At 54.5% G+C, this 64,807-nt stretch overlaps 5 protein-coding genes and 1 non-coding gene across 8 annotated transcripts; 3 read left to right on the top strand and 3 right to left on the bottom strand.

Moving 5' to 3' along the window:
* Nucleotides 1-13,578: 13,578 nt before the first annotated feature.
* On the top strand, nt 13,579-17,395 carry Vps37d (VPS37D subunit of ESCRT-I). Its single transcript, XM_076840456.2, has 4 exons — nt 13,579-13,750; nt 15,016-15,187; nt 15,670-15,752; nt 16,321-17,395. The coding sequence occupies exons 1-4, from the start codon at nt 13,613-13,615 to the stop codon at nt 16,681-16,683; spliced, it is 756 nt and encodes a 251-aa protein (XP_076696571.2). The 5' UTR covers nt 13,579-13,612; the 3' UTR covers nt 16,684-17,395.
* A 5,681-nt stretch (nt 17,396-23,076) lies between these two features.
* On the bottom strand, nt 23,077-24,207 carry Dnajc30 (DnaJ heat shock protein family (Hsp40) member C30). The gene has a single exon (XM_076840329.2). It carries the CDS (start codon nt 24,195-24,197, stop codon nt 23,520-23,522), a length of 678 nt encoding a protein of 225 aa, XP_076696444.1. The 5' UTR covers nt 24,198-24,207; the 3' UTR covers nt 23,077-23,519.
* Nucleotides 24,208-24,335: 128 nt separating this feature from the next.
* Bud23 (BUD23 rRNA methyltransferase and ribosome maturation factor) lies at nt 24,336-34,499 on the top strand. Its single transcript, XM_076839838.1, has 12 exons — nt 24,336-24,438; nt 24,537-24,574; nt 26,025-26,120; nt 26,212-26,294; nt 26,393-26,489; nt 28,586-28,682; nt 29,810-29,860; nt 30,523-30,608; nt 30,741-30,786; nt 31,086-31,144; nt 34,035-34,124; nt 34,238-34,499. Exons 1-12 carry the CDS (start codon nt 24,391-24,393, stop codon nt 34,290-34,292), a joined length of 846 nt encoding a protein of 281 aa, XP_076695953.1. The 5' UTR covers nt 24,336-24,390; the 3' UTR covers nt 34,293-34,499.
* LOC143385533 (small Cajal body-specific RNA 20) lies at nt 33,505-33,633 on the top strand. The gene has a single exon (XR_013089487.1).
* Nucleotides 34,500-35,530: 1,031 nt separating the features above from the next.
* On the bottom strand, nt 35,531-50,981 carry Stx1a (syntaxin 1A). 2 transcript variants are annotated; one of them, XM_076839994.2, is made up of 10 exons: nt 50,931-50,981; nt 43,581-43,658; nt 43,226-43,325; nt 40,900-40,974; nt 40,468-40,541; nt 40,273-40,381; nt 40,083-40,156; nt 39,306-39,443; nt 37,083-37,193; nt 35,531-36,870 (listed from the first exon to the last, which is right to left on the bottom strand). In XM_076839994.2, the coding sequence occupies exons 1-10, from the start codon at nt 50,958-50,960 to the stop codon at nt 36,793-36,795; spliced, it is 867 nt and encodes a 288-aa protein (XP_076696109.1). In that variant the 5' UTR covers nt 50,961-50,981; the 3' UTR covers nt 35,531-36,792. The 2 variants fall into 2 exon arrangements, with proteins under 2 accessions (XP_076696109.1, XP_076696108.1); XM_076839993.2 differs by lacking the exon at nt 35,531-36,870 and having other exon boundaries at nt 37,083-37,273.
* Nucleotides 50,982-59,288: 8,307 nt separating this feature from the next.
* Nucleotides 59,289-61,600, bottom strand: Abhd11 (abhydrolase domain containing 11). Of its 2 annotated transcripts, XM_076839987.2 has the most exons (6): nt 61,478-61,600; nt 61,177-61,312; nt 60,401-60,574; nt 60,077-60,247; nt 59,788-59,969; nt 59,289-59,576 (listed from the first exon to the last, which is right to left on the bottom strand). In XM_076839987.2, the coding sequence occupies exons 1-6, from the start codon at nt 61,597-61,599 to the stop codon at nt 59,444-59,446; spliced, it is 918 nt and encodes a 305-aa protein (XP_076696102.2). In that variant the 5' UTR covers nt 61,600; the 3' UTR covers nt 59,289-59,443. The 2 variants fall into 2 exon arrangements, with proteins under 2 accessions (XP_076696102.2, XP_076696103.2); XM_076839988.2 differs by lacking the exon at nt 60,401-60,574.
* Between the last annotated feature and the right edge of the window lie 3,207 nt (nt 61,601-64,807).

Here is a 64,807-nt window from a genome sequence, read left to right as displayed (position 1 = left end):
CTTGGTGCCTGGCCCCCAAAGCGAGCAGGGAGGAGCCCCCGGTGCCCAGTGGGCAGAGGAAGGGCCTGGGATGGGCCTCTGCCAGCTCCAGGAACCGCAGCCCCTTTGGGACCCCATCCCGATTACTGAACTCCCCTTTCTGAGCCCTCTTCCTTCACATTAAGGTCCCTGGAAGCCCTCTGTTCTGCCCGAGAGGCCCGTCTCTCCGGGACCCCTCTTTCTGACATCTTTCCCTTCCCAGAGTCCCCTGCCTCCAAACCCGTTCCCTGCGGACTTCCCCGTGAGCCTCTGCCCCTGCGCCCACCCTTCTCCTCAGGACACCCCCACATACACTCAGTTCCTCCTGCCTCCAGTAGCCCTGGGATCCTCCTGCTCCTGGGGCTCTGTCCTCCTGACCTACATTCATTCTACAAACACCTTGGCACACCCTTAGCATAGTAGTCCAAGGCGAGACAGGGACAGGGACAGGGCAGGTCCATAGTGGCGGAGTACTGCATTCAAAGCCCAGCCATGAGGCATCCGAGTCCTCAGAGTCAACTCGGCTTGGGAGGGGATCAGGGCCTTAGCTCACCTGCCAGCTCTTGTGGTAGGGAGTGGGGCAGGCAGCAGTGGGCAGTCCGGGGTGGACAGAGGAGGAGCCTGAGCCTGTACAATGATGGGGCAGGTCCTCTTGACCCTGGAGCATCCTTCCTGCTCTCCACTGATGGAGACAGCAGAGGTGGAGAGAGTCCTGCTAAGGACAATGCGGAGTTTCCTGCTGGTGACAGGAGGTACGGGTCAGGGGGCTGTGGCAGGTAATACTGGAGGATTGGGCTGGGCCCAGAAGAGGCCCTGAGTTGTGCAGGATCCTGCTCACACCCTACATTCATGCTGCTCACTGCTTCTTCTACCCTCTTTTCTGTCATCTGTCCATGACAGTCAACTCACATGATTTACTATGGGGTCTCAGTGCTGCTGCCTTGCCCAGACACCTGTCCACGCCAGGGCCAGGACCCAGAGAAGCAGATTAGTGGTGATGCATGTTTGTGCGTGTAAAGGGGCTTGAGCCAGGGCACAAGCAGCCCTGGGGTACAGCCCTGCCCCTGCCTTTGACTGGCTCTGTAACTGGGTGAGGTCCTAATGCCATCTCCTAAGACCTCAGCCTCCCCATACACACAAGTGGCAGATTTAGCAAACAAAAGCCCAAGATGCCCAGTTAAATTTCAATTTCAGATAGGTATTTTTGTATCAGGATGTCTCCTGAAATATTTGAGGTTTGTTTGTTTATACCGGGGATTGAACTCAGGGGTGCTTAACCACTAAGCCACACCCCCCAGCCTGTTTTTGTATTTTATTTAGAGACAGAGTCTTGCTGAGTTGCTCAGGGCCTTGCTAAGTTGTTGAGGCTGGCTTTGAATTCAAGATCCTCCTACCTTAGCCTCCCGAGCTGCTGGGATTACAGATGTGCACCACCGTGCCCGGCTGGGGTATATTTATATTAAAAGATTCTTCATAATGCATATCTAACACCCAATCTTAGGACTGGGGATGTAGCTCAGTAGGAAAGTGCTTACCTATCATGAATGAGGCCCTGGGTTCAATCCCCAGTACTGCAAAAGCAAACAAACAAACTCTCAGATGTAACTGGACATCTTGAATTGACAATACCCCCGTGAAATAGAGGAGGCGGGAGGTTTAGACAGGATGTTCTCCCTCAGGACCCCTCTAAGCTCCAGCTTACCTCCTGGGAAACCCTCAGGTGAACCTGGAAATGGTTCAGAAAGCTGTGCCTTCCTTGCAGAGGAAGGGGCAAGCAAGGTGAAGATGGGTGGGTGGCTGTCATCATAGGGTCTCACACACAGAGAGGAGGCAGAGAAGTGTCTAGAAGCAACCCAATCCTGGCCTGCTTCCGGAGGAGGAAGGTTTTCATGGTGACTTGGATGCTGGGGAAGAAGGGAGGAGGGGTTAGATGGCTTCTGGTGATCATTTAATGGAAGCTGGGGAGGTGAAGGGTCTCCTCCTGTTGGGAAGAGTTCTGAAGATCAACAGAAAGGATCAGAAAAGATTCTCCAGAGTCCTGCCAGCCTGTCTCTTCAACTGAACACAAGACTGCGCTGCTGAGAGACATTTGCTAAGGACTCATCACCTGCTGGGGCCCTTCCCCACCTTCCAAACCCTTCAGGTGAGTTCATTCATCAACTCATTTTGTTCTGGTATCCCAGATGTGGAACCCACGAAAACTTAAAATGAGCAACAAATATACAAACATGTACTTAGGATAATTTGGAAATAATTGTTATGTTGTTAGGGGTCTGTTTTCCCCCTTTGGTACCAGGGATTGAACCCAGGGGTGTTCTACCACTGAGCCATATCCCCAGCCCTTTGTATTTTCTTTTATTTTGAGACAGGCTCTTGCCAAGTTGCTGAGGCTGCCCTCGAATTTAGCAATACTCCTAAGTCAGCCTCTGGAATTGCTGGGATTACGGGGGTGGCCCGGCGTAGAAAGGTCTGTTTTGTTTTGGTTTTGATTTTGCTTCTGTTTTTGTTGAAAAGCAATAGGTAAATGACAGGAGCATTTAATACCATTTTAAAATTCATTGTAAAGATGGCACAAACTCTACTGCAAAGTTATTTCCACTACATGTTCAACTGGATACAATATTAAGTACGTAACCAATCTGTAATATAAGAAACACATTCATGAAAGCATTTCCTAGAACTGTTTTCGTTTTATTTTGAGGAATTCTCTGTATTTCCAATATCAGATACTATACTGTCCCAGTGACCTATTTATAGGACAATCTGTATCCTCCTTCTTATTGATAATAAAGGATATCTGAACTCTGTCTGGATTGTGATCTCCAACCTATTTTAAGGCACTTGTGTTAATTTCATTGAAATAGTTGCAGAATTGAAACTTGGGACTTCACCAGTTAATCCCTCCAACAGCTGGAAGAGATGTGTTTTCTCCCCAGTTTACAGATGAGGAAACTGAGGCGTAGGGAGGTTAGGCAACTCGCCTAAATTCTTACAGGTCTGGGTGTCCTGGCTCCATTCCGGCCATGATCTTGTGCTGTCCCCGCACCAAGGGGACTCTCATGGCACAAGGGGACAGGTGAGTCTTAAGTGATGCTGGAACAGTTGGGGTGAGGATCAGGGCTCCCGTGGAATGAGCCAGGAAGGGAGGACCATTCTCCCGGGGCGGGAGGGGAGGTGCACGATAGCCTGACCAGGGTGGATGGGTCCTTGGGCAGCTTTCAGCTTTAGGAAAAGACCTTGAGAAAAAGGGCATTAGGTGGAGGATGTTCTGAGCAAAGATGGAAGAGGGGAGAAAATGCAGCGTAGGACCGGACAGGTCAGGAGTCTGGCTTGGCTGGGGGTGGGGCTTTCCAAGTTTGAGAAAGGGCTGCGGAGAGAACTATGGAGGGACACTCCTGATTGGCTGGGTCAGTAAAGAGGGATGCACTGCAGGGAAATGCCCAGGGATCTTCAGGGGGGTGGGCGCCTCAGCCCTGGGGTGCCTGGGGCTACCTAAGCTGGGCCAGCAGCATGACACCCACTGGGTGCACTACACTGAGGACCCCTGGAACTTGAGACACATATTTTGCCATACTTCTAGCGTCGGTTTCTATAAAGGTTTAGAATCTCTATTAACTCTGAATCTTGAGCAAAATATCAAGGACAAGTCCACTGACTTGCATAAAGAGGATTTAGGGACCGGAGAGGAGCGCAGATCCCTACCTCACACCGTATCCAAAAATCAACTTGAAATGGACGCACGACCAAAGTGTAAGAGCTAAAGATATAAAACTCTTCAAAGCAACCATGAGTCTTTGTGACCCTAGTTAGGAAGTGGTTTCGGGGAAGGCCGGGAGTGTGGAGGCTTCAGGGAAGGCTTTCTTGGTTTGAGCTGGAGCACCTGGAAGGAAGCTGACCTCCTAAACCAAACAAAGAGGGGAGAGGGAGACTCTGGGCATAGGTAAGGTCATCCTGAGCCTCTGACAAGGCAGATGGCGAAACCCCCTGGAAGCTGAGCGTGCTGGCTATGGGCTCATTCTGCCTGTATCATGCCTCCTGTGTGCTTAGCTTCGCGCTGGGAGAATATGATCATCATGTGGTGAAAAAAATGCTCCTTCAACAAAAGGATGGCCTTCATTTTTTTTACAGGTGTAAAACCAAAACAGATACAAAAACTGGGATGAACCTAGATGGCCAATGATGCACCAATGAATTGATAAAGAAAATGCACATGTACCTAGAGGAATCTTGCTCAGCCATGAAGAAGAATGGAATTTGGTCATTTGTGGCAACACAGTCTAACCTGGAGGATGTGAGGTTAAGTGAAATGCCAGACACAGAAAGACAGATATGGCATGTGCTCCCTTATATATGAAAACTCAAAGTTGGTCTTAGAGAAAGAGAGAGTAGGATGATGGTTATTATCTGGGCATGGTGGCACACACCCGTAATCCTAGCAAACTGGGAGACTGAGACAGGAGGATGGCAGGTTCGAGGCCAGCCTCAGCAACTTTGTGAGACCCTGTCTCAAAGTAAAAAATAAAAAGGGCTAGGGATGTGGTCAGTGGTAAAGTGAACCTCCAGTGCTAGAATGGAAAAAAAAAAAAAAAAAAAAAAAAAGAAGAGGTATAACAACTTCCAGGGTTCTTTTGTAATTAGAATGACTATGGTGGACAACTGTTACTTGTATATTTCAAAATAGCTAAAAGAGAGGATTTTGAATGTTCTGAACACAAAGAAATAGTAAATGTTTGAGGTGATGGATTCGCCAATTACTCTGATCTGCTCATTATACATTGTACAGAAGTATTGAAAATACCACACTGTACTCCAAAAATATGTACAATTTTGTGTCATTTAAAATTTAAAATGTTTTTAAACAACCACAAATAGGCAATGTATTGTTAGTGTATGTATAATAAGGAAAAGGACCTATACCTCTGTTAGAATGGCTAAAATTAAAAAAAGTTGAATAGTTGGACATGGTGGTACATGCCTATAATTCCAGCTGCACTGGAGGCTGAGGCAGGAGGATAGCAAGTTCAAGGGCAGCCTCAGCAACTTAGCGAGGCTCTAGCAACTCAGTGAGACCCTCTCACAAAATAAAAAGTTAGAAAGGATAGAGGTTTAGCTCAGTGGTAGAGTGTTCCTGGTTTCAACTCCCAGTATGAAAACCAAACGAAAACAAAGACTTGTATATAACTGTCCACATCAGCTTTATTTATTTTCCTAACTGAGAACAATTCAAATATCCATCAACAGGTAAAGGGATCAACAAATTGTGGTATGTCTGCCCAGTGAAATACTACGCTGTAACAAAAAGGAAAAACTGTTGCTATGCAATGATTTGGGAAAATGAAAAAATAATTCTGTGTTGAATACACTGTATGATTTCATTTACATAACATTCTAGAGACTGCAGAGCAACCCACAGTGACAAAAAGCAGATCAGAGATGCTATCTGAGGAGGGAGTTGAGGGGGAGGGAGAAGGGACAGAAGAAGGGATTATAAGGGGACACATAGACACCTTGGGGGATGATGGAGATGCTCCTTGTCTTGCTTTTGGAGGTGGTTTTATGGGAGTATAACTTGCCCAAACTCTTTAGATTGTACACTTTAAATATGTACATTATATTGTGCATCCACTGAACCTCAGTAAAGCTATTCTTAAAAAGCAAGGGAATCATCATTCCCAAATTCACGAGTGTGGTTATGGTAAGGGCACAGCCTTGTAAAGAGGTACCTAGTAGGTGTAAATTATTGTTGAGGTTTCAGTTATGCAGTTGGGTAGTGGTTTCACTGGTATTCATTATAGATTAATAAATACATAAATAAGTTTTTGTAGTATGGGGATTGAACCCAGGGGCACTCTACCATCTGAGCCACATCCCCACCCCTTTTTATATTTTATTTAGAAACAGAGTCTCACTGTTGGTCTTGAACTTGCAATCCTCCTGCCTCAGCCTCCTGAGTTGCTGGGATTACAAGTGGGTGCCACCATGCCCAGCTGATACATGAATAAATTAAATAAAAGTAGGTACATACGGATCAAAGATGAGAATGTATTAAAATACATGCACACACACATGAATTGGGATTGATCTATTTCTGTGTACCAAGGTTCAGATTTTAAAAAGAGGTGTGTGCTGGGACAACTGGATTTCTACACGCAAAAGTATGGAGTTGGATCCCTACCTCACACCAGATAACTTAGAATGGATTCATGACTGGAGTGTAAGAGCTAAAGATCTAAAACTCTTGGGCTGGGGATGTGGCTCAAGCGGTAGCGGGCTCACCTGGCATGCGAGCGGCCCGGGTTCGATCCTCAGCACCACATACAAACAGGGATGTTATGTCCACCGAAAACTAAAAAAAAAATATTAAAAAAAAAAATAAAAGACTACTTTAAAAAAAATCTAAAACTCTTCAAAGTAAAGGTGAATCTTTGTGACCTTGAATTAGGAAATGGTTTCTTAAGTACGATGCCAAAGCACAGACCACAAAAGAAAAAAAAATAGATAAATTTGGCAATCAAAATAATAGTAAAATAAGGGGCTGGGATTGTGGCTCAGTGGTATAGTGCTCACCTAGCACGGTTAGGACCCAGGTTCGGTCCTCAGCACCTCATAAAAATAAAGGCATTGTGTTGTGTCCTTCTACACCTAAAAAATAAATATTAAAAAAATAATAATAGTAAAATAATAAAAAATTAAAAATGTATGTACTTCAAAGGATGGATACCATTAAGAAAATAAAAAGACAACCTACAGAATGGGAAAAAATTGTAAATCATATATCTGATAAAACACTAGTGTCCGGAGATATAAACCATATTTTACAACTCAACGGTAAGAACGCCCCCCAAATGTCCAATTGAAAAATAAGCAAAGGCTCTGAATAAACACTACTCCAAAGAAGGCGTAAAATTGGCCAGTGTTATAGATTTTTTTTTTTTTTTTGGTACCAGGGGTTGAACTCAGGGACACTCCAGCACTGAGCCACATCCCCAGCCCTGTTTTATTTTATTTAGAAACAGGGTCTCACTGTGTTGCTTAGCAGCTCGCTGTTGCTGAGGCTGGCTTTGAACTTGTGATCCTCCTGCTTCAGCCTCCCAAGCCTCTGGGATTACAGGTGTGCGCCACTGTGCCAGGCCAGTGTTACAATTTTGATCCAGAAGGTCCTTCAAAGTCTCATGTACACAGAGGTGGCACTTTCAGGCAATGTCTGGACCATGAGCACTCTGACCATTGACAGCTGATGGGACTACTGGGGTGGGACCCATTTGGAGGAGGCGGGTCACTGGAGACATGCCCTGAAAAGGTTTATTTTATTTGATTTTTTGGTACTGGGGATTGAACCCAGGGGTACTCAACCACTCGTCATATCACCAGCCCCTTTTTTGTATTTTATTTAGAGACAGGGTCTTGCTAATTTGCTTTACGGCCTTGATTTTTCTGAGGCTGGTTTCGAACTCACGATCCTCCTGCCTCAGCCTCCTTGCCATACCCGGCCCCTTCTCCTCCTCTCTGCTTCCAGGATGCTCTGAGCCAAGCGGGTTCCTCCACATTGCCCTTCTGCCATGTTGTTCTACCTCACCTCAGGCCCAAAGAAATGCAGCCAGCTGACCATGGACTCAAACCTTTGAAACTGTGAGCCAAAGTAAACATTTCGTTATTTTGGTTGCAGTGAGAAAAAATTGACTAACCCAGCCAATAAGCCCATGGCTGCTTGATATCATCAGTCATCAGAAAAATGCAAATCAAATCACAAGGTCCCATTTTGCTCCTATTAGGGTGACTCTTTAAGACAAGACAGTAAGTGTTGGCAGAGAAATGGGAACTCTCCGACGTCAACAGGGCATATATCATATGATGCAGTATCTTTGAAAGAGACTGGTCTTTCCTCAAAAAAATTAAACATTAAATTATCATATAATTGTCATATACCCAAGGGAAATAAAAAATTATGTCACACAAAAATCTCGTATGAAGATGTTCACAGCAACTTTATTTCTAATAACCAGAAGTGGAAACCACCCTCATGTTCATCAAGTGAGTGGATGAATAACTGTGGTATATACATAACATGGAATATTATTAAGCCTTAAGAAGGAGAGACTGGGGCCGTGGTTGTAGCTCAGTGGTAGAGCGCTCGCTTAGCATGCGTGAGGCACTGGGTTTGATCCCTGGCACCACATAGAAATAAACCAATAAAATAAAGGTATTATGTCCATCTACAACTAAAAAAATATTTTTCAAAAAAAGGAGAGACAGGCAATAGAATAATACTCAGCCTTAAAAAGGAAGAAAATCCTGACCTGCACTGAGCTGTGGGAATCTTAAAGGTATTGCACACCAAATATGATATGAGTCCATTAACTTGAGTTTCCTTGAGTAGTCAAATTCAGAGACTGGAATTTGGTGGTTGCTTGAGACTGGGAAGATGGGAAAGTTCTGGAAGCTAATGGTGTTAATGGTTGGACAACAGCATGAATTCACTTAATGCCACTAAACTGTACATTTAAAAATGGATAAGATAACCAGGCATGGTGGGCACATGCCTGTAATCCCAGCAGCTCTGGAGGTTGAGACAGGAGGATCAGAAGTTCAAGGCCAGCCTCAGCGACTTAGTGGGATCCTGTCTTATAATAAAAAAAGGGCTGGGGATGTGGCTCAGTGGTAAGGTGCCCTTGGACTCAATCCCTGGTACGAAAAAAAATATCAAAATCCAAAAATGGATAAAATAGTAAATTTTGTTATATATTTACCACAATGAGAAAATAAAAATAAATCTTATACCGGAAGTGACTGCTGATGGCTACAGGGCTTCTTTTGGGAGAAAATGTTCTAAAATTAATTGTTCCAATGGTTGCACCATTCTACAAATAAATAAAAAACCATTGATTTGTACAATTTAAGTTGTTGAATTGTATGACATGTGGATTATAGCTCAACAAAGCTTTCCTCCTCCTCCTCCTCCTCCTCCTTCTTCTTCTTCTTTTTTAAGGAAGAAAGGAACAGATTCCCCAGAGAACAATGCACTTAAAAACTGAACCAGGCGGCGGAATCCTGTGGACAAGGTCTGCCCTTTGCAACTTTGCATGGTGGACCCCTGGCAATCGCAGGCAAATAGTAGGTGCTTCATAAGAGAAAAGCTGAGGGAAATTCCCAGGACAAACACATTCCTGCTGCTTTTATCTAATATATATATATATATATATATATATAATATATATAAATATATATATAATATGTATCTAATATATGTCTTATATATATCTAATGTATACATATTATATATATATATATAAATGTATCTACATATATGGTAGTTGTAGATGGACACAATATCTTTTATTTATTTACTTATTTTTAATATTTATTTTTTGGTTGTAGTTGGACACAATACCTTTATTTATTTATTTTTTATGTGGTGCTGAGGATTAAACCCAGGGCCTCGCATGTGCTAGGCGAGCGCTCTACCACTCAGCCACAACCCCAAACCGTTATATATTTATTTTTATGCAGTGTTTCACCCGTGCCAGGCAAGCACTCTACCACCAAGCCCCAACCCCAGCACTTCTACTGCTGTTAATGGAACAGTAAGTGCCAGATATCATGCTCATCCTCATCTGATCTCCCACCCACCCATTTTTCAGGAGATATCATTGAGGCTCCGGCAATGACAGATTTTCTCTTGATCATAGACAGGAAGTGGCAAAGCTTAGAAGGGGACCCAAATCTGCCAGGTTTCAAAGCTGAGCTCTTAAAACAGACCCTCAAAAATTCTTCAGTTTGTATAAAAACTTTCAGACTGACCGAAAAGCATAATATAGTATGCACCTGTGTATGTACCCTCACCCAGCTTAAGAGATCAAATGAAGGCCTGGGGTTGTGGCTCAGTGGTACTCACCTAGCACGTGCAAGGTCCTGGGTTTGATCCTCAGCACCACATAAAAATAAATAAATAAAATAAAGTTATTTATTTTATTTAAAAATAAATAACTTTTATTTTATTTTTTTTTTTAAAAAGAGAGATCAAATCAACCTCAGACTGGGGATGTAGTTCAGAGGTAGAGCATTTGCCTAGTGTGCACAAGACCCTAGGGTCAGTCCTCAGCACTGGGGGAAAAAAAATTAAAAAGTGAGGGAGAGAGAGAGATATCAAACCATCCTTGCCATGAAATCTCCAGCATCTACTGCCCTCCCTACCACCAATTCCATATCCCTTCCACTGGGTAGCTGTGCTCTTGAATTTGATGTTTATTTTTGCTACATTTTTACTCTGTACTTATTTGCAAAAAATATGTAGTTTTGCCTGAACTTTATATAAAAAGTAGTATCCTATGGAATGAGTATTTGCGGGGGGGGGGGGGGGGCACCGGGGATTCCAGGAACGCTTAACCACCAAGCCACATCCCCAGCCCATTTTATTTTTTATTTTGAGACAGGCTCTTGTTAAGTTTCTTAGAGCTGTGCTAAGTTGTTGAGACTGGATTTCAACTTGTGATCCTTCTACCTCAGCCTCCAGAGCCACTAGGATTACAGGCACTTGCTAAGCAGCTTCCAGGTTTTTTTGTAATTACAAATACTGCCACTGGGAACATTCTGTCCAATTGTCTCAGTGCAAGGGAGCAAGAATTCCTAGGAGTTAGTATTTCTTTTCTATTGCTTTTGTTACAAATCACCATCAAACCTGCAGCTTAAAATGACACAAATTGATTATCCTGCACTTCTGGATGTCAGGATTCCAAAATGGGTTTTGGCAGAAACTGAGGCACAGGCAGTCTTCCCCTCCTGGAGTCTCCAGGAGAGCATCTATTTCCTTGCTCTCTCCAGCTTTTAGATAATTGTGATCTATGGCTTCCTCTTCAAAGCCAGCAATGTAACACCTTCAGATTTCTCTCTGCTGCCATTTCATATCTCTTTCTCCCATTCAGACCCTCCTGCCTCCCTCTTGTGACTACATGATCCAGGATCATCTCCCCATCTCCAGATCCTTAAGTCAGATGCATCTGCAAAGGCCCTTTTGCCATGTAAGGTCCCATATTCACAGGTTTCAGGGAGTTTCTTTGGACAAGGGCATTATTCTGTCTAATATAGAGAGAAATAGCTGGGGAGGGGGTGGCACAAGCCTCTTTGAATTTCTTGTTTGTCAAACTGCTCTCCAAAGCCAGCTGATGCTCTCTCCCACAGTCCTGCTTAGGTACACTGGGTGTTCCTGTCCTCACCATCACTGGATAGTATCTGACTTTTTAATTTTTGCCAGCTTGATAGATATGAAATGCCTGGTTTCTGGTAGATGTTTAGCCAAAAAAAAAAAAAAAATGGCGGTCAATAATTTGGCATGTGAAAAAGAATACTGGCAGGAAGTAAGGAGTGGATGACCTTGGCTAGAGAGAAGCCCCTGGCATGGTGGGGGTGAGGTTCAAAGCGAATGAATCAAGTAATGGGGTGGTGGGGGTGGGGCAGAAAGTGGAGAGCAGAGTGGGAACTTGAAAAATATCCATGGGGAGGTGAGAGGGAGGTGTAATTCTAAAGGCAGAAATTAAGGGTGGAAGAGAGAACAGAAGACGTTAGTGACAGAGCACGCCAGGCACCTTACAGGGCTCAGGGGGAGGTGAGACTCAATGGAGGTGAGACTCCAGCAAGGCATTTGGAAGGAAGAGAGCTGCCTCTCCTGGAGGCGGGAGGGAAGCAGGGCCCTGGGCAGGTGCTACGAATGTCCAAAGAGGTGAAGCAGGACCTAGGACAGGCTTCTCCTTACTGAGCAGTGGAGCTAGCTACTGAGCTGGGGAGGAGAGGACTGGGGGTCTGAAGAGCGTGGGGAAAGGCTCACAAGCAAGGCTCTGGGGGCTCTGGGCCTCACAAGAGGAGGAAGGTCCCATCTTCAGATCTTTTTTTTTTTTTTAATATTTATTTTTTAGGTGTAGATGGACACAACACAATGCCTTTATTTTTATGTGGTGCTGAGGATCAAACCCCGGTCCTGCCTGTGCTAGGCAAGCGCTCTACCGCTCTACCGCTGAGCCACAATCCCAGCCCCACCTTCAGATCTTACCTTGACCTCCTAGGAGGAAGGAGGCTGATAGCCCAGGGTGTGAGAGACCAAGGGAGGCCAGGGAAGGCACAGTGTCTAGGAGATCCCTGAAAGCTCATTGGAGACAGTGGGCTCCTATTCCCTGGTTTATGGAATTCTCTGGTTCCATTATTTTCTCCTTAACCTTCAGAACTCCTATTCATCCTTTGAAACCCAGCTCAGATGTCCACTGCTCTGATGAAACTTTCTGATTATCCTGGTTTCACCTGTATTTTCAGAGCAAGCGGTGAAGTGGAACAAGCTCACTCATTGAGGTTTGATTTAATTTAAGTAACTTAATCTCTGAGCTTCTATTTCCTGAGATGGGGAATGTCAGTAGCCAAGCCCACTTTTTTTTTAATGCTATTTTTAAAATATTTTTTAAAAGTTGTCGAAGAACCTTTTTAAAAATATATATATATGTGTGTATATATCTATATCTATCTATCTATCTAGTTATGGCTAGCACAACACCTTTATTTATTTATTTGTTTATTTATTTTAATGTGGTGCTGAGGATCGAACCCAGGACCTCGCCTGTGCTCGAGCGCTCTACCTCTGAGCCACAATTCCAGCCCCATGGACCTTTATTTTATTTGTTTATATGCAGTATTGAGACTTGAACCCAGTGCCTCACACATGCTAGGCAAGTGCTCTACCACTGAGCTATATCCCAGCCCTGACAAGCTGTAAAGATGGGAATTGGAAGCCAATGTGTACTGACACCTGCCACTCTGTCTTTACTAGAGTAAGCTGAGTGGGAATGTGACTGCCTTAATCGGACAGCTCCCTGAGGGCAGGGACAATGTCCTCACAGTGCGTATAATTCAGTGCCCTGCACAGACAGGCATCATGTGCTCTCTGGATCCTGCACAAAAGGGAAAAACTGGGATTGTCTATCATTCGCCAGTAATGGGACTTTAGGGAGCTGACATCATCTCTGAGATGTTTCCTCATCTCCAAGGTAACAGTAACTCATATTGGGTACCAAGTCACCTACTACCGGTAAGGCATTCAACATCTGCGATCTTGAAGGCTCCCTGTGTATCACCGTCCCATTTCACAGAAGAGCAAACTGAGGCTCGGGGAAGGCGAGTGACCTGTCCAAGTTAGTAGCAGAGCTGGAGCTCCTGGCCACCTGCCGAACTCAAATTCGTGCAAATCCAAGGGGTAAATGAGAAAGAGCCTTGCAAATTGTAGACACGCACTAGGGTCCACGCCTCCAGGTGAATGGTGGCGGGGCGATGGGGTGCGCTGAGAGGCCCTCCGCACTGCGGCCGACATTCAGCCTCTGGGCCGGTTCTAGGGTGCGCGCCGCGCTGCGTGGCCGGGGCCGCCAGGGGTGCGGCCCGCCCCCTCCCTGCCCCACCCCCAGCCCGGCGGCGCGGCCCCTTTAAGAGCGGGCGGGGCGCCCCCTGGCGGTAGAGCGGCGCGCGCGGCCGGAGCCGGAGCGGATCCCGGAGCCGGAGCGGAGCCGGGGCGGAGCGGGCCGAGCGGGCCGAGCCAGCAGCCGAGCTGGGGGCGCGGGCGGGCGGCATGTACCGGGCCCGGGCGGCGCGGGCGGGGCCGGAGCCCGGCAGCCCGGGGCGCTTTGGGATCCTCAGCACCGGGCAGCTGCGGGACCTGCTCCAGGATGAGCCCAAGCTGGACCGGATCGTGCGGCTCAGCAGGAAGGTAGCGCGGGGGGCGCGGGGGCGGGGGGCCGGGCCGCGGCCTGCCGGACCTGCGACCACCGCGGCCGCGCGGGCCGAGCCGGGCCGCCGGGGCGCGGCGCCGGGCACGTCCGATGGGCCCCGCGGGGCCGCCCGGGGAGGGGGCGCCGGGCCGGGCGGGCGGGCGGGGCGCGGGACCGGGAGGCGCTGTGCGCCCGGGGCGGCCGCGAGGCGGGTCCTCCGGCGGATGCTCGGGAGGTGTGTTCCGGGGGGTAGGGGCGGCCGTGTCGGGGCCCCGCTCGCGCGCCCGCGCTCCGCAGGGCCGGAGAGGGGAGGCGCCTTCCGCGGGGCGAACTCGGGGCCTGTCTGGCACCCGGGGCTCCGCCGGGGGCTGCGCCGTCTGGGCGCGGGAGGGGGCTTTGTGTCTGCCGCGGGGGGGGGGGGCTGCCGAGCGCGGGCCGCGCGTTCCGGAGGCCACCGGAGGAGAAAGTTGTCTGTTTCACGGGCGATAGGCCCGGGCTGGGTGTCCGCGGGGGCAGGAGGCAGACAGGAGGGGCTGGTGCATCCTACAGGGGACAGATGGAGGGGAGTGCGTTCCCCAGGGGCAGGCCGGGAGGCTCGGCCCTCCCAGACTTCTCCAGGGCCAGGGGCCGCCTTCTGCCAGCCCAGAGCAGGAAGCAGGTGCTGGGGATCAGGGAGGAAAAGGGGGTGTGTATGCGCGGGGGCGTGGGATTCCACTGGAGGGTAGGGGAGGGGTATGAAGGGAAGAGAGGGTGACCTGACTGAGGGGGCTGCCAAGGGACAGGGTGCAGACAGCACTCCGGAGAGTCAGCCCTGGGGTGGGAGTGTTGTCAGCACAAACACCTGAGGAGGAAGCAGACAAAGGCCTGGAATAGGAGCGAAGCTGCCCATGCATGGAAAATGGGACAGAAGAGGGAGGGGAACTCCTCAGGGACCCGAGCAGACATATTAATTGAAAAATTAAAAATTAACTAACATTTGTAGAGGCCTTCATAGTTTTGTTCACTTAAGTCTCACAATGACCCCATAAGACGGGTGTTTTGAACTCAATTTGTAGAAGAGGAAACTGAGGTCCAAAGAGGAGCTCAAGGCAAAACTGAATCCCTGCCACCGCACTCCCTCCACCTGTTGGGCTTGCAGCCCTGAAGGTTGGGGCCTTGCCAGTGCCTTCAGCTTGGCCCACGGGCACTACCATGGCCCAGGATGGCAGCAAGGTGAGCCTGGGCAGACTCCTGGGGGCCCCTCTTAGCTCTTCTCTGCTGGCAGTTCCAGGGCCTGCAGCTGGAGCGGGAGGCATGCTTGGCCTCCAACTACGCCCTGGCCAAGGAGAACCTGGCCTTGCGGCCCCGCCTGGAGATGGGCCGAGCAGCCCTGGCCATCAAGTACCAGGAGCTTCGAGAGGTGGCTGAGAACTGTGCTGACAAGCTGCAGCGACTTGGTGAGGGGACATCTAGAAGGACTGCCTGGGGTGGGGGAGCAGTTGGCCTTCTGGCTAGTTGACCAGAGCATGTAGTAGGCTCTGAAGGGTGGGACTCGGGCAGACCTACTCCTTGGCACATCTGAGGGGTGCTATTCCTAGCCTTCTGGAAAATGGAGTTGGGGAAGGGGCTCTAGGTGGGTGGACCTGGCTTGGACAGGCTGAGTGTGGTCCCAGGAAGTGGGAGAATTGGGTCCAATAGCCAAGTACCCCCTGGGTGTTCTGGGAGTCAAAGTCACTGCCTTCCCTTCTTCATTGAACTGGGGGCAGAATCTTATTGGGGAGGGACCCACAAGGTAATCACATGGACACTGTGCAAATGAGGAATCTAAGGCTCCAGAGAGGAGATGGGCAGTGTGGAATCATAGTCAGTGGGAGAGTCGGCCCTTGGGGCTCTGGCTTGTCCATCCTAGCTGGTCACTGTGTCCCTCTGTGACCCTCAGAGGAGAGCATGCATCGCTGGAGCCCTCACTGTGCGCTGGGCTGGCTACAGGCTGAGCTGGAAGAGGCTGAGCAGGAGGCGGAGGTGAGGGGAGGTGGCTGGGCCTGCATGGGGACCAGAGGGAGACCCATCCTATCCACTCTGGTCTCATTACATCGAAGACTTGGGAGCACCTCCTCTGGGAAGCCTGCCCTGAGTGCCTGGCCATAGCCCATTGTGGCTGTCTGTACTGCTCTAACCCTGGATAGAATGGCTCACTGTCCCCACCTATGACTTTTGCCCTTGATCCCTTGTGAATGTCTCAGAGCAGTGGAGTTGGGAGGGGTCTATGGGAGACCTGAGTGGACTTGGTGCTAGGCTGGGAGTGTGGCACCCCATGAGGTGAAGGACACAGGGGAAGAGGACCCTGCTTGAGTTCTCTTGATGAGACACCTGTATGTCCCCACCTCTGATCCTGCCTCAGCTCTGACCTGGCAGGTCTGGTGATAACATCCTCATTCTGGAAGTAAGGAGGGCATTTATCCCTGGTCACTCAGTAAGTCAGGCTGGTCCAGACTGGAACGCAGGGGCCCTTGTTCCCAGTGGTGGTTGCCATAGGGAGGTACTCTGTCCCTGGCCTTGCTTCTCCCAAGCCTTCTCTCCCTCTGCCCAGGAGCAGATGGAGCAGTTGCTGCTGGGGGAGCAGAGCCTGGAGGCCTTCCTGCCGGCCTTCCAGCGCGGCCGGGCCCTGGCGCACCTGAGGCGGACACAGGCTGAGAAGCTGCAGGAGCTGCTGCGGCGACGGGAGCGGTCTGCCCAGCCAGCCCCCACTGCGGCCGTGGACCCCCCCAAGCCCTTCCCCGCTGCAGCTGTCCTGCCCACTGGGGCTGCCCGGGGGCCACCATCAGTGCCCCGGAGCCTGCCCCCCTTGGACTCCCGCCCAGTGCCACCACTCAAGGGCTCCCCTGGGTGCCCTCTTGGCCCAGCCCCTCTGCTGAGCCCTCGGCCCTCTCAGCCAGAGCCCCCCCACCGGTAGGATCCAGGCTGTGGCCCCCCAATGGGGGGCCTAGACAAACTTGATTCGTGGCTCCTCCTCCTCCCCCACTGCCTGGGTGGGGGGAGGGGCAGGCCCCTCTCCCTGGCCTCAGGCAGGCCCTGGCCCTGGAGGCTGAGCTGGGGAGGAGGGTCACCCCAAGAGGCCCAGAGAGGGCTTGGGTAGGGTGGGCAGGGTGCTGGGCCTCGGGCGATGAGGAAACTCTGCCTTTCTTGTCTCCCTGGCTGGGGCCTCTGGGGTGACAGGCCAGCCCCATGGAAGAACTTCACTTACCTACAGGGCCTGGGGCCTGGGGCCAGGACGGTACCGCTTCCCCTCGGGGCCTGTCTCACTCTGCCACTCCACTGGGTGCGCGCAATGCCAAGGCCAACGGGAGTGTTTCCATCAGGTCTTGAGCCTACTTTTCCCCCAGTTCTGGGGCCCACCACCTAGGAGCCAGGTGGTCAAGGCCCCAGCTGCGGGGCAGGGACACCACGGCCCTGGGGCTGCTACGTGCCCTGCACCTGCTCCAGACCCTGGGGCAAGATAGGCTAGGGCTCTGACCTGCGCCAGTGAGAGCAGGCCACCCCAGGAAAGACCATTCTGTATTTTTCTGTCCCTGTCTCCTTAGAATGGAACCTTTTTGAGGGCAGGTCCTTGTCTTTGTATGTTCTGTCCCCAGCCCCGCTTCCTAGGGGCCGTCAATAAATGTGATGATGCGGATGATGCACTGCCAGACTCCTCTCTGCCCCCTTGGCCAGCCATTCTGCGGGCGCAGCCTCCACAATTCAGCCTCTGGGCCGCCTCCTCTTGAGATGCCTTCCCTTCCTCTCCACCCACCCAAAGCCCAGCGTCCTGCAGGTCCAGCACTGCTGCTGCCTCTTCTGCGAAGCCTCCTCTGGACACCAACCTGTGAAAGCCCTTCCTAAATCTTATCTCCCAGCACTTCTGGCCAGAAGCACATTCTGCTCCACGGCGGCCTCCAGTTGCTCCACCTGTATGCGCTTTCTTTTCTGGGGTCTCTTGTAAGCCCAGTCAGGATGGCACCTGCTCCTTCTGGCCTGCCAGATGACCACCTCTCTGGGCGATGGAGTGTCTGTGGGACAGAAGGGCTTTGTCTTCAGCCAGGTGGAGACTGGAGGTCACCTTGGCTGATGAGTGTGGGCAAGAAGATGGGTGAGCAGGAACATGCCCTGGCTCAACCTGGGTCCCGGCTAAGGAGAGGAATGATGTTCAGGGAGGTGTGGAAGTGCTTGTAGGCACAGGGGACTGTCAGAGTGCCATAGAAGCTTGCAAAGTTGCCCTGGTCTGGGTTCGTGAGAGTAAGAATTGCACCATCTTGAATGAGGGAGGTCTTGGGTTGGCTCTGTATCCCACTGAAGTTTGACACTACAAGATAGAGATCCCAAAAGGGCACCTTTGGAGGAATAAGGACTGGAAGGAGTGGAACTAAGTCCCAGGAGGGATCTGTTGAGAAACGCATGTGTGTGGTGGTTAGCTTTGGCATTTCTAAAGGACTGTCCCCTGTGGTGCCAGAGTCAGAGACCACCAATGGAAGCAGATCCCGCTCGGTCAAGGCCCCGAGTGCTGCGCTCACATGGAGGTGTCACAGTGCCTGACAGGCCTTTAGAGATTAGGCAACAGCTGGAGGAGCAGGCCCATGTGAGCTTCAGAGAGCCCTCTGAGCCAGTCACTTGCCCCTAGTAGGGGTACAGTTAAAACCATGAGTGCCCAGTCAAGACACCCTGTCCCACCCTGGCCTTATTGCGGAGATGACAGCGACCCATCAGTTGGGGGAAACCTTCATTCTTGTCTCAGCTGGGACAGGTTGGGCCTCTCTTACCCTGGAATCCATTCCTCTTCCCAGCTTCCAGGAGTTTTTATTGTAATCAGGAGAGATGGGGCTGAGGTTGGGCATGACCAAGCTTTTCTCTGCTATCATGACTTGGGGAATGGCCTCTAGAGGCAGCATGTAGTCTGAAGAGGGCAGGTGAACAGCAAAGGAAAGACCCAGGTAAGAGTGGGACTGGGGAGGGAGAAGAGTGATACCATGGGAACCAGATGTGGTCCTTCCAAAGGCCATGTACACACCTCACCTTCCACCAAGAGCTCAGACCCACCTGTAGAGGGAGTGAGGCCTCTCAGTGTTCAGCTCAAGCCTGGTCAAGACCTGAGGTAGGTGGGGATGGAGTGGGCTTCCTGGGTGGGCCAAGGGAGAGGAGAGTTGGATGGCTAAAAAACTTCAGGAAGCCCCTGGCTTGAAGGCACATGGAGTATTCTGGAATATTCTGGAAGAGGTCAGGCAGTCTGGGCCCTTCCTCCTTTCTAAGACTTTCTGCTTCCAGGTTCTAAGGGCCCAGGGAATGATCCTGACTATGATCCTCTGAGGGACTACATCAAGGTCCTTTTATAGACACTATTGCTTTTATAAACCCAAACCAAAAATACCCCCAAATAACAAATCTCCTACCCTTTGAGATAAACATAAAATTCTTGTTTCTCAGAAAGTCTTATATATGCCTCCTGGTTTGGGAACCACTGGCTTCCCATCATTTTCTAGGCTTCCTCTCTTGTCCAGAGATAGACCATCAAGGCTCACTGAGCTATTCAGGCTTGAGCCACTGTGGCCTTGCAGAGCCCTGGCTATAGGCTCACCCCAACCTTCCAGACAAGAGGTTGCTGAATGGTTTCTAAAAGGGACAAGTTGGTTGGTTTCCCCTCTTGGTGGACACGGTGCAAGTGTGTGGATGGAGGCCTTGTGTACCTCACCTCTTCCAGCTGGTGGGCATGCAACAGCCTGGGAAGCAGTGTTCATCTAGGAGTGAGTGGCTGTTAACTTATCTTCTTCCACAGTGCCCAGGAAGTTAAGTCAGCTAAATGGTGGCAGATATTCTCATTTTTCAAGAAGTTAGCAATCTATTTTTCTGCAAAAATCTCCCAAGTTTTGAATGTTGGTTTAAATCTGTCTGCCCCAAGTCTTCTGAAATAGGCCTTCTTGTGTCCAGTGCATCCCCTCCTTGGACTGAGGGTGTGGATGCTAAAGGGGCAAAGGTAGGGTGAGTGGGAGGTCAACCAGCCTCAAGATTAGCCGCAGGATCCCAGGCCTGAGATATGGCAATTGGAGATATGTCTAGAGTCACAGGACCAAGTGACCTCAGGACAGCAAGTGAGAGATGAACCCCCATATGGGCTACCTGCTGTGATGAGAGTGTTCTTGGCAATGCAAGGTCAGAAGGTCCACATACCTTAACAGAGGGACACTCAGCTGCTCTGCACAAATCTCTCTGGGCTGTAAGCTGCATCCCAGAGCTGAGCTGGGGGGCAGGAGAGGCAGGTTCTCTGCCATGCTCTTGTGCATGGGCAGATGGCAATATGTGACTTAATCACAGGCAGATGAATCGGGAGTACGCAAAGGCCAGGTTAGAGCCCACATTCTTGTACACCAACTTCAAGAGCATGGATGGAGGTGGGGATGTAGCTCAGCGGTAAAGTACATGCCCAGGGTCAGGTGTGAGTCAGGTGTGAGGCCCTGGGTTCAATCCATAGCACTTTAAAAGAGGGGGTGTGAGGGCTGGGGATGTGGCTCAAGCAGTAGCGCACTCACCTGGCATGCGTGCGACCTGGGTTCGAGCCTCAGCACCACATACAAACAAAGATGATGTGTCCACCAAAAAACTAAAAAATAAATATTAAAATTCTAAAAAAAAAAAAAAAAAGAGGGGGTGTGAGGGAGAGGACTGAAGGAGTACCACCACTGACCAATGTCCCTTCTCTTTGCCTGTTTTCGTGGGGTCTGGTGACCTCCCTGAAAGCCCAAAGGTTCAAGACTCACGCTTCTCCCATTTCTCAAAAAAAGGAGTGTTGGTGCCAATTGCTTGGCACCTGTGAAGACCTGAGTCAATTGTGATCCAAAGGATGACTCCTTGGACTAAGGCTGGCTCCCTCTGGTTCCATGACAGAGGCTGAAGATGCACCCACAGGATGACAGCCAGGATCTCAGAAGAAAGTAGGACTCTTACTGTCAATGCTGGGATCTGCAAAGGGTTAGTTTACCCAGCAATAAAATAAAAGAGCAATGAGGGAGGAGCAGTTTGGCTCAAAAGGAACACAGTTCTGATCAACTCCAAGGACCACACACAACTGCCTACACACATGCGTCTTGGTCCCTGCTGGCTGCCCAAGTCTTTCCACCTGGGCCTGGTGCCTGCTGCTCTCTTGGCCTCTACTGTACTTGCACCCCCTTCCCCACCCCGCTGAGGCAGATTTGGCCCTTTTTGCTAGTCTCTCGTTCTAGGTCCAAACTTCAGGGGAGATTTTAGTTTGCAACCAAAAGAAGAAAAATGACCAAGACTGGGCATGTCTGAACCTTCCTGCAGGATCAGGACCAGGGGGATAAGCCCTACAAGGCAGAGGCTAGTGTCTATGGCAGCCTCCTCTTGCCAGGGCAGGTAGAGTAAGACTCAGACAATCAGGAAAGGGGGAGACAAATGTTATCATGGGAACCAGTTGGGGATCCTTCAAAGTCCTCCCACACATCTCCCTTTCCATGAAGACTCAGACTCAGTTTTAGGAACAGCAGGGATAGAGCCTCTCAGAGCTTGGCTGTGGCCTAAAAAAGACCAGAAGCTTATGGGGATGGACACTCTCAGAGTGCAGTGGTCCTTGTCATAGCCACAGGAGAGGCTGACAGGTGGATGATGCTTAATAAACTTTACAGACTAACCTATTTAGAGTTGCATAGAATGTTATGGAATGTCCCCAGAATTTTCATGTTGAGAACCATCCCCCCAGTCTGAAACTTGTAAAATCCTATGTATCTACTGGTTCTAGGGCCATAGGAAACATTCTTGGCTGGGAGAAGACAAACGTGAGGTCTATGTCATGGGTGCATGGTGTTACAGATCCCTAGTGCTTTTACAAACCCAAACTAAAGAGCCTTTCTGATGGAAACAAAAGCCCCCACCCCAAGTACTGTCAAGCCTTGCTTTCTTGGATGAGAAATCACTCACTTGTGCACATTCTGCTAAGCTCTGCTTCCCCTAGTTTATATGTACAAAAGAGAACTTGAAACATAACAACATTAAATGTTCTTTTAAAAAGTAAATATATCCTTTAGTAGGTCGCCAGGACCCACCTATAATCCCGCAGCTAGGGAGGCTGAGGCAGGAGGATAGAGAGTTCAAAGCCAGCCTCAGTAAAAGTGAGGTGCTAAAAAACTCAGTGAGACTCTGTCTCTAAATAAAATACAAAATAGGGCTTGGGATGTGGCTCAGTGTTTTCGTGCCCTTGAGTTCAATCCCCGGTACCAAACCAAACAAAATTAAAAAAATAACCAAAACCTTCTACCAGTAAATCAAGGCTCAGAGCCAAGCAGCTCTGAATCTACATGGGTTTGAATCTTTACTACAGAATCATGATCACTGGGAATCTAATGACTAATTTACCCCCCCCCTCCTAGGCAAGATAATCAAATAGTTTTCAAGATATCAAGCTGGACTATATGTGGGTATACCCCAATTTATACAAGGATCTTACACAAAACATCAAGAGCACAAGCTGGCATTAACATACCTAAGCACCTTGGGCTTTGCTTACACCCAAGACTTGGGTCCTCAACCTGGCCTAGACATCCTGTAAGGGTTTTCCTCTCCCACAGCTTTATACTCAGCCCTGGGCATAGACACTCCAGCTTCTGCCATCTCATGGCCATCCCACTCCCACAGGTGGTAAGTGAAAGGAGTCTTACTGCCCAGCTGCTCAGCACCAGAGAGAAAAACCAAATACCCAAAACTCCAAACAGCCCTTCATGCAGTTGTGCAGGAGGAACACTCTCCACTTTGACCAACAAGGCTTCTGACCCTCAGGAGGCCTGGCTACTCCAAACCCCCAGTTTCTCACAGCCTCCAGTGGCTTGGTTTTCATGACATGGCTTATGGGGCCTGTGATAAGCACTGCAAGCTAAACAGGAGTATGGGCCACCCTCCAGGGACTCAAGCTCCAAGTCAGTCTATTTCTTGGAGGAGACGGGCTGCACAGTTAGCAATCAGACTGGCTAATAAAGGGCTGACCGGGTGACAGGCACATGGTCCCAAGGTGAACTCTGCCCTTCATGCTGTAATCACTATGGTCTAGAACCATGGTTAATAAAGGGTGACAGGCCTCAAGAGAGCAAATGATTCACTTCTTCTCCAGGGTCACACACTAGATTCATATGGACACAGGGCACACACTCCTTATGCCTGATGACCTTGTTTTCTCACTCCCATGTGCCACCAACAGAAGGGAGAGTGGTGTGGGGCAGACCCTTGAGGAGCAGCAAGCTCTCCAAGGACCACATCCTTACCCTGGATCAGTCCACATCTGTGGCGTGGGGAACACACAGAAAGACAAGTGTCCTACAGCCCCAGAATTTTTCTTTTGGCAGCCAACAACTGGGCATATTGCACGTTTCAAGGTTACCCAGCAGCCCCGAGACACAAATTCGGGGCAGTAGCAGACAAATATTGCTCAGGGCTTTTCGATCAAGCCAGAGCGAGAATTCCTGAAGTGGACATCAGGAAGGCGACCTCTGGAAGCAGACAACCAAGGGACTCCCGAAAACCCTCCACTTCGGGCCTTTGGATTCTTCATGCTGGGACCTCTTGGGCATCGAGAAGCCTCCTTTTCTGGACCGCAGGGGTGTGCAGGTCACCAGTTAGGATGGGCGGGTTCGGGAGGTCAAGGGGCACATCCCTTCAGACCCCAACAGAGGTAGACTACGCAAGGCCAATGGTTCAGATGACAGGAAAGGGCGTTTTCTCGGGGCTGGCTGGCAGTTCTCCTGCTCTTCCCGTCTCTCATCAAAAACGAAGGCCAATGAGGATGAATATTAAGAGGAGAAGAAAAATGAAAGTCGTGTCCCGGGTTTCCTCCCACTGGAACCCCTTCCTGGCCTGGTCCTCCTGCTGTTTGCGAAGAGCCTCCCGCCGGGCCCGGAGGCGCCGCTCGCGCTGCAGCTGCTCTCCGTAGTGCGCCTGGTAGAAGGCGTCGAAGTTGAACATGGTGCGGGGGGCGCCCGAGGCGGCCCCGCCAGCCTCACGGGCCCGGCAGCTGGACGGCGGGGCGCGGGGAGCCGGGTCGGCCGCGGGCGCCGCCGAGGGCCGGACGCCCGGCCCGAGTAGGTCCTGATCGCTGAGCAGTCCGCGGTCGTACTTGCGACGGAGGGTGGCACTGCCCAGCACCAGGTAGGCCTGGGAGATGCGCGTGAAGCGCTCGGCAGCCTCGGCGCTCCCCGAGTTGCGGTCGGGATGGTAGAGGAAGCTCTGCCGGTAGTAAGCCGCCTTGATCTGCGCCTGGGTGGCTGTAGAGGGAACGCCCAGCAACTCGTAGAGCGCCGTGCGCGAGTATGGGCCGTGTCCTCCGGAGTAAGTCCTCGCTCGCAGGTCCGGGTGTATCGCCGAATTCTGTGGAAACCTCCGGGCTTGCCACAATTTCCACAGGAACAACCGCGGCCACCAAGGCCGGCGCGGAGCTGCCATCTTGCAGGGAGGTGGGCGGCGCTGGGTTAACCAATGGGAGCCGCGTGTTGGTCGCGACGGCGCCGGCAGGTAGCCAATCAGGTGCACGAGGAGGCGGGGAGAGGGGCGGAGCATGCGCGTTACGAGGCAGTCGCGGGGCTGATGACATAAAAGCCGGGCTCCGGGAACGCCGGCGTGCTGAGGAGGCGAGAGGATGGCGTCTCGGGGTCGGAGACCCGAGCATAGCGGACCCCCGGAGCTGGTGAGGCGCTTGGACCGCGGATATCGCTTTCTCCTCTTCTAGGGCTGCGGCATCTGAATTCTTTCTTCTACTTGCCTTTCTCTTCTTCTTCCCCGCAGTTTTATGACCAGAATGAAGCCCGGAAATACGTTCGCAAGTGAGAGGAGCCTGGAATCCCGCGGCGTCGGGGGGCCGGGGCCCGGCAGCTGCTCCGAGTGTCGGCATTACTTGGAAAACACGCAGAATGTGGGGGCGGGGGAGAGCAGGGAGCTGGGCGAGGCCACTTCTCTGCCTCGGTCAAGGCAGCGTTAAGTCGTGATCCCGGTGGGTCCTCGGTAACCGCGGCGCCCAGCTGCGGTCGTGCCTGCTTTACCCGGTGGCGTTCCGAGCGCAGGGCGACCGCTGTTCCAGCGCCTGGCGAAGGGGGCGGAGGGCGTAGTCGGGGGGTCGGTTCTGTGGGTGGAGAGGAAATAATAGGTAGGTTCGCATGATCGAGGTACGTTGTCGCATTACGTTTGCACGACGGCTGGCGGTTGGCACAGGTATCTGAGATCCCTGGAGGGTAGCTACTGGGACAGGTGCAGAGTCATTTGGCAAGTAGAAGCTTCAGCAGGGACTTCCGAAACTGCCCTTTCCAGTATACGACGCTGTCGAAAATTCTACAGGATACCCGGGTTCTCCTTCCCCGTTCAAATTGGAGTTCAAGACAGAGAGGGTCAGCAAAAACCTCTTGTCCACTTGTCTTTACGAATCACACATAGACTTCCATCTGCAGAGCTCCATGTTTAGGCATTTTGAAAACTGGAGTGTGATTCTTTTTTTCTTCCCCATTATTTTGAGAAGGTTGGATATACTATAGACCTGTTAATTGTGGCAGCCTGAAGCCATCTATTGCCCTATTTGTTTTTTTGTTTTGTTTATTTATTATGCAGTAATAGGGATTGAACCCAGGGCATCCTGATGCATGCTAGCCATGTACTTTACCACCGATGGGTATCCCCAACCCCTACTATAGATTTTTGTTTGTTCTTTTATTTTTAGTACTGGGGCTTTATCACTAAGCTACATCCTCGACCCTTTTTATTTTTTATTTTGAGACAGGCTCTCACTAAGTCGCTTAAGGTCTCACCAAATTGTTGAGTCTGGCCTCAAACTTTTAATCCTGTCTCAGTGTTCTGAGTTGCTTGGATCACAGAAGCGTGCCTCCATACCTGACCCTGCTTTAGGTTCTTGTTGTGCACTTTTTATTCTTATATATGAGAGTCACTTTCTCTTTGGAAGAATACACTTATAAGTTTATAAGTAATAGAACATTGAAGCCTGATGGAGCTGTAGCTAGTCACTAGTTGGTTATTATCTAAAGGATTTGCTCCCTTCACGTCAGCTTAGCAGCTGGTATATATAATTTATGTCACAATAAAATAGCATGTTGCTGTATTCCATGAACTTTTAGGACCACTCTTAAATAGATTTAAGTTATAATTACAAGGAGCAGGGTCAAGAAGGAGTACCTCTGGCTGATGGTTCCTTTCTTCTTCTGGGTTTTTTGTTCTGGTGAGGTGTAAGCCCAGCACTCCTTTATCACTCACTGTACTCTACTTTCCCAGCTCACGGATGATTGATGTCCAGACCAAGATGGCTGGGCGAGCACTGGAGCTCCTTAATCTGCCCGAGGGTCAGCCCTGCTACCTGTTGGACATTGGGTGAGATCCTGGGGCCTGGTTCAGGTTGCCTGGGCAGCATTTTTGCTACTCCGTAGTTCTGAGGCTCTCCCTGTCCCATTGTGTCTTCCAGATGTGGTTCCGGGCTGAGTGGAGATTATCTCTCAGATGAAGGGCACTATTGGGTGGGCATTGACATCAGCCCTGCCATGCTGGGTGAGTATGCCCCGTCTCACACCAGGGTGGCCACCCTCATGAGTAGGGCACAGCTGTACTCCTTGTCTGCTTCTCTTATGTCCTTTTCTCCCATGTAGATGCAGCCTTGGACCGAGACACTGAAGGAGACCTGCTTTTGGGGGATATGGGCCAGGGCATCCCCTTCAAACCAGGCTCCTTTGATGGTTGTATCAGGTGAGGGTCTTCATTTCCTGTTCTTAATTTTGTAGGCCAGTGCTCCTAAACTTGGCTATAGCAGAGTCACACAGGATATTTGAAAGTATACATCTCCTGGGATGTTCAGATTTATTGCAGAATGCCCAAAAATGTGTGTTTAATTTCAAAACTGTCTACTGTGATCAGCTTGCATTGCCAGGTTCAGACCCCTCAGTATGGATTCTCTTTGTGCTTGTATATGCTGAGGTCAAGGGGCTTTGAGCCTCTAGAAGCCATGTCATGGGCCTTGGAAGACGTCTTGTTTTCTTCTTTTCAAACAACTAGTGGAGAGTGCCTGGGATACTCTAATGTCTTCATTGGCTTTGGAGCTCTTTCTTGGTTGTTGGGTCAAGTTTGGGGCATGTTTTTAGTTTGGTAAAAGATCTTAGAACACTGAAATGACTTGGAAATATGAAGTTTTTCTTTGTCTTACTAGCTGAGTTCTGTTCAGTGTTTGGAGCAGTGCCCTGTTGCTCGGAGTGGAAGCTGGGAGAAGCGAGAAGTTACAGTCCTTCAGTTGGGGATACCTCCTTTGGCAATCCTAGGTTGGGGGTAGGATAAGTGTGAGGAATCAATATTTGAATTTGAAGATTTTCTTACATGTAGGAGTAAGACTTAGGTCAGGGTACATTTCAAGGGTAGCAGTTGTTTTTTCAGTAATGATTAGGTGAGTTGTTCTAAGCTGTGAGAAACCAAAGGCCAGTAATATAGTATGTATATCAGGAGCGAGTGGTCGTGTGTGTGGAGGGGGGGGGGGGGCTCATGCATCCTAAGTGTAGAGTCTACTGTTGAGCTGCACCCCCAGCTCCCCCCACTCTTGGTACTGGAGTTGAATCCAGAATGCTCTACCATTGAGCCACAACCCTAGCTCTTTTTAGGGTCTTGCTAAGTTGCCAGAGCTGACCTCTAACTTGCAGTCTTCCTGCTTGAGCCTCCCAAGTTACTGGGATTACAGGTGTGGATGGCTGCACCAACTTCATTTTTTTATTATTATTATTTTTGTTTGTTTTGGTACCAGGGATTGAACCCAGGGGTGCTTTACCTCTGAGCTACATCCCCAGTCCTTTTTTATTTTTTATTCTGAGACAGAGTCTTGCTAAGTTTCTGAGGCTGGTCTCAAACTTGCAATCCTCCTGTCTCAGCCACCTGAGTTGCTGGGATTATAGGTGTGTGCCACCATGCCTGGCTTATTTTTGTTTTTAAGAAAAGAGATGTTATGGTGTATTTTTTAAAAAACATTTTGTATACATAAGACATTGTACAGAGTACTGTGGAATACGTAGAAATAAAACACAGTTGCTGCTTTTAAGATTGTCTATGCTTTACAAGGGCCGTAGACAGCCAGGCCGCTGAACACAAAGCCACTTGTGGGGTGTGCGCTGGGGAGTTGTGGGGCCTGCCAGAGTTGTGAAGAAGAGCAGAAGGCCTTGAAGGAGAGGAGCCAGGTGGGATTCAGGTAGTGAAGGGCCTGCAAGAGAGGGCATCAGTGGGTGGGAGGGAGCCAGGGAGCACAGGGTGAACGCAGGGTTTCATGAGAGTTGATATTGCACAGGGTCAGTTCCCAGGGGGCTTTTAGGAGCATCCCATGACATCGGGGCTTTATTTAGTAGGTGATGGGGGTAGGGAGCAATGCAATCAATCTGTTTGAGGAACGCTGTTTGAAATGGAAGCAGAGTGAGGGGAGGTTGAGAAGCATTTGAAATGCTCCTGGGTGCTGAGGTTGGGGCAAGCTGGGAGGGGGACATGGGAACTGCTGAAGGCTTAGATCAGGACTGCAAAGACCCTGGGCAGTCACAGAAGGAAGCACCTTAGCATAAAGGGGCAGCTGGACCAGTTGGGTGCCCTTCCTTGACTGGGAAGGGAGTGGGGGGCCTGACTCAGGAGGTGAGCGCTGCTCTTACCTACAGCTAGCTAGCTTGATTCAGTTTGTAAGAGTGCCCAGGAATGGGCCAGCACTTTCCAAGAAAGGTGTTCTGGGCAGGAGGCCATGGTGGAAGGTGCCAGAGGCCTGAAGAAGCCTAGAGTCGGGGAGGCCAAGAGTTGGTCCCTCTCCCGATTGATCCCTTTCCTTCCAGCATCTCTGCTGTTCAGTGGCTCTGTAATGCCAACAAGAAGTCTGACATTCCTGCCAAGCGCCTATACCACTTTTTTTCCTCTTTGTATTCTGTTTTGGTGAGTATGAGGTCTCCTCCTTTTCCAGGCTGGCTGTCCTTCCTACCCACCCCTGCAGGTTGGGTTGTGGAGTTGAGGGGTCCCATGATGGGAGGGGTGGCAGGACCTTACTGTGGTTGCCGCTATCTAGGCCCTTAGCCAAAACAGAAGTCCAGGTGCAGTGGGCTGACATTAATCAATCCCCAAAGACACTGGAGTCAGTATGAGACCCAGGTATGAACTTGGAATAGGGAAGCCTCTGTCGATCACAGTTCCTTGGGTTTCTGGGAGATGATATTACACAGGGTCAGTTGCTAGAGGGCTTTTAAGAGCATCCTACGAAGTTGGGGCTTTCTGCTACATTTTAATCAGAAGTTGGGGACGTGGGCTGAGCAGAGTAAGGACAGAATGGCATGGCCAGCACAGAGGGCACTCCAGAAAGTGTGCCCTTCCCACATCTCTCCCTCTCTGCTCCCCCCCGCCCAACTGATGTCGGCCTGAGATGGGAGCAGGTTGATTTTTTATCATTAAGAGCATTTGTTAGCTTTATTTTGTCTCTGTAACTGGAATGGTGTTGATTTCATTTTTTCCCTAAGATTCAGTCATGGGTTTTGAAATTCTAAATCCTAAAGGAACTCTTTCACAGTTTGAAAGACCTGGGTGTGTTTACCACCCTAGTCCTCCCTCCTCACCCCACTTTCCCAGGCAAGTGGTCCCTGGAGGTGGCTGGTTGCTGGTCTTGAGGGTTCTGAGTTTCTCCCACTCGCACCTTGGGTGCATCTTGGAGCTGCAGGGGCCTTGGTGCTCCCCCTTCCTCACTCATTCCAGTGGCAGCTGTCCCCACATCAGTACTCCGCCCAGGGCCCTCAGAGCGAGGCCTGCCTTAAACCAAAGGGAGCCCAGGAGCCCACCCCTTCCAGCCTACTGAGTGTTCCTTTTTGCACTTACCACTGCTGTCAGTTGGTTGCCTCCACCACCAAAAAGTGGGATTCGACCATTTGGGAGTGTCTTTTGTTCATGAAGATGTCTCTGACCCCAAGATCAGCATCCTGCACACGCTGGGAGCTCATGAGTATTTAGTGAAGGAAGGCCACCTGGTCCTGATCCTGAGGGCATTTGTGAGGCAGTGACATTTCTGTTGCCCCCAGGCCCGTGGTGCCCGTGCTGTCCTGCAGCTGTACCCTGAGAACTCTGAGCAGGTGAGCTCTGGCTGCTGGGGGTGGCAGTTGGTGGCGAGTGCAGAACAGGGAGCTGCCCTGGTGCTCCCTCGGCTGCCCTCTGGCAGCTGGGAGACCACAGACAAGGAACCTCACAGGCTGACAGTGGGAACAGGGACTGAGCACCCAAGAGTGGGCCCTGCAGCCCCTGATGGTGACTGGTTATCCTAAGAGGGGTGGTTTCCATGATACCAGTTAGGTGTCTTGTCTTCTACTGACAGACAAGGTGGTATTATAGGTAGTGGGATTTCCTCAACCAGATAAATGGTGGGAGAGCAAGGAGTGAGCAGGTGTCTGCTCTGGGCCTTGTGGGTAAAAATGATGAATTCATATCCACTCAGACAGGATGAGTCCCCTTTACTAACACATGAGTGAGTGGCTCCCAGCTGGTGGCCATTCATTTGCTGAGGTTAGAATGAAGAGATGGGTTTCTGGGCTGGAGAGGGAACCCCAGGGGATCTCCCTTCTCTAATCCCCCAAGGGAGGAGCAGGCCTCTTTTTGCCTCTGAGGGTTGTGGGACTAACTGAAGGTGTCTTATGGAGAAAGGCCTTCCATGTTTGGGCAGCAGCCTGGCTGCTTGAGGGGAGGGATGTGCCTTCTCCTTCAGCCTCCCCTGCCCAGCTTCCCGCCCTTTTCTCCTCAGTTGGAGCTGATCACAACCCAGGCCACGAAGGCCGGCTTCACGGGTGGTGTGGTGGTGGACTACCCCAACAGTGCCAAGGCAAAGAAGTGAGCAGGGCTGGTGGGCTGCCTAGGCCAGCCGGTGAACCAGGGTGGTGCGGGGGTGGGTCCCAGGGCCAGTGGGACTCGCCACTTCCCGCAGGGCTCTGAGTCAGGGCCTCCCTTACATTCTCGTTTCAGGTTCTACCTCTGTCTGTTTTCTGGGCCTTCAACCTTCCTGCCAAAGGTGAGGGACCCTGGGTTTCTAGGCCTGTATCTCCGGCATTTCCAGCTGTGGAGCTTAGCCTGAAGAGCATTCCGAGAGAACAACAGAGGTCAAGGTGGCCCAAGCCCCAGAGCTCAGAGCCAGGAATGTTTCTTTCTGCAACCTGGAGGCAGAGACTACCTGCCCCGCAGGTCCCAAAGGGTGTTGGCTCTTTCTGGAACAGACCTTGTGCCTATTGCAGGGGCTTGGGCTCAGGGTCTGGATTGGGCAACAGGGTTGTGGATCTGCAGGGTGGTCTAAAAGCACTTTGTTTCCTACAGGGGTTGAGCGAAAATCAGGAGGAAGAGGAGGCCACTGAGTCCATGTTCACTAATAAGAGGTAAAGCAGTTGCGGAGTCCGGTTAGGGGCAGGGCCTGTCGCCACCAGGTTTGTGGTGTTTCTCTGCTTTCATCCCAAGCCTCAGCCTCAGATGCAGTGGGGATGCCATGGTGGGACTGGAACTGGACATCGTTCTTGAACTGTGCCTGCTTCTGCTGGAGCTGGAGGGTGGGACACTTCTGGATGTCTGGGCAGCTCACTCCCTTAGTCAGCCCGCACATGCCCTTGCCCTTCGTGGCAGGCTGCCCCCTCCACGCACCTGGGCCCCATCCCTGTGTGGCTCCCTCCCGGCTCCCCTTCCCTCTCCTGCATCCTCATCTCCACTCTCCTGGGTCATTTGCATCTGCACACAATTTATCCTGTTTCAGAAAAGATCCTCCCTCAACCTGGATCAGCTGCCCGCTGTCACCCTGTCTGTCTGCTTCCTGGGAAGCAGAGCGCCTGCTCACCTCCACCTGCTTCCTCTTCTGCCGACCTAGCAGGCCCTCAGCTTCCCCACTGACCCCATCTTGCCAGATCCGCCTCCTCTCAGTCCTGCCCTCTGCTGTCCTCATCTCAGCTGCGTGCTCAGCGGAGTCTGACACAGGGGCCACTCCCTTCTGGACATGTTCTTGGCTGTTCACCCCGTCCTGCTTCCCTACAGCCCCGCTGGCTGTTCCTGCTCAGTGTGCTGTAGGTTCTCCTGGGTGGTGTGCTGGGCAGCCTCGTCCACTGCTCTCATCTCTGCCGCTTTAGATGGTAGCCAGGATTTCAGAGCCCACGTCACAGCCTTAGCCTCAGTCCGCTGCAGGTTTCCCGGTTCCTCAGTCCCCTTGCCTGGACTCACCACCTGCCCGTCAGACTCCCAAGTTCCCCGCCTTCTCAGTCATTCCTGTCCTTCCTCACATGTGACATCCAGTCAGCCCACCCACGAGTCTTGACATCCCTCCCTCAATATGTGCCCCAAATTTGGCCTAGACTGTCGCTGCTGAGGTTCCCTCTCCGTCCGTCCGTTGAAACTTGAAAACAAATTTCAACTTGTTTTTTGCCCAGCAGCGACACTGGGCCTCTTCTCAAAGGTTCATCATCTCCTGTCAATTCCCTGCCCACTGTCTGTGGTGGCCTTCCTGTCGCCTTCATTCTCCACCTGTCCCTGCTCTGGGTCATGTGTTTTGTTTGCGAGGTTATTATTTGTACCCCCAACTAAAATGAAATCTTGATAGGGCTGGTGTCAGATCCGTTGGATCAATAGTAGCTTCTTGTTAATAGAAGGTGCTCGGGATTCTTGAATGCGTAGTGGATTATGTGGTGGCTGAGAGGGAAGCAGTTCCCTGGTTCTGCTGGATGAAACCAGTCTCAAGGTGAAAACTGAGTGTTCCTGCAGCCACCAGACCACTCCTTCTGACCCCTGAGGGTCCCTGTGGTTGTTCCTCTTGGCTGGGGGGCAGGTTGTCTGCTTGGCAGAGGAGGGTACAGTTGTGTTGACCCCTATGCCACTTGGTCCTCATACCTGAGTCTGCTGACCACATGTCCTTGCTGTAAACTTGGGTGAGCTGGGGGACTGGGCACCATTCCCCAGCTATTTAAAAGGGGATGACCCTGCCCTGTCACCGCGTGTGGAGCACAGCAAGTGTGTGCTTCGTGGCTCCCTTGCTCTGCAGGCTCCTGCTCCGTGGCTCAATGTGGACAGAGGGGCGGCTGCAGCCTTCTAACTTACTGTCACTACTGTCTCATCACATTGAGGACAATTTCAAATAGGTGGATTAGGAACAAGTTGAAGGCTTTGTCTAGTGAGGCTGTGCCTCTGCTGCTTCTGCTTCTCCTGTTTGGTCCCGTGCTTCCTCATCCTAACTGACCCTCCAAACTCCTGAGGCCACGCCCCCTTTTCTCTTGGCCTATGGGTCACACCCCAGCCACCTGCTCCCTTATGTCCCCCAGGCCTTTCCCACTGCTGCTTGTGGCTGCTGCATGCTGAGTGCTTCGTTATGGTTTCTGGGACTCAGCTCCTGCACGCACCTGTGCAACAGGACTGGGGTTCAGTGGGACTTGCTGGCTCTGGCCTCGCTTGCTTCTCAGTACTCTCCTGGGTCTTCTGGGCTCTTCCAGTTGTCTTTCCTCACCCCTGGGTCCCTTGTTCTAGTCCTTCTCTGTGCTCCTTTCTAGTACACCCTGAGCAGCTCTTGGGCCTCCACACTGGCTTTGCCTAGAGAGCATTGCCTCTGCCCTGGTGTACTCGAGGGTACCTGAAGGTCGAGGATGGTTCCACAGACTGTGCCTGTGGGTGCTTGGGGAGTGGCAGGCAGCTTTGCCTGTGTTGTGCTGGAAGCATTGCTGCCAGGCCGGGATGTGGCTTTAGGGGACCAGCCCAGGCTTCTTCTTGTGGCCTCTCTCCCATGGTGCTGTGGGGTTCTCGTCTCCTCAGTCAGAGCTGGGGGGCCAAGATTAGTTTTCGAGGTCCTCGTCGGGGCTGCCGGGAGCCGGGTAGTCTTGTTTTCCTACCTCAGACATGAGCGGCTGGGAGCCCTTTGGTCACTTCCAGGCATCCCAACTCCACAGGACCACCAGGGCCCCCTGTGGCAGCCCTAGGCAAGGGGTCTCTGGCTTTCCTTGGCACTGCCAGCTCTGACCTGCTCTTGGCCAAAGTTGACCCCAAAGTAGTGCAGCCCCTAGAGGCAGGAAGTACATGCATCCAGCACAGTTGCCACAGAGATGCCAAGTGAAGGTCGCACACCTCTGACCCCAGCACCTATACTAGGAAGGGGGCTGTCCTGGGGACGTGCCATCATGGAAGAGGGAGTACTTGCAGGAGGGGGCAGTGAGAGACCACCTTTATTGGGGGAAAACTCCCAAACTGTCAGCATGTGCCAAGGGGGAGCTCAGTCCACCACTCATGGCCACGCCTCTGGCTCAGGGTTCCCCACAGGCTGGCGCGGCGAGGCCTGGTGAGGAAGAGCCGAGAGTGGGTGCTGGAGAAGAAGGAGCGCCGCAGACGTCAGGGCAAGTGAGTAGCGGGCAGGGAGCAGTGACGTGGTGGGCGGTGGCCATGGCCACTGAGGGCTCACCTGCTGGGAGGGCTGCGGGTTCTTTATCCTGAGACACTGCTGTCCCCCACAGGGAAGTCCGACCCGACACTCAGTACACCGGCCGCAAGCGCAAGCCGCGCTTCTGAGTGGCGGCCACCTCTGGACAGCTCCAACCCACCATGGGAGCCGCCAGCTCAGCTCTCGTCCCCAGGAAGTTTTCTATTTTGAAGTGATTACTTCTGCAGTTGACAACATAGTATTTTAGAAAAGTTCTAAAATTATTTTCACTAAAAAAGTTATAAGGATTTCTTGTTTTGTTCTAAAAGCAATAAACCACTTTGCGTGGAAGTGAACTCCCATTTTGTCCTCCCTCTGCCCCAGCTAGTCCAGTCCTGTCCCGCCTCCCTAACCCCTCTGTTGGGGGCTACTGCAGGACTCCAGGCAAGAATTGGGTCTCAAGATCCAGCTGGGCCGCCAAAAACTAAAAAATAAATATTAAAATTCTCAAAAAAAAAAAAGGGGGGGGGCTGGGGATGTGGCTCAAGCGGTAGCGTGCTCCCCTGGCATGCATGCGGCCCGGGTTCAATCCTCAGCACCACATACAAAGATGTTGTGTCCGCCAAAAACTAAAAAAAAGATCCAGCTGGGTGGAAGCAAGGAGCACCAGTAGGTTCCTTGAACTAAGGGCTCCTGTCACATGGGACTTGCACGTTGCGCGCCCACTTGCAGAGTGGGGAAAGGTGGTCAGGGTGGTATGTGGCAGTGGTGCCCACTGGCCTGAGGCCTTTGCAGGCCTCTGCCACCTTGGTTTTGGTGGGTGATGTTCCTAGCCCAGCACTTGATTGCCTCAGAGGCTGTCTCCTGTCCAATCCAAAGTGGTCAGGGGGCAGGTCTTGTTCCAGGATGTATGGTGTGAGTCTGTCAGGCTGATAACCAAGGTCTGGGCCAGGGAACAGAGGGACTAGAGCTGGACGTGCAGTACGAACAGGCACTGGGCACTGAGCAGGGGCTGAGCCCTTTGCGGGTGGCTGGAGGGGGGGAGGCTTACGGCCTGGGGAGCTCCACCCTAGAGTGATATCTGTCCCAGGTCTCGCCTCTGTCAAGGCATTGGCCACTTAACCTGGAGTGAGGGTGGGACTTTGGAACTGTCCTCATAGGAAAGGCTGGATGTTGCCCACTGAATGGCCAGATGGAGATGTCGGCATGTGTGCCGGGCGGGGGTGGGGGGAGATTTGGGTCCTTTGCATCTGAGCCCCTTCTGTTAATGTCCACAGTCACCCCAAGTTCTAAGGCCATGTCACTGCAGTCAGTGAGAAATGGCAAGCATAGGCCTGCAGTACAGATACAAATGTTTATTCTACATAAAAATTCCACAAAATGGGCAGCTGGTTGTACCAAGACCTTTGGTGAAGGGGTGGAGGAGAAGCCGCAGTTCAAGAAGGCAACACGGACAGTGGTCACAGTCACTGGGCGGGAGCAAAGCCGAGGGATGCAGGGCACTCTGCGCGGCCCCGCCCTGCTGCATGCACTCGCATGCACACTCCCTGCCTGTCCACGAGGCAGGGGTGGGGGGGGCACACTCTGACCTGAAGCCCCAAGATGGCAGGGGAGGGAGGGAGCCCTCCATGACTGGCTGCTGAATACTGCATCTGGGACAACTGACACCATGTGGTACATCAGTGGGGGACAGCAAGGGCAGGATGAGACTGCAGGCCTGAGTGACATCTGGCTTCTGGGAGCATGGAAGAGCAGGGACCATTGTCCCCAACATGCAGTGCTGGCTTAAGGTCCCAACTGATGAGGCCTGTTGGGACAGTGGCTGACCCAAGCTGCAGCCTTCATGGGGAAAGGCCTGATGGAGCCTGTTCTGCCTTCCCAGCGCCAAGGGTCACCGGCACCTGGGCACGAGCCAGCCAGCCTCTTCTGGGGTTCCATCTTCCAGTGGGTCACCTGGGGTCCTGCCTACCCCAAAGAAATTGCTCCTGGGGCTGAGGGCTGTGCAAAGGGAGGCTGAGGCCGAGGACCTGCTGGGCTTTGCCCCAGGTAGGAGAGGGAGCCTAATCTTGGTGAGCCAGCAGCCATGGCACCCTGAGCCTCCTGGCAGTGGTCAGCTAATAGAGGCTTAGTGCTGGGCTATCCCTCAGGGGCACCCTCCCCTAACCCAAAAAGCAGCACCATGTGGTCAGCTGGTCCCCACCCTTCAGCGGGCTCGGCTTGGGGGAACAGCTGGAGAGGCCAAAGGATAGAGAAGATGGGCAGGTGAGGTGGAAGCCAGGTGGAGATCCGGAAGCAGCCCAGATCCCAAGCCAGGGCAGTATGTGCCAGCTCCCAGCCCTGCCTGGTCAAGGTGGAGCAAGCTGGGTAAGACTTGGGTCTTCTCCGCATGGACCCATCCCTAGCCCCCCGTTCTTCCCTGCCCTGCTCCCCTCTGCCTCCTCTACAGACACACACTGTCACAAATCATGCACACAACACGGCTCAGGGCAGAGTCAGGAGAGGGAAGCCCAGGGCAGATAGGGGGGCAATATGGGGTGGGGTGGGGGCGTCTGAGCCAGGAGGCGGGGTGGGAGGGCGACCCAGCCAGGCAGCAGCAGCCAGGGCTCCTCGGGATGGCCCGTCCAGAGTGCAGCGGCAGGTGGGTAGTTTCTATCCGAAGATGCCTCCAAAGGTAGAGGCGATGACGATGCCCAGGATCACGCAGCAGATGATGATCATGATTTTCTTCTGCAAGAGTGAGAGGCAGGCATTGCTGGAGAGGGACTAGAACGAGGACCAAGGACCAGAGGATCTGGGGGATCTCAGGGAAGGGGTGACAGCCTGGGAGTGTGTAGTGATGGGTGGTGAAGGCTCTGGCTGGAGCTTGGTGGGGGTGGAGTAGCTGCAGAATGGGGAGGGTGCTCGATGGACCCCAGCTCCAGTGGGTGCTCACTACTGACCCGGCGCGCCTTGCTCTGGTACTTGACAGCCTTCTTGGTGTCAGACACGGCCCTCTCCACGTAGTCCACTGCGTGCTCCACATTGTACTCGATCCTGTCAATCATCTCCCCCTGCAGGGCCAGGGGTGTCCGGGCTCCAGAGGGCTCCCTCTTCAGGGAGGCGGCTCAGGGCAGGGCACCAGAAGAAAACCCTGAAGGGAAAGAGAGAAGGGGACTTGGGGAGGCCCAGCTGCAACGTCTCACCTGTGACCCCCAGGCAAGGCACCCTGGCTGGGCACACAGGCTTCTGGGACAACTCCCACCTCTTCCTACAGAGCAGCCATTTGGGGTTGGAATCAGCCATGCAGCCTCAGCAGTCTCAGCCAAGGGATGGGGACTAACCATGCAGAGAATGCTAGCTAGGACCCTGACACCTCCCACCCAGATGACCAGCAGAGGAAGATGGGTGCAGGAGTGTGTGGGCTGGAGTCTGACCCTGCCCTGGCCACAGTTCATGAGGTGACTACTGATGAGTCCCCACTCCATCCTCCTTGGGTACAATGGTTCCATCCAGTTCTTGTTTAAGACCGCTTTCCTAGCCCAGGGCCCTGGAATCTGGCCTCATGCTCCTTCCAGGGGCCAATCTGACTTCGACACAAGACTCCAGGCAAAGGTGTTTGTCCTCCTAGGAATCAGGCCAGAAACTATGCAACTCCAAGAAGAAAATGTAGGGTCAGCACTCCAGCATACAGGCTCAGGCTACGACTCTCTCAATAGGACCCCTAGAGCTCAGGAAATAATGCCAAGAATTAATAAATGGGATGGCATCAAATCAAAAAGCCTCTGCACAGCACTCCTCAGTATTGTATCCTGAAGAATTAAAGTCATCCTACTACCGTGACACACGCAGACCGTGTTTACAGCAGCAGAATTCGTAATAGCCAATCTGTGGAACCAGCCTAGGTATCCATCAATGGATGATGGATAAAGAAAATGTGGCATTTATACACAATGGCATTTTACTGAGCCATAAAGAAAAATGAAATTATGTCATTTGCAGGAAAACGGATGGAACTTAAGAACAATAAGTGAAGACAGCCAAACTCAGAAGGTCAAAGGTTGAATGTTTTCTCTCATGTGGAAGCTGGAGAAGAAAAAGAAAAAGGAAGGGGGGACCTCATGAAGCTCCAAGGGTGAGGAGCCAGGCAAGGAGGGAGGGGAGGGGGACACCAGGAGTAACAGCAGCTTGTAGGAATGTGTAACAAGGAATCTCGCCATTACCTACGACTGTAACCACCACCAGAAAACCCAGGGGAAGGGGAAAAGCTGTGACTCCCCCTCCAACTCCATGGCCTTCACTTGTGACCACGTCACCATGGTCTGTCTTTCCGGGATGCAGCCTCCCCACTTCTGAGTTCTTGTCACTCTCATACTAAACACCCCCCATCGAGAGGTACCTCCAGATCCCAGCACAGCCTACTGAGGCGTCTCCATCCAGCAGGGTCTCCCTGCCTCGTTCCTCAAGTAATTCCAGCTCCTGCCTGGCTGGGGACCTGGGGAGTGCTGGTCCCCTGGCCTGGGCCAGCTCATCTCTCCTCCCCTGGGAAGTCTTCATGGCTGGCTCCTTTCATCTCTTGGCATCAGTGCAAATGCCCCTCCTCTGGCCTTCCCTGACTCACTGCATGCTTAGAGGCCATCAGGTCACCCAGCATAGTGCCCCCACATGTGGCCCTCAGACCAGAAGCACTGAATTGCATTGCTGATGGGCTTGTGAGAACGCATGTCCAGGCCTCTGCCCTGCAACAAGCCTTCCAGGTGGCCCCAGGCACTTCCAAATCTGAGCATCAGTGTTGCACTCTGCCTCCCCCTAGTGGCTCCTGAGCACCTGGTGCCAGAACACTTCACTTGCTCTTTACTGATGCTGCTCTTTCACTCAAGAGCCACTGGCTCCAGGAAGCAGGTCCTTCGCTGCTATCCCTCCAGCTCCTAGAAAAGCATCTATCTAGTCCATGGTGGCCCCTGATAAACAGCCAAGGAACAGACAGGCAGGGCTGGGGGTCATGCAAGGCCATGCAGAGGAGGGGGTGCACAGGGCCCTAGAGGCACTGCCCACAGCTGGTGGCTTGTTACCTGAGGACTTGTTCCCTCCCGAGCAGGGCAGCGTGTTGGACAGAAAGGGGAAGGTCAGTACAGCCCTGTGTGCTGCTGGGGACTGGGAGGCGGCAGCGAGGACTGGGCACTCACCTGGCTCTCAACCAGCATGGCCATGTCCATGAACATGTCATGTAGCTCGCGGATGCTGTTCTCCAGCTTGATGATCTCGCTGTGCCGGGTCTCAATCTCGCTCAGAGCCTGCTTCGAGATGCTGGAGTCCATGATGATCTAGGGGGTGAAGCAGTGAGCTGAGGCCTGGGGCCCAGGACGAGGAGGGCAGAGGTCACAGAGGAAGGCAGCTGGGATGGCAGAGCTGGTCTGGAAGCTGGGCTTCCTCTCCAGCCACGACCCTCCCGCCTCCTCCTGTCCTCCATTATATGAGCTGTCACCTAATTTCTCTGTGACTCAATTTCCCACCTGTAATAGAGCTGATAACACTCCCCACCTGTGTCTGCCACATAGTGAGTGACAGTCCTTAAGCTGCCTTTCCTCCACGCCCCTCCCTTCTGGAACTCACACCCAGTGCCACCTCCTTTGGGAGGTGCCTCCTGCTTGGCAGGGCATAGAGCTTCACTGGAAAGTAGAGATGGCCAAATGTCCTCCATGAGAGCAAGCCGGTCCTGAGGACGATGGGAAAAGTCCAGGCAATGATCAGGGACAGCAAGGAAGTGGGTCCAAATGAGGCACCAAGGGCATGGGTCTCGCGGCCACTCTCCCTACATTTATGTGACCTCAGCCTGGCCCCTTCCCTCTTCTAACACCTGCCCTAGTGTGTCTGTGTCCAAACAGACCAGGCCCAGTGCTTTGAGCACACAGCTGGGGTGAGGACGGGGCTAGTGTTGGTAGGAGAGGTGGGGTCACACTCACCCCAGAGGCAAAGATGGCGGGGTTCCCACTCTCCAGCATGTCCTCCAATTCCTCACTGGTCGTGGTCCTGCCGGCTGCAGGTGGGGTCACTCTGAGCCAGGCCCTCTCCAGGGTGTTCACTGGCAGCCCGGGCCCGTCCCCGTCCCTCCAGGCCCTGCCCCGTCCCTCGAGGCCTGGCCCCACCACTCACTGATCTCCAGCTGCCTCTGGATGCGGCCCTTGCAGCGCTCACGGTAGTCAGACTGCGTGGCGTTGTACTCGGACATGACCTCCACAAACTTTCGGGACAGTGTGGAGTGCTGGGAATCCGAGACAGGAGAACAGGTGTCAGGCCCACCTCGACCTGGGGCCTCAGGTGTCCGCCCACCCTGGAGTCCAGGCACACCTGTGTCTTCCGGATCCTCAGGTCTGCGGAGGAGCGGTTTAGGCCCTCCTCCTGCTCGATGCTCTGCTCGATGCCTGGGGGTGGGGGACACAGGGCTGCTGGGCCACAACCTGTCCCACTCACCACCGTCCCCAGCCCGCCCAGGATCTGGCGTCCCATAGCCAGCAGAGGTGGGGTGGAGTGGTCTATGAGTGACCTGAATGGTGATACGGGAAGTAGAAGGGGGCCACCTGTGAGGCCTTGGGCACACTCCAATATCTGCATCTACTGGGTGCTGGGTCTGGTGGCTCCGACCACCCTCTGCCCCTGCTGCTCGCTTTCTGCCAGGAAGGCCAGGGCCATGTCCAGAGTGGGATGCGCCAGGTGCTGTGAGTGAATAGGGAGCCAAGACCCAGCGCCCCCCTCCTGGTGGGGGGTGATCAGTAGACTCACTCTTCAACTTGGAACGAACTTTGTTTGCCGTCTTCTTGATGTCGGACATGAGCTCCTCCAGCTCCTCCTTGGTCTCTGGGGAGGCACAAGGGGTGGGGTGTGGATACCTGGGTCATCCCTGCCTATATTTGGGGTCTATCTCCCTCACTGTGGGCCTGGAGGGGGCCTCCCCTCCCCTGGGCCAAGGCTCTGCCTGCACCCCCAATCCCAGGCCAGGCCCGGCAGCTGCAGCCCACACCCCTTGCACTGCCTTCGGAGGCGCCTCCTTCCTCCTTCACTGGCTCCCTCACCCCCTGGAGATAACAGATGGGTCTAAATTTAAGGCAGAAATAATTGTGGAGCAGCTGGCAAGGCTGGAGTTGGCACCGGGGAGCATTTACTCGACGCCTGCATGAGTCGGAGGTGGGGGTGCAGGCTCACCTCGCCGTACCTGGTGGCTCAAAAGGGCACGTGGCCAGCCAGTGGGCTGACACAGGCCAGGCTGGGAGGAGCCTCCCCCAACCTGCATCCCCTGGAGTCTCAGCCACAGGTGCCTGATAGGACAGATCGGGGTCTCCTCACAAAGCTGCCCCACCCCCAGGTGCCAAGCACCGTGCAGCAGCTGGGGGAGGAGGCACCTGGCCTGTGGGGGGAGCTGAGGAAGAGGTTCAGAGGCAGGTTCCCTGGACACAGCTGGCCTGGAGGTGACAGGTGGCTGGGGCCATGAGCTGAAGAAGGAGGAGGAGGGCAGCAACATGGTGCTCTGGCTCTTGTTCTAACCAGGACCACCCTCCTAGGCTGGCAGAGGCCCTGGGAGTGCACAGCTCGGCCCTCCCTGAGGGGTTGGCCACCTCCGCTGGGGTGCTCCTGGCATGCCCAAGCCCCAGGCAACCCCTAGGACTCCCCAGAAGGTGGGACCGGAGATGGGTCTCAACGTGGTGTCAGGAAGGGCCTAGGCAGGGGTCATCTCCCAAGGGGAACTTGAGTGGGGTGGAGCAGGGTCTCCGTAGAGCGGGGGTGGCGCCTCCTCCGTGCAAACAGAGGGAAACTTGGTTACCAGCTGCTCTGACGTCTCAGCCTCTTTTGCTCAGACCCAAAATAGCCCAGCCGGATGGCGGCCCCCAGAGGCAGCAATGCCAGCCTTGGCCCAGGAAAGCCCCCCACCCCCTGCCCAACTCCGCTCAGCCCTGGCACCCCATGAGGAGCCCCCTCCCCTTGCTGCGTGCCTGGGTCTCAGCCAGGTCTCGACTGCTCAGTTCACAGGCACGGTCCCCACCCTGGCACACAGTGGGAGAAGTACAGACAGTGGCACGGGGGCCTGAGGGTGGCTGCTGAGAGGCTGCACTGCCCTGCCACCCCCTGGGGCAGCTGAGGGTGCTCTGTTCTCACTCACAGTCACCACCTGACCCTCGGCAGGAGCAATCACACAGGGTCATGCAGTGACTCAGGTACAGATGGGCAGAGAGACACATCATGACCTATCTGTCCTGGATACATCCCTGGGGAGGGGGTAAAGCATGATAGATGCACTGGCATGTCCCCTGCCCCGGAGGTCCCTCTCCTGTGCTTCCTCATTGGCCTCATGAGCTGGCACCTTCCAGCCAGAAGGGGAGGAGGTAAGCGGGCTGCAAGGAGCAGAGTGCCCAGAGGCATTAGGGTCTGGGTCCAGCCACAGGGGGCCAATCTCTGCCAGCTTGGGGGGGGGGTGAATGCCCCTCCAGGGAGACAATCCTGGGCGGGTCTGCTCATGGCAGCCTGGCGCACACTGGTGTATTAATCAGTATCTCAACAGGAATGAGAGGGCCGGGGGCAGGGGAACCATCAGGGGACAGGGTGGAATCCCGGAGTACACAGGCTCCTTGTGCAGAGGAAGAGGTGACTTCCTGGACCTGTGAGAATGCCCAGCTCCTGGGTACCAAGTGGCCAGGTGCCAGGGCTGCCAGCTTTTGCCGGAAGCTCTGCCTGCCTGGCCGGCATGCCCTCCCACAGCAGCCATCTGCTCCCCAGGGAGGCGGCCAGGGGCGGGGCCAGCAGGGCGGCCTCCTATTGATCAGAGAATGCTCCCTCCCTCTCAGAATCCTGGGCAGGGCAGTGCCCAGACCTGTGGCCTTAGGAAAAAACCAGGGTACTCAGGGAGGTTGGTGCTGATCACATGACCCCCCCAGGCCACGGGAGGGTGCCCCTCCCACAACCCAAGACTTCCTAGGAGTCCCAGATCCAACTGGTGGCCGTGGGCACTGGCCCCTTGACCCCAGGACACAACCGCTGCTTCGTCAGCCGCCTGCAGTGCAGGATGCCAGGGTCTGTACCCCCACCAGTCCTGGCCCGTCCCCAGGCCCCCACTCACTCTCGTCAGGGTTGGGTGAGGCCAGGATGGCACTGTGCTTCCGCTTCACCTCCTCCACATTCTCTGCGATCTTGTCGATGAAGCCCCGGATCTCCTCCACCTGGAGATCAAGGCCAGGGGGTCAGAAAAAAGCCCAGGAAGGATGGCATGGGCCCAGGGCCTGCTCAAAGCTGGGCTGGGCGGGAAGGTGGTGGGGGGGTAGGCGTGAGCTCAGCTCCGCTCTGAACTTCAACACCTCTGCCCGCCAGTGAGGTCATTCACAGGTGTACTCGGGCTGCTGGGCCCGCTCAGAGGGGAGAGTGGCCACCCAAGTCTTGGCAGGGCCCAGGGAGACGCAGGGTGGGCTGGCTCCCACCTGCTCGAAGAACTCATCCATGAAGCGGTCTCGGTCCACAGTGACTGTGACATCATCATCGTCGTCGCTGTCCTTGGCCTGCACAGGGTTATGCATAAATGAGTGGACCCATGTAAGATCCCCAAGTCCCACTGGACCTGGGACCCCAAGCTGCAGGGCATCTGTGAGGATGTAGCAGTGCCAACCATCCACCTCCCTCAGGGGGGCCTCTGGGCAGGGACAGGGACAGTCCTGCCTGTGCCCTCGTCTCTCAGCCACAGTGAGAACTGGAGTATCCCTGAGCATGCAGCCTAAGAGAGTGGCCTTGGCCGTCAAGTTGGTAAAGGGACCAGGTCTCCACTTCCAGACTAGGGACTCCCTCCCAGTGGCTCAGAGGCCCTGCCATGGGGCGGGCAGCCCAACCTCAAGGTGCAGTCCCCCGCCTCAGTGGCCCCAAAATTGAAGCGAGCTCACAAGTTGGCTGGGCCTCTGGCTGGCCCCTCTAGGTCCCCAGGCTGGCTGGGACAGACTGCCTGCCAGCAGGTCCTCCTCTCTCCAGCCCTGTGGTCTTAGTTAAGCCCAGCGTTCCCAAGGTCCCTTCCTGGTTGGCCCCTGCTGGGGAGCCTGCTGCTCCTCTGAGGCCTGGGCGTCACTGAACCCTGCCTCGCAAGGTGGACGCCACCTCCACAGCACCCAGCCAGGCCTGAGCGATGCCGTTGGTGAGGCGCTCTGTTGGGTGTCAGCCTGGCCAGCTCAGGTTTCATAGGGCTCTCACTCCTTGTCAGCCTCCATGTTGGACCCAGATGCTCCTTCCTTCCAACACAGAGCAGGGCCAGCAGGCAGGAGGAGCAGGTCACATCTAGGCCATGGTCACAGGTGTGGCCCCACCCCACTGCCCCAAGAGCACCTGCACAATAGCCACTGGTCATGAGAGGGGAAATCCCATCTCTGCTGTGCTGGCCGCAGTCATGACTGTCCACCCGACACCTGGAGTCAGCCGGGGTCAGCCCACTCTGCTGCCCAAGGTCCCTCTCCACAGTTGAAGCAGGGAGAGGCAGGGTAGCTGCCCGGGGCAGGGGGCACTGCCTCTCAGACTGGGGCTCAGGGCCCTTCGGGGGGCAGGCACTGCCTGGCTCTCTCATCAGGTGGGGGTCAAGGGACGAGGAAATCTGACAGAACCATTGGGCTGGGCCCAGGACAGACACTGCCCACTGAGGGTCATCCTTCTGTCTGTTTGCACCTCTATGAAATGGGGACACTGATGGCTGGCTGCAAGGAGGGGACTGTGGAGGGTGGACGTTGGAGATGTTCAGGGGCCCCACCAAGACCCTGCCACGTGGGGACCCACCAAGAGAGGACAGGAGGCTGGGAGCTATCTGGAGGCAGCTCCAGGGCCTCCTCCCATCAAAGATCACACCTCCTCCCCCAGCTGCTAAAATAAACCCCCGCTCCCTCTCCCCACAATGTGTGCGGCTGCTGCCAGGTGGCTGCCCCTCCCCCAGGCCCACCCAAAGACACAGAGAATCGGGCGCCATTTTCATACTTGTGGACCAAGCCAGGCCCAGGAATCTTCAGAGAGCATTTTCTAGGGAAACTGAGGCCCAGGGCAGCCCCAGGAACCCCACTCTATCCTGGGTGGCCAAGCAGGATGGGAAGTGGTCCCCAGGGTTCCTGCCACTGGAGAATCCGGCCCCCTCTGCTCTTCTGGTGCCGAGAAGGATGAGGATGGGAAGGGGTGGAAGGAGAGGGTTCCAGCTCCTTTTCCAGCAAGAAGAATGTCCAGAGGTGACAGGCAGTGCCAGCCCTGCCAAGCCCCTGGGATCTGGGCTGGCGCCTCTCTGGACCTCGACCTGCCCATGGGTCAAACAGGCCCCATCCTCTCCAGCAACCAGTGAGCGCCAACCTGCCCTCCAGGCCTCCCTGGAGGGCCGAAGGCTGGAGGAGGAAGTTCCTAAGTCAGAGCTGGCAGCGGAGGTGCATGGCCTCCTCCAGGCCCTGACTGAGAGGGCAGAGCTGGAAGGGGCCCAGGTCCACCTTAGAGATGGCATTCAGGGTGGCCTCCAAGCCCATCAGGATTTAGGGCCTGACCTCACAGCTGCCGTCAAACCAGCTGTGGCCCCTTGAGGGGATGCTCCAAGGACATGGCGGGCACCTTCCCCTCAGGACCTCCCACTCCTCCGCCACCCTGGGTCCGCGCATTTCTCTGGCTCGGAATGGGAGGAGTCCCTCCCAATCAGGACCTCGCTCCTCTGGTCTCCCACACACGATCCACAGCCCTACATGAACCAGAGCTGCAGACTCTCAGGCCCCAAAGGACCTGAGAAGTCCCGTGGCCTCAACTTGAGGCCTCAGCTAGCATGCCTCCTGTGACAGAGAGCTCACTAGCTTTTCGGGGCATCTCTGCACATCTTAGGCAGACTCCACTGTTAGATATTGCTTCCCTTTCCTGTGGTTTGGCCCAAGGTAGAATTCCAAGGACATTTTATTTATAGACCAGTTCTCACTAAGTGGACCAGGCTGGACTTGAACTTGTGATTCTCCTGCGTTAGCCTCCCAAGTAGCTGGAATCACAGGCATGTGCCACACTGTCCTGCCTCCTTCCTCTTTCTAGATGGTCTACCTTTATTAATGTAGCCAGAGATGATACAGGTGATCGTGTAGTGCTTCCCAACAAGGAAAACCCTAAGCCTTTTGCCACTAGTGTGTGGGTTGGATTTGGGGCTCAAGTGAAGGACTTCTTTCCTGCTTTGTGTCTTTGTTTATGCTCTCTGTCATAAACAGAGACCGATGCTCTTTGCAACCTCAACTACATCTTGACCGATGCTCTTTGCAACCTCAACTACATCCAGGCCAGAGCTTGTGGCATCTTCCTAGAGACACCCTCACATAACTCATACCTTTGCTCAGCTCACTGGGCGGAGAATTAAATGCAAGCCCCTGTGTGTTGGATATCAGAGCCCTACCTGCCTCTGTCACTTCCCAACTCTCCCACATGCTTGACCAAGACAGAATGGGGTGATGTGGCGAGCCTGCTCGTCCTGGTGCCTTGGCCAGGGTGGGCGCCGTACAGGCTCGTGAAGTGGGCAGCCAGGCATTGTTTGGGGGATTGGGTCTCCAGCTCCCTTGGGAATCTGCAGCCCCCTGAGTGGCAGCAGAAAGTCTGGACAGGGGGCTGGACTGGATCTGAGGCCCTGGGAAGCCCTGATGTAGAGGTGACAGCTGGAGTTGTAGGGCAGCTGCAGGCTCAAGGGCCCAAGTGGGCTGGACAGATGTGCCCAAGTACCACGTCGGCATCTTGCCAGTCACCTGGCCAGCGCTCGACTCCACCTTTCTCCAGAGCCCCCTCCTTAAGCCCCTAGCTCAGAACCCGCTCTGCCCCAGGCCCCCAAGCCAGAAATCTGGGGGCACCCCGTTCTCCCTCCTCACAGCCACCAACCTCCCATTTGTCTGGCCGGGTTTTCTTTCTTTCTTTCCCTGCCACCCCTCCTTTTCTGTGGTCCAGCAATAGAATCCCCTTCTCCCCAGGTTCCACCCAGAGGGCTGAATGGGGGCTGTGGGGTGGGGCTGGTGACCCCGTGCCCAGGGCAATGCTGCTGGCTCTCCTCCTCTGGCCAAGCAGCCCAGCTCCAGCCTCATCTCCCCAGCCTAAGCTGGAAGCCAGGGCTGCCCCCACCACAGAGGCCATCAGAAGACCCCCTCGGGAGCCACGGTGGGCAGAAGGCCCCAGGCTTGCCCTGGCTGATGCGGGCAGCCCCGGTGGTCTTCCTGGCAGAGGCTGCAGGATTCCAGGACAGCTTCCTGACCTGTGTCTGATTCCTTGGCCATGGCCTCCAGCCGTCCCGGCGATGGCGCCTGGCCAACCAGCAGGTTGATTCGTCACTGCTCAGCCCAGCGCCCGCTGCTGTCTGCCTCCGGGGCTATTTTTTTCCCTTCCTCTTTTTAATGACTAATCAAAGTCAATACCACTAGTGCAGCAAGGCCCAGAGACCAATCAGGATGTGCGAGAGGCCACTCTGGGTCTCCAGGAAAGCAGGCTCCCTCTGTGGTCCGGCCTCTCTCCTCCCCACCACTGGGTCTGTGGTCTGGGTGCTCCCTGTGCCTCCCATGCCAGGTCCCCAGGCGGGCAGATGCCCCTTCACAGGGCCCCAGAGAGCTCAGGGAGGCACTTCCGGCCCTGGAAAGGGGCTGGGCTCTGCTGTGTGACCTTGGATAAACCCCGGGCCCTTTCTGAACCTCACTTCTGTGGTGCTTAAAACAGGAGGCTAGACTGGACAGACCTGCAGGGCCCCCTCGGTCTGCACCCTGGGTGGGGGGATGTGCCCAAAGTCCCTGTTTATTCTGAGGTCCTCAAAGGAGCTGATGGGAGGGCTGGAGGGAGACTCTGCCTGGCTCCTGTTCCTGCCTCCTCTGTGGGCAGGGAGTACTGGCTCCATTGTACAGATTGGGAAGCGAGCTGAGCAGCTGAGGCTGAGGCGGCAGAGGGTTCCTGGCTGCCCCAAGGAGCCCGGCCTGCTACAGACCTCAGGGGGTCCTGGGAGGCCCTGTGTAGGGCCACCAGCCCGTGTCTCTTGCTTGGACAATCTGAACCCTTGGCTTTCCTCAGCTGGCCCCTCCTTTTGGATCACCCCTCTCCTCCTAAGTCCAGCTTCCCTTTCTGGGCTCTCCCAGGGTCGAGGTGGCCCAACCCGCCCTCTGTGGTCACTCTTTGCCCCCTATGGCAGCTCCCACATGACCCGCGTGGCCCAGTGTATGCAGGAAGGTGTGTGGGCGCTCTGGGGAGTCCCCTGGGGGAAAGTCAAAAAGGCCTCTAAGTCGGGGGGGTGGGGGCAGCTACATGCCAGGGTGTGGTTGCCTGGGGAACCCTACCCCCAAAGTCTGCCCGGCTCTGTCACCCGTCTCCCCTCTGAGGTCACCTGCACCCCAGGGGCTAACCCTCTAGTCTCCGAGGGCCTGCTGCAGAGTTGAGGCCCCCACCCTGTCCCCATGGTCCCCTCACTATGGCCTACAGAGCAGGGAGGATCTGCCCAGGAGGGTGGGGGCTGGGGAAGGCTGGAGGGCTGGGCCTGGCCTGCAGAGCTGAGGAAGCTCGCCAGCTCCTTCTCCAAGTGTGACTTTTATAAATAAGCTCCCGTCGCCTTCCTTCCAAATGTGGTGGCGTTGGGTGGGGGAGAGGAGGGAGGAGGAGGAGGAGGGAGGCAGGAGGCTGGGGCCATGACAGCTGCTGTCCTAGGTGCTGCCTCTGTCCAGCCTGGCCACCACTGGCCTCTTCATTCCTAGAGGTTCAAAGATTCCCCCAAATATGCAGCTGAAGTCAGGGGACCAGGGACCACGCCTCTCGCTCTGAGAAGCTGGGATCTAGGTTTTCCTATTTCCATTTCACAGGTGGACGCCCCAGGCCTGGAGAGAGAAAGGGACTTCTAGGAAGGACTGACTAGTCACCCCAGCCAGAGAGGGCTCCTGCCAGCTGCCCTGGAGCTGCTAGAAACCCTCCACAGCTGGGCTGGTGACAATGAGGTCAGCCTTCATGGGCTCTGAGTGCCTGGGGTGGGGCTGGGGTGCCTGGAGAGAGCGCCTCAGACAATTCAAAGCCAAGTCAAGTCCCACTGTCTGAGGGACCACTCAGGCTCATCTGGGAGCAGGGCAAAGATCTGGATTCAAGTTCAATCCAAGCTCTCTTGGGGCTCCCCAGTCCCGGCCAGGAACCAGCAAGGCCCCTTTCTACCACCCCTCCCTCCATCTACCAGTTTTCCTGTGCCTCAGTCTTCCCTTCAGCAGAGGGGATGACGGCCGATGAACCAGGGGCCGCCATCAGGTGTATGGGACTCTGTGCCCCTGACCACTCAGCTCCCATGCAGTCCCTCGAGGGACCCACCAGGCACCCTGACATGGACAAATACAGCTCACAGCTGTTCGTCCTGGGCTGACACGCTTCCGACTCAACACTGCATAGGAAACTTGAGAGCAACCGCAAGGGCTGTGGGGAAGCGTTTAGAGACCTCAGACGACAGGAGGGGGCATCTTCTTCCTCTGAGACCTCCTGGGGTTCACAGAGGGGCTGGTGGGGCACTCAGCCAGGAGGAATAAGGCAGGTAGTATGGCATGCTGCAGCCAGGGACATGGAGGCGGGAGAAAACCCGTAGCTCTGTCTGCCCAGGAGACAAGACTGGTACAGCGGGGGCACAACAGGGGCACCCCAGGCACAGAGGCAGTTAGTCTCTGGGCAGAGCACAAGCCAAGGGGTCAAAAGCTCAAGGACACTTCAAACTTTGCATATGAGGGGACCTAGGGCTCTGGCTCTAAGTGGGGCACAGACGGAGGATTTGGGGGAGCCACTGAAGTGGGGTGGCACCCACAGATCAATGGGTGGGGTCAATCAGGGGATCAGATGAGACAACCTGGTACTGAGCCTGACTGGCCCCTCCCACAGGCAGGCTTCATTTCCTCCACTGGCCCCCACAGCCCTCCCTGCCATCCCTAATTGCAGAGACCAGGGAAAGGGGAGCCCCGTTGACAAGGAGCAGGTGGCAGGAGATCTCTGTCTGGGCTGGGGGTCGGTGGGCTCGGAGTCAGAACCTCTGTGCATCCTCCCACTGCCCCCCCGAAACCCCGCCCCTGGAACCACACCCCAGGGGCCTCCAGACACAGGTGGAAAAACAGACGGAGGTCTCAGGCAGACCAGGGGACCCGGGGAAAGGGCTGGAAATGCCAGGCTGAGCTCCCAGGAAGCCTGAAGGTGGGCGGGGAACAGGTGTGACACCCTCCCCAATCCAGGGTGGGCAGAGGATCCGACCGCGACCTGACGGACGGGGAGCCACAGGTGCTGGGCGGGAGCCACAGGTGCTGGGCTGCGCGGCTCCCGCCGAGGAGGCCACCTGCACCCGGGGCCGGGCTCCACGGCAGGACTCCACGGCAGGACTCCACGGCAGGGCTCCGCGCGGGGGGCCGCCCCGGGCCGGTTCCCACTGCGGTCCTGCCGGTCCTGCCGTGTGCTTACACGGAGACGAAGGCTCGGCGCGAGGGGCAGTGGAGCTACAGAGGCAAGACCTGCTCCGCTGACGAGGAGAGGTCAGGCTTCCGTCCCACCACCAAAACCCCACGACAACCCCCCGGCCCCCCAAACCAGGGGCGCCGGAAAGTTTGTCCAGGACCCTAGGCCCTGGCCTCCCGTCCATCGGCCAACGCGGCCGAGCTGGCGCGAGCCCATGACCCCAAGTGGGTCCGAGGGGCGGGACCCGGAGGGGGTCGGGGTCCCTACCCGCAGGCTCCCTCCTGGGGGGCGCCCGGGCTGTGCCCCAGGGCCGTGCGAGGCAGGCAGGAGAGCGCGGCGCGCCGGCGCCGGCGGACAGCGGCCGCGCGCGGGGCCGGACTCACCGTGCGGAGCTCCTGGGTTCGGTCCTTCATGCTCCCGGGAGTGGCAGCGGCGCCGGCTGCAGCCGAGTGAGCCCCGCATGCGCGGCGGCCGCCCCGCGGCTGCGCAGCGCCTGTCCGGCCCCGCCCCGGCTCCCGGGACCCCGGCCCAGCCCAGTCGGCCCCGCCCAGCGTCGTCCGCGCCCGACCTGGCCCCGCCCCCAGCCCGCCCCCAGCCCGCAGCCTGCGGTGTCCTACCCTCCCCAGGCAGGATCCCTTCAGGGGATGGAGTCCCATAGCCCTTGTTCCTCCCCTGCCCCAGCCCCAGCCCCCTTTCCAGTCGGCCACTCGGCGTCCTCGGTCTGGACCCTGGATCCTCACTCCAGAGCTTGTCACTTCGCCCCGTTTGGCTAGAGATTGGAACTCCCTCCTTGACTTTATTAACTAGGGACCCCCTGCGCCCCTTCCTTCCTTTATTCAAAGTCCCCCCCCCCCCCCCCCGCACCGAGAGTTCCAGCCTCTGAGCCCCTGCTCTTCCACTTCTCCCATCATCTCCTCCAGACACAGGCTCTGGGCCCCTCTTTCCCCAGAACTTCTCAGTTTAATCTGTCCCATGCTGGGTGACCGCCCTTTTTTCTTTAGTTTCCACACCTAGCAGAATGTAGGAAGCCCTTGATCTCTGGGAAAGGGAGATTTAAGTTACAGGTCCCTCCTTCCCCTTTTCCCACTTCCCCAACCCTGAGCCTGAGGCCTGAGGTCCTACTTCCTATCTGGAAGCTGGAGCAGCTTAGACTGGGGCCCAGGTTCCTGCTGGATCAATGGGAAGATCTTAGTAGTACCTGCGGAGGACTGGAAGTGGGGGACTAGTCAGGAACAGATGTAACCTTTAAGTCCCTGCCAGCATCTGTTGCAGGAGTACACGTGCACGCACACACACATACACTCACACCAGCATCCCCTCGAGCCCCAGCTGTCTCTTCTGTGTAGTGGCTCAGACCCTCTTAACCTCAAGCCAAGCACTCCCCTTTGCCTTACCCAGGGCTGCCAAGGCATTACTCTGGAGCCTGTCCAGCTCCTGCTGCCCAGTGTGTCTGGGCCTGGCACCTATCCCAGACTTCCGGCACAGGTTAGCTGGCTGAGAGACAGGCTGGGGACACACTCCAGCCTTCCCTTCTTCCTTGGAAAATCTGGCCCAGGGATGTAACCTGGCACTGAAGACAGTCTCGCTGCTTCTAGTTGTCCAGGTTTCAACCTTGAATGCCCTGCAGAGGCGGTGTCCGGAGCACCCCATGTGACTGATGAAAAATGAGGACCCACCTGCTAGAGGACCTTGCCCAGGGTTATGAGGAACAAGTGGCAGGGGAGGCTGCCTGGCTCCTGGTCCACTGAGCTTTCCTAGAGACCAGTCTGGCTGTCTGGGAAGTGGAGACAGTTCCTGGCCTCAGAGAGCCCCGGGGTCACCCAGCGTCAGTCATTGAGACACATGAAATGGTAGCATCAAAGATGAATAAAGAAAGGGGTGGGAGCCCTTCACCCTAAACTCTGGTTTTCTGATATAAACCTTATACTTTATTCATTCATTCATCAAACACCACGTGGGAAGCCATATGCCAGGGCCCCTGCTCTGTACTGAGGGTGGTCCTGGTGAAGTGGGGCACCCAGATCTGGTTCTAATATGAGAGGGAGCCGGAGTCCCTTCCCAGAGGGTGACTGCCAGTGAGGATTGTGACCTAGACAACTGACATTGAGTAGGATGAGGGAGTGAGGTCGCAGCATCCTGGACAAAAGAAAGACACAGGAAGTTGGGTGTGGTGGTGCACACCTGTAATCCCAGAAATGAGGCAGGCTGAGGCAGGAGGATTGCAAATTTGAGGCCAGTCTCAGCAATTTAGTGAGAACTGAAGCAACTTAATGAGACCCTGTCTCAAAATAAAAAGATTAAAAGGCTGGGGATGTGGCTCAGTGGCATGCACCCCAGGGTTAAATCCCTGCTACCAAAAAAGAAAGAAAGAAAAGAGCAGGGGCAGGGGGGAGTGGGCATGCTCTTGAAGCACTTCAAGGGTCTGCTGTGGTACTAAGTGAGCCAGAGTGGGCATAGGTGGCACACAAGGCCAGGGAGGCAGGCCTTGAATGCTAAACTTTACTGTGTAGAGAAGGCGGAGCCTTGTGGGTTAGATTCACATTCCTTTCTTTGAAAGGTATTTATTGAGCATCTACTCTGTGCTGGCTACTCTAGATTCTGGGGATAGGGCAGAAAACAAGCCAGACAAATAGTCCTTGGCCTCGTGGAGTCCTTGGTCTATAACATCACTGTGACGATAATGTGCTATAGGGAAGATAAAGTAGGAAACAAAGAGTAGAGACTGCTGGGGCTGGGGAGGGGAATCCAAGTTTAAATTTGATGGTCTGGTAGGCCCTTGCTGAGGAGGTGGCGTGTGCGGAAATGAGAGAAGGAGGTAGGAGTGAGCCATGTAGGTGTTTCAGGAGGAGCACTTTGGGTGGAGGGAACAGCTCCTGTGAGGACTGAGCTAGCCTGGCACACCTGGGTAAGGACCAGGAAGCCAGGAGGCCTGGTCCTCGCTGGACTACAGGGGGCAAGGACAAGCCCAGAAGGAGTGGAGGGATGTAACCTTTTCTTGACTTTCAGCCTGGCTCTGGGTTGAAAAGGGACAGATGGGGGTTGAGGGCAGAAGCAGGGGCACCCGCTAGGCTCCACGTGACAGGGCTGGCCCAGGGCCATGGCGGTGATGGTGGTGAGAAACAGTCATATTCCGGGTACCTGGGAAAGGTGGCGCCAACAGGATTAGCCTCTGGAATGAATGGGAAGGAGGTGACTTCAGACTGGGACATCTGGTGTTCGAGGAGTCTGCTTCCACGTGCAGGGGGGTCGCCCGGATGGCCCATGCGGGGTCCCAGCAGGGGCTGGAGGCTCGGAGTCAGGAATAGTCTTGCTCAGGTGGAGGTGGAAGTTATAGGCCACTGTCCAGGGAGTGCGTGTGTGCGTATGTTCATGTGTGCGTGTGTGTTTGTGCATGTGTTTGAGTGTGTGTGTGTGTGTGTGTGTAAGAATGCTTCACCTGGAATGTTTCCTGACAGACAATGGATGGATGGAGACAGAGGAGCCAGAAAAAGGGCCTGGACTGAGTTAGACCCTGTGTGAAAGATGCCATGGGTCCCCCAGGGCAGCTGACCTCCTGGAATCTGGGGCACTCCGTGGAGTGGGGGTGGGGGTATTTGGACTGGAAGTGGCCTGTGGGGGATGGGGAAGGGTACTCCAGGGGGTAACCAAGGCAGGGATTGTGAGAGGGGGGCTCATTCCCCCTGGGGACCAGTCCCCATGCCACACCCCCGTCCCCCCGCTGTCTGTTCTTCGATGTCCTGTTCCCACTGCAGCAAAGGGGGCAGCTGTAAGCCCCAATACCGGCTTCTGTTTCCGCCTCCCACTTGTGTGTTTGGAACTGGGGTGGAAGTGAGCTTCACCCTCTGCCTTCCAACAATTTTTTATTTTGAGGCAGGGTCTCTCTCAGTTGCCCATGCTCTTCATCATCCTCTGCCTCGGACCCCTGAGTCACTGGGGTTCCCAGTATGCACCACCACTCCTGGCTGTCCACGCCCATTTGTTCTGGGCAGTGAGGTTTCCTTATTGCCTGGGCAATAGGAGGTCCTGGTACATCAATGTGACTTGCCATGTCCTCTGTGGCCTGGCCCAGCCTTACCGCCATGAGCAGTTGCGTGCAGTGCCCACCCACTGCAGTCCCTACAACCCATGGCACGCATCCTCTTGGGTTTTACAATGTCAGTGTCCCAAGCCTGTGTCCTTCCTCCCCCATGCATGTGGCTGTGACCCCTAGCCCTTCCCCCTAGACATCACCTCCTCCAATCATTCCTCTGTGAGAGCAGAAGGATGAGTTTGGGCTCCTTCTGCATGTCCCATGAAGACCTAATGACAGCATTAACCGTCAGGCGTGGACAGTATCTGTCCCCTCCTTAGACTCAGGAACTGAAGGGCAGGAACCTGGTCATATTTCACTGATTCCCAGTTTTTGCAGATGTATTGTTAAAAATTTGCACATTTGAATGAGCAGTGTTCCCATAAAAGAGCCCTGGCTGGGACTTTAGGGGCTCTCCAAGGCCCTGGGCGCAGTTTGAAGTTTCCATCCCAGGCTTGGGCCTGGGTGAGCCCAAGGCTGTTGGGATCCTGATGTTGGGGGCTGCTGCCACCTGCTGGACAAGGCCGGTGTTGCCTCCTCCCTGCGGCTCCTGCTTTGCACCTGTGTGCTGGGGCTGGGATGAGGTCACCACCTCATCCAGAAGCCCTCCGGCTGATGGGAGAAAACGCTGTGACAATGACAAGCCAGTGCTGGGGAAGTACAGGGACTGGAGGTCTGGAGCAGGAAACTTGTGAAAGATTCAGGAACAGACATTTCTGGGGCAAAGTCGTGAGGAGAACAGGAAGGGCAACTGACCCTTCGTGGCTGGTGTTTGCACGCGTGTGCGTGCGTGTATGTGTGTGTGTGTGTGTGTGTGTGTGTGTGCGGGGGGGGTTGCTGTTGATGTTAAGGTTGTGCTGTCGTTGCTTTCTTGGATCCTGCAGGTCTATTCTCTTGGGCTCCTTTCCTGGTCCTGACTTATTTATGGTACAAAGCACTGGTCACAGTGTGGGGGTCTTATTTAACCATTACTGTGACCCTTTCAGGGAGGCCACCCTACTAGACCCATTTTACAGATGAGGACAATGAGGTTCAGGGAGACACCCACAGACAAGGACCTGAAGGATTGGGTGACAGCATTTATAAACCACCAGCCCAGCAAATCCCAGCTGTTTTGAGCACAGAGTCCAGTCCCCTGTCCAAGAGGCAGCTGACTTCCACTTTTGTTCTCCCTGACCCCAGTCCACCATTAGTCCGGAGCCACCATCTGCCTCCACCCGAGGCCCCGGCCAAGCCATTATGGGGAGCAGGACTCGGGGGATGCAGGCAGTTGAGACAGCACTTTGGGATGAAATTCGCTCTATGCTTGAATATAAATCTCTCTCTTCCTTTTCCTAATGAGGAGATTAAAAGAGAATTGGCCTCATATTTTAATTTAAACGTTTAGAGATGGAGATGAATAATTGAATCCCTACTTAGGATGAGTGGTTAAAATATTGAAAATTTAAATATTTAAAGTCCTATATTTCAAAGGAGAATTTTATGTAGAAACAAAGCTTTCCCACTCTCCTGGTTTGTGAAAGATTTTTCCAAACTCTTCCCTTGAATTTCTGCCTCCCCTTGACATTGAAAGAATCAGGTCTCATCCCAAGCGCCTCCTCCGGGACCCTTGACAGTTGTCTCAACCCATCATTGTCATTTTTGCTTGGAAACACAGTGCTTTTGAACCCGTCATTGATGCCGTCACTTACTGACAATGAGATCCCAAATCCTGAGCATGATCAAGGTAGCTGTTTTACATTTAGGTATGTGAATATTTGGGATATCCTTAGGGTAACTGCAGAATTATGTAAAATGGTCCTTTCCCATTCCTTCCCTCTCCATCAAAATTTTCTCCATAGCAGTTCTTATAATATATGTACTTGTTCATTTCTTTCCGTCTGTTTTTGGTACGAGGGACTGAACTCAGGGGTGCTTAAATACTGAGCCACATCCCTGACCCTTTTTATATTTTATTTTGAGACAGCATCTTGCTAAGTGGTTTCAGGCCTCACTAAGTTGCAGAGGCTTACCTCAAACTTGTGATCCTTCTGCCTCAGCCTCCTGAGCTGCTGAGATCATAGGCATGCGCCACCATGCCCAGCTTAGTTTTTTTTGGTACCAGGGATTGAACCCAGGGACACTTAACCACTGAGCCACATCCCCACCCTTTTTTTTATATACTTTATTTAAAGACAGGGTCTCACTGAGTAGCTGAGACTGGCTTTGAACTCACAATCCTCTGGCCTCAACTTTCCAAGCCACTGGGATTTCAGGCGTGAGCCACTTTTTCATGCTTCTTAATCAACAGACACACATTAATACCCCCAGTCATGTTTCTAGTCGAAGTTGGATAGAACGCAGCATTCATTAAACGCACAACAGTGGTCCAATCAGAGGGAGGATCAGAGCAAGACCAATGAAGGACTATCTACAAAATAACTTCCCTGCAAACTACAAAAATGTCAAGGTCATGAAACTCATAGGCTGCAAATTGTTCTTGATTGAGGGAGACCAGCAAGATGTACAATCAGGCATAATGTTTGATACCATAATAGAATATTTAACTGCAAAAGCTTTTTTTTTTTTTAACATCAAACAGCAATTTGACATTGTTTCAAAATAAAAAGTTTAAATGTTAGTGTTAGCCCTTGTCCTGGCTCTGACAGACAGCCTGCAAGATTCATCTTGGACAGACCTCAGGAATCCGTGGCTGATGGGTCTGAGGGGCTGTCTCTTTGCTCCCACCTGGGGACCACTGCCACCCTCTTACCACCATGCCTGAGCTTCATCCTTCCTAGCCCTGGAGCACCCTGGGAGCAGGGCCTGTATGCTCATGGCAGAGCCATACTCAGGGTACAGCCCAAGCCCACCTCTTGACCTGGGGTCCAATCACAAAAATCACTGAGACTGGCCATTGAAGCAACCCTCACTGGGCAGGACCAGAGATCAGGAGTCACAGAGGGTTTTAGAGGAAGCATTTATTGCTTGGGCTGAGTCGGAAACACAATCCCCAAGACACAATCTTACTGCAAAGGCCTCTCAGTGGGGACGAGTCTCCTTGAGTTTTGTCACTCAATGTGCCCCTGGAGAGAGACTGTCACTGAAGGTGATGTGGGGTCCTGAGACCTGCTCTCTAGAGTGTAGCAATGCAGTTGCTGCCTGCCATGGAAGGAGGAGGGACAGTCAAGTTGTCTAGAGGGCTGGGTGCCATCTGAAATCCCATTGACTCAGGAGGCCAAGGCAGGAGGATTGCAAATCCACAGTCAGCCTCAGCAATATATCAAGGGATTGTTAGTCTGGAGAAGTCTGCCACAAATAAACTTTTTTCCTTATTTCCTGTGAGGTGAGATCAGAGCTGTGTGGGGATGATGCCATTCCAGGTGTCAAGGTGACAGGCCCTTCATGGGGGTGGGGAGGGGGGGCTGCAGCAACTTGCTGACCCTGTCATCACAAGAGGCAGTAGAAGGGAGGCCTGTGACTGGGCAGGAAGGCACTGGCAGAGGCACTGGGCAGGATGCAGGACAGGAGGGAGGGGCCCTATGCTCCTTGCCCTGGGCCCGCCTGCTGGGGCCTGCCCGCTGGGGCCCGCCTGCCAGGGAGTGCCTTGCCTGGAAGGGAGGGCAAGGGCCATGTCCTTTCCTTGCCCCACCCTGCTGACAAGAGTCCCCGTCACCCGGCCACTCTTTCTGTCCAGGGCTCTCAAGGGGTAAGTGTCCTGAACCCACTTACTTTCTCCTTTCCTGAGGAGGGGGTGAGGACTCCCGTCTCTGGGGGCTCAAACACCCTGCCCATTCTGCTGGCCCTGAGGCCAAGCAGCAGTGTCACCTGCCGCCCTCTCGGGTCCATGCTCTACTTCCCAGCAGCCACAGGCCAGGGTGCTTGAAGCCGGTACAGGGCACCTCAGCTTCCTCCCCTCCTGACACCAGCATCAGGGTCAAGGCCAGGGCAGAAAATTCCAGGGTGGGACACCTCATTTAGCGGAGCCCCAGATCACAGTCCCCTCCTCTGTCCCCTCCAACAGAGCCTAGAATCTCCAGCGGCTGGAGCACTGGGGGCCATCCAGACAGAGCCTTCCCTGGACCAGGTCCTGCAGGAGCGGGATGAAGCCATCGCCAAGTGAGGACAGCTGTGGGGACTGGAGTGGGTGGGGAGAGGGCCACACTCAGGGCCCCTGCTGAGTGGGCAGGGACAGAGCTCAAGCCTTAGGCAGGGGCAGGGTGTCAGGCGATCCTGGAGAAAAGCCACTAGAACACCCACAGTGTGGCTAAGGCTGGGGCTGTGGTCACATTTGCCCACCGCCAGGGCCCAGAGCCTCAGGCTGCGGTCACTGCGACCTGCAGGAAGCGGGCAGTGGAGGCCGAGTTGGACACATGCAAGGCCAGGCTGCGAGCGGTGGAGGCCCAGCTGCTGGAGGTCTTGGAGGAGAAACTGAGGCTGAGGCAGGAGGTGGAAGCCTGGGAGGTAGGTTGGGGATACCAGCTGGGCCTGGGCGGTGTGGGGAGCCCGGTCCAGCACCAGCCCTGAACCTGCTCTCCTGCCCCAGGAGGACATGCAGCAGCTGGTGAGGCAGCAGGTCCAGAGTCAGCTGCAGAGAGAAGCCAGGGATGCTCAGGGTGCCCATGGGGTCCCTGGTGCTGCCAGGAGCCCCTGGGCCCGACTGGGGCGCTGGTGGTGAGAACTCGTCGAGGGATTTTGGAGAATTGTCTTTATTCATTAAACCTGGAGGCCTGGCCACTGCACATCCCCATGCCCTCTCAGTACGCGCCCGAGTCCTGTGTGGCAACATGAACAGGCTGCAAGGACACGAAGCCTGGGACCTCCTGCTCCTCTTGCAGGCAGCACCTCTTAGACCAAGAAGCTTTGGACAGCAGCCATGAAGTCTTGGGGGCGGTCAGCATGAACCCAGTGGTTGGCGTTAGGCACTGTCTGTATCCGGGCGCCAGGAAAGAGTCGTCTAATCTCAGGGTGGTGACTGGGACTGGGCATCACAGAGGCAGCCATTGAGAAGGAGTAAATGGGGACAGAAAGGGACAAGCAGGGGTAGAGTGGGGAGAGAGGGAGAGTCACCTGAGTCCACATGCCCAGTGGTTTCCAGGCTCTCAGGTACCCTGTGCCCACACCCCAGTCCTCCCCAGGCTTGGGGGCTAAGGGAGTAAGGTATGGCCCTCCTGTAGCCGGGGCTGGCTTACCACACATAATGGGAATTTCCACCAAGGAGGAAGAGAGTTGGCCCAGAATAGGGTTCCTGTTGTGGTGGGAAGTTCATAATCTCATCCAAGTGCTCAGCTAGGGCATCCAAGTTCACTCTCCATTGGAAGTGCCCATCTACCTCCACCAGGTTGGTGAGCAGGAACTGCCGCATGGCCATGTCCTGTGGGGGTCTAAAGTTGAGTGCAGGTGGGTGGCTCCCTGTGAGGCCACCACTCTGCCCTTGACAGGTCCTAGTCTCAGTACCATCAGGGAGCTTGGGTGGATTACCTGGACGGCATGGCTGAGTTGCTTATCAGCCAGTTTTCGAGCCTGGGAGCGGGGCATCTTATCTGGGATGTCTATGGACTTCATGGCAGCCACGTAGGTCGCAAACTTTGAGGTGCCTGTGGTCTTCACTGGGCTGATGTCCACTGCGATCAGCCGCTCCACCAGCTCTGGCTGTGGGAGATGATTGCACTGAGGACCAGTCTCAGAGCAGGCCCAGTTCCTGGAGCCCAAACTTGGCCCTATAAGGCTTATGAGTCCCGGGTCATCTGTTGGGCATCTAAGGTCTAAGTTGGAGGGAGGTAGCCCCAGACAGGGGCGGCTCACCCTCTGGAGTGCTAGTAGCATGGCTGTCTTTCCTCCCATACTGTGGCCAATGAGGGCACAAGGTGCCAGGCCCAGCTGGGGCAGGAGGCTCTGCAGGTCCTGGCACATGGCCTCGTAGCTCACATCTGGGCTGTGGGGGCTGTCACCATGGTTCCGAGCATCTACTGTCAGCACCTGGGGAGATGGGGCAGCACAGGTATCCCAATAGGGACTGCAGATCAAGGTGGGTGAGTCTGGGGACAGACCTTGAGGAGGGGGAAGGGCTCAGATTGTGAGAGTGCCCAGTGCCCAGACCCAAGAGGTCCAGATGGAGAACTGGGGACGCCCTGCTAGAAAAGAGAAGGCCCAAGGGGTGTGACCACGTCTCTGAAGGAATGGACTGGCTAGGTATAGCCCCGGAACAAGTCCAGAAGGAGACTCCAAGAATTTCCAACAGAGGAACGTTAAGAGGTGGTGAACTCCCTGCCGTCCCTGGTGAACAAGCAGGGACTTTCAAAGGGAGGGTGTTGGTCTTAGCTCAGTGTGGAGCAGGCTAGTGGAGATCTAAAACATGAACGAAGGATGGACAGGTGGCAGCATGAGGGAATAGGAATGGGGAGTCCCTCCAAGGCCTGGGTTCGCCGGAACAGCAAACTCATCCTTGGAAGGACTTCTTCCATTTCTGCTTCAGGGTTACTGTGTCCAGAAAACTGCCACTCCTCAACCAGGGCCCCCAAAGTGAGGGTTAGGGACTGGCCCCGCCCCACTCCTAGGCCCCGCCCCACCCGGAAGCCCACCCTCCGGCCTGTCTGCTGGGCCAAAGCCTTGGCAATGGAGTTGAAGTTGGTTTTGCTGCCGAAAAGCCCATGCAGAAGGACTATAGCCGGGAGGGTCGTCTCCCCGTCCAGAAGCCTGTAGGACAGCGGTAGCGGCCTGCGGGGACGATGGGGGGAGGGTCTGAGTTGGGAGAGGGGGGAAGAGTTGCCGAAGGAGAGGCGGGGGAGGGGGTGGGCCCAAGGGGAGGAGGGGCCGTTAAGGCCATCCGGGCTGGGCGGGAGGAGGAGCAGAGGGCACCACTTCCCAGTGCCCTTGACTGACCTCGGCTTGCCCTCCCTTTGGCCGTTGCTGCTGCTGCGTATGACGGGCACCCTCGAGAAGCTGGGAGTTGAGGGACCGAGCGCTCCACGGGGAAGCCTGCAGGCTCGGGCCCAGCAGAGCATGCCGGCACTCACCTCGCAGGGGACGGCCTGCCCACGCTCCGCCTCCCGCCTTCGCACAGAGCCCTGCCCATTTCTGTCTGGAGCCCCGCCCCTCTCCTCGCCCGCAAAGAGTTCATGGAGTCCCCGCCCCCTGGTTGTGTCCCCTTACGTAATCCCAGAGACCAGTCCGCCCCCTGGCTCCGCTCCGTGCGTCTCTACGTAATCTCGGCAGGCTGCGCTCGGCCGTGCCCCTGGCCACGCCCTGGGCGGAGCCATCCGAGACTCTGGCTCCGCCCCGCCCCGCCCCGCCCCGTCGTGCGCTGCTCTACGCAGGTGGCACAGCGATCTGGGAATCCGGTCCGCGCCGCTGCACACCGCCCCAGTTCAGAGCGCGAGTTTGCGCGGCCGCGGGGCGGGTCCTTAGCAAGCCTGAGAGGCTTGGCCGGCGCCCGGCCCCCCACTGGCCTCTTCATCTGTCCTCACGCACCGCACTGGGTGGGTGCCATTCTTTCTGTGCCGCCGGCGCGGGGGTGAGAGGCGCCAGCTTGGTGGCGCCATGCTCCACAGCTAGGGTTCGACGGTACGGGAGCACTTTATGCGTCGTGAAGTCCCCTCTAGAAAGAGCTAGGAGGAGCTCTAGAGATCACCTTCAACCCCTGTGGGCTCTTCACAGACGAGAAAATTGAAGCGCAGAGAGGGTAAAAGACTTGTGCAAGAAACTACCAGAATTTCGGTCTGGTCCCTTTCCTGATGCGAGTCAGGGCCGAGACTAGGGTCAAATCCCAGCCAGATGTTTGCACTATTGCGATCATTTGCTGGACAGATCGGCACCCTGCCATTTATTTAGCAGCAGAGTGACAGGCAATCTTCATCTTTCCACCCTCAGAACTTAGCTCATCTTGCATGGAAACCACTTCGTTTGGGAACCCCAGCCAGCTGTCCTGGTCTCTCCCAGTTTGGGCTAGGTTGCTTCAGGTCTCAGCTGGCCTCCCCTGCAGTCCATCCTTTAACACTTTCAAGAGTAGCTGCTTTTGATTTTTTTCTTTCCCAGTTGGTGTCATCAAGGGGTCCTTCTGCTTAGAAGCCTTCAGGAACTCTCTGTCCTTAAAGTTAGGAGTTTAAATCAAAGCATCTCAGGCTCCCCCAGTGAGATCCTTCCCGAATTCCCTTTTCTGGGGCTATGTTGGCCTTCCAGAATCCTGCCCATCTTTTCAGGGCCCAGGATAACTGCCACCTCCTCCTCAATTCTTCCCAGATTTCCTGAGTTGAGATGAATCTTTTCTACCCCGTGTCCTCAAAGCATTTGTCAAACTCCTGCACAGTCCTCTAGAGCTGGCCTTTCCTGTGTCTGCCCTAGGCCAGTTTCCTGTGTCCAAGGTGTAATAGTAATTTTGCTGAATGATCATCAAGGGGTTCAAGAGCACCTGCAAGTGCTTACGCGGAGCTTCAGTAGGTAGCCAGGCCATTGCTCCCTCCAGACCATGACCCCCTGGGCCCCCAGTGGCACACCTGCGCTCCTCCACCTCCTTTGGGCAGTAAATTGTGTTCTCACTCCCAGGTGTCCTCTCCTTGCCTGGGGCTCTCAGCAGGTGTTCTGTTCTAATCTGAGGAGGGCCCTGGGGTCACTGGGGACTCTGGAACACCAGGTGGCGTGCTCTTTTGCTGCCAGCTTAGTTTATTAGGGGTGTGATGGGGACACCTGAGCCCTGGATGGGGCTGGTCCTAGGCCTGGGAGGGGTCATCCAAGGGTGCTTTTCTAGAGCTGGGGAAGCAGGAAATGGAGGCTACTGGTTCAGAAAGGCAGTATTTCAAAGGTGTTTGCAAACACTACCCCCTCCCTACTGTCTAGCCTTGTAACCTGAGCCTGTTCCATGACCTTTGACCTCCTGCTCTGGAGCCAAAGAGCTGGGAGTTGGGGACACCGCCGCCTTGAGGCCTGTACTCAGTCCCTAGCCCCCAGCCCAGCCCTGTCACCCAGCTGGTCAAGGTTGGGCCTGGTAAGCAGAAAAACCTGTAGGTTTGAGGTTTCCGTGTGAACATTCCAGAGAAAGTGGTGGGCGGGTGGCAGCTGCCTGTGAAGGACCCGCTGCTGTTGAGGAAGGCCCACGGCTGCCCACCCTCCCTCCCCAGTTTATTGCAGGCCTGCTGTGGGTTGGTGAGGGTCTCCTTCTCTCAGGCGGGAGTGTCAGGCCAGTAGGGTAGAGAGTACATTTTCACATGCTTGTTCCTGGTGATCCCAGCCTTCCTGGGGCATCCATACCCCAAGGAAAGGGAGGAGGCAAACTGACCCAGCTCCATGTCACCCAGCCAGTGGGTCACTCAGCCAGTGGGTGGCCCAGTCCGGATTCCTTCCTGGAATCTGCCCTCCACTGACCCTAGTGCAATGCTGCTGTATTTCGTCACTGCCATTGTGGTTGGGGACCAAGGGCCAAAGGGGTGTGGCTTGAAGCAGCAGGGACACTGCACCCCAGTGGTGGTGGCAGTGGTGGTGGCGGTGGTGTTGAATGGGTTAAGGTGGGAGGTGGCTTGTGTTCCATAACCGCACCTGGCCCAGTATCGGTCACGTGGCCAGGGTTTCACCTGCCCCGCTGAGCAGGGACAATCAAGCCGCTTGTTCCACAGCCTGTCTCCATAGTGACAGGAGTGTGCCTGGGGGAGGTCACCAGGGCAAATTCCTGCCAGCCGGCTGGGTGGGGCAGGGGTGTCCACAGTGCTGTGGCCCATGGGGGTTCCCCCAGGCCCCTTGAGGTTTCCAGGTGGGGCTCTTTCCAGGGACCCATCTGTGTCAATCCACCCAGGGCCGCCTCCTGTCCTTTCCCGTCAGCTCGGCTTCTCTCTTCCCAGAGTCTGAACCCGAGTTTATTAAACTGCCTAGACTTTCCTGTACATTATCTGCTTTAATCCACACAGCAGCTTTTCCCAGCGGGAATGGTAATCCCTGAGGCTTGGTTACCTGGCTGGCCTCTCCCAGGACTCACTGAGCACTTGGAGAAGGTTCTGTCCTTCCTGCCGCAGTCGGTAGAGAATTGAGCTTCCACAAAGGCCAGGCACCTTCCTAGACAAGTAAATGAATGAGCCACACTGCAGTGGGTTGTGGGAGCATTGTTTTCCTCAGAGCAGGCTCCGTGGCTGGGGTGTAGCTCAGTGGCAGGGCATTTACTTAGCATGCACCAGGACCTGGGTTCAAGGCTCAGTGCGCAAAAAAAAAAAAAAGAGTAGGGAGGCCCCC

Source organism: Callospermophilus lateralis, chromosome 19 (assembly GCF_048772815.1).
Source record: "Callospermophilus lateralis isolate mCalLat2 chromosome 19, mCalLat2.hap1, whole genome shotgun sequence".
Lineage (NCBI taxonomy): Eukaryota > Metazoa > Chordata > Mammalia > Rodentia > Sciuridae > Callospermophilus > Callospermophilus lateralis.
Note: the sequence above shows the minus strand (reverse complement) of the source record. Positions and strands in the feature narration are given on the sequence as shown.

Bases quoted from the DNA above. Each gene is read 5' to 3' on its own strand.
- Vps37d (XM_076840456.2), top strand. From the start codon at position 13,613: ATGTACCGGGCCCGGGCGGCGCGGGCGGGGCCGGAGCCCGGCAGCCCG. The intron at 13,751-15,015 runs GTAGCGCGGGGG...CTCTGCTGGCAG, and splicing joins TCGTGCGGCTCAGCAGGAAG to TTCCAGGGCCTGCAGCTGGA. The intron at 15,188-15,669 runs GTGAGGGGACAT...TGTGACCCTCAG, and splicing joins TGACAAGCTGCAGCGACTTG to AGGAGAGCATGCATCGCTGG.
- Dnajc30 (XM_076840329.2), bottom strand. From the start codon at position 24,197: ATGGCAGCTCCGCGCCGGCCTTGGTGGCCGCGGTTGTTCCTGTGGAAA.
- Bud23 (XM_076839838.1), top strand. From the start codon at position 24,391: ATGGCGTCTCGGGGTCGGAGACCCGAGCATAGCGGACCCCCGGAGCTG. The intron at 28,683-29,809 runs GTGAGTATGAGG...TGTTGCCCCCAG, and splicing joins CCTCTTTGTATTCTGTTTTG to GCCCGTGGTGCCCGTGCTGT. The intron at 30,787-31,085 runs GTGAGGGACCCT...TGTTTCCTACAG, and splicing joins CTTCAACCTTCCTGCCAAAG to GGGTTGAGCGAAAATCAGGA.
- Stx1a (XM_076839994.2), bottom strand. From the start codon at position 50,960: ATGAAGGACCGAACCCAGGAGCTCCGCACG. The intron at 43,659-50,930 runs GTGAGTCCGGCC...AACCCTGTGCAG, and splicing joins GAACCCAGGAGCTCCGCACG to GCCAAGGACAGCGACGACGA. The intron at 40,382-40,467 runs GTGTGCCTGGAC...TCGGATTCCCAG, and splicing joins TGAGGATCCGGAAGACACAG to CACTCCACACTGTCCCGAAA.
- Abhd11 (XM_076839987.2), bottom strand. From the start codon at position 61,599: ATGCTCTGCTGGGCCCGAGCCTGCAGGCTTCCCCGTGGAGCGCTCGGT. The intron at 61,313-61,477 runs GTCAGTCAAGGG...TCGTCCCCGCAG, and splicing joins CAAAGGGAGGGCAAGCCGAG to GCCGCTACCGCTGTCCTACA. The intron at 60,248-60,400 runs GTGAGCCGCCCC...CATCTCCCACAG, and splicing joins TGCTACTAGCACTCCAGAGG to CCAGAGCTGGTGGAGCGGCT.